This window comes from Onychomys torridus, unplaced genomic scaffold (assembly GCF_903995425.1).
Source record: "Onychomys torridus unplaced genomic scaffold, mOncTor1.1, whole genome shotgun sequence".
Lineage (NCBI taxonomy): Eukaryota > Metazoa > Chordata > Mammalia > Rodentia > Cricetidae > Onychomys > Onychomys torridus.
Genome location: NW_023414046.1, coordinates 2888782 through 2960870, shown reverse-complemented (window position 1 = coordinate 2960870; position 72089 = coordinate 2888782). Strand labels below are relative to the sequence as shown.

The following is a 72089-nucleotide window of genomic DNA, read 5'->3' as shown; positions in this document are numbered from 1 at the left end:
ATGCACTTTCAGGGGAGAGAAGTAAATCTCAAGCCTGCCCAGACAGGCCCCATTTCAACATTACAAAACATCAATAGAAGGAAATGGAGGACTGAAAAAACCCATCTATGCCCTCCCCCAGGTATGCCAATTTCAATGCAGAAACAAAAGACATGTGAGGATATCAATATGTCATGACTCAAAATGTCACAGTCCCGTACTTAGGTGAGTAAACTCAATGACATACTAAACAAAGAATTCAAAGAATGGTTATGAGAATGTGCCATAATATAAAAGAGGCACCAATCACTTCCTGGGGGAATTCAGTGAAATTCCAGACACTTGCATATCACAAGGAACACATTCGTGATGTGACAGAAATTCAATAAAGATAACTAAATCATGAAAGATGAAGTGGTGACACATACCTTTAATCCTGGCTTATTGGGTTTTTTGGTTTTGATTTTCATTTTGAGGTTTTGTAATTTTTTTTGTTTCTTGTTTTATTTTGTTTCTTTTTTTAATGAGAGAGGAAAACATAATGCTTAATGTGTAGGGAGTTGTGGGCTATTTGGAGTGTTTGGGAGGATATAAAATTTATCAAAATATGTTGTATGAAAAATATTTCAACAAAAGGTACTAAGAGAAAAATAAGTTCAAATCATTAAAGAAAGAAATTGATGATTTCAGAAGATGGAAACATGTTTCATGCTCACGGATTAGTTGGAATAATATAGGAAGCATGACCATCCTAATGAAAGCAAACAACAGATTTAAGTCCCCATTAAAACCCCAACGTAGTTCTTCATGGTTTTTTTGTTTTGTTTTGTTTTGTTTTGTTTTGTTTTGTTTTGTTTTGTTTTGTTTGCTTCTTGTGTTTCAAGACAGGGTTTCTCTTTATAGCCCTGCCTATCCTGGAACTCACTTTGTAGACCAGGCTAGCTTGAACTCATAGATCTACATGCCTCTACTTTAGAGTGCTGAGATTAAAGGCATGCACTACCACTGCCAAGCATCTTTACAGATCTTGAAGGGACAATTTTCAGCTTCATATGGAAGCACAAAAGCCAGGACAGCCCAAACAAACCTGAATAAACTACTACATTCACCCCTGAGTTTTCAACAGGAATTTTTGTGTTTTCCATAAAAGCACCTTCAGTGTCCTTCCTGGAAGACAAACTTGTTTCTGACTTAATACAACCAAAGCATCACCATCTGACAGCACAGGATGGATTCAAAACTAGGCTGTTAGCATTGGGCTGACTGACCACTGACTTTCTGAGACACCTATTTCCTTTCTAAACCCTGAGTCCCTGAAACGTCTTCCCCCAAGTCAACACTGCTAATAGTATAATTCCGGATATTTGAGTGGCAGTAGTGGAGGTCTGTGCGGGAAGGGTAAAGATGGCTTTTTAGTGTCACTTCATCTGCATAGTGATGGAAACCATTATTCAGCTTTCCAGTAAAGCTCTCCAGAGTGAGATACTGCCTCAAAAATTTAGATTATTTCAAGTAAGTGTAGAACAGAACATTCAGCTGGAACTTCACTTTTACCTTTAACTAGAGCTTCTTGCACTAGTGATTTTTTACTAGCTACTTGCACTAGTTAGTTATTTTGCACTAGTTTCTTGACCGAGGCATCTAGCTCCTCCACCTTGTCTTCAAGCCCGATGTTCTGTCTCCTACCTGATTGATCTCTTTGAGTTATGAGGCTTGTTGTATTTTTCATTTATTGTTTCATTTCAGTTTGGTTATTTTGTGTGTGTGTGTGTGTGTGTGTGTGTGTGTGTGTGTGTGTGTGTGTTTCTAACTACTTATTGAATTTGCTTTTCATATCCTACAATGTCTTCACATCCTTCAGGCATTTGCTAGAGTTTTCTTGCCCACGAATCATTTTGTTCCTATCTGAGTTGCTTCACATGATTTCTATATTTTGACCACCTTGAACATGACTCTGGTTTTTGAGTTCTGTATATTGGATATCATTTAACATTCCCTCCTTAGGGGATACAGATATGGTTTATGCTTTGAGCCAAGAACGTTTTTATCTTATTTTTTATTTGATTTGGGAATGGTACCTGAGCATCAGAATTTAGAGTGTTTGTTGTCTTTTGCTGCGTGTTATTAACCCAGGAGGCTGGTATCCCAAGATGAGAAGTTAGGAGGGATAACTTGTATCTGAAGGTTTCAGAACTCATTGTGGGGGTCAGATACGGGGGTGCAGCGTCCTCCTAGATGCAGTTCTGGTCCAGGCTGGCAGCAAGCATGTGGGGAGGCTGTGCAGAGCGGGTCCAGGGCAGCCTGACAGCTGGAGCTGTGTGGAAGGCAGCCTGAGACCCAGTGGGAGGGACAGGTCCCCATGGGGCAGAGACACCTGTTACACGGAGGAGTTTAGGAGGTCGGGGGGGGGGGGGGGAAGCCATCACAGGACTTGAGAAACTAAACAAGACAGAGTCCGTGGTAAGCGGGTTTAGAGGAACAGGTAACTGGAAGCGGAGGTGCATTGGGCAGGGCCAGGAGGAGCTGAAGGTTCAGGAAATTGCGCCCTTCTCTGTTGGACACCAAGAGTCCTGTGATGGGGAACTGGTCTTCAGGACCTGAAAACTCCGGAGCCTGTGTAGCCGCGCGGGGGGGGGGGTGGGGCGGGGAGACTGGGAAAGTCACCAGTATTCGGTGAGGCTGCTCAGAAGGACCCAGCTCTCAAAATTCTGTTGTGGATATCTTTCCTTTGCATGAGGTCCCATGAAGTGGGTCTTATCTTGATTTGTTCACTTATCTTACTGTTCCCAGATATTCTGTCTTAAAATAATTCATAAAATAATCTGGTAGAGCATTTGTATTATCTCTTGTTTGCAAACAGGGTTCTCTTTGTTATTGTGTCAATTACAAAGCTCCCGAAAATTAAATTCATCCATGCTTTCTAACCCCCCCCCCCCCCCCCCCCCCCCGTTTTACCACTTGCCTAATCAAGAAAGCAGCCTTTTCCCCTGGGAGTAGGCGTCCTCAGACAGCTTTGTAGATAGTAATCACATGAGGAACCCGTGCAGATATGATTGAATCAGAAAATATATTTTATGGAGTGCTACAGATATGGTTGTAAACTTTTTCCTCCGCATTAATTTTCATGTGGGATATATGCAGTCTGGGCTGTAAATACAGCTTTTAGAAATGTGTCTTCATATGCTGTGTTCCTATGTTACACCTTAGGTCCAGGCAAGCCCTTACCTGCCTCTCAGAATGCCCCTTGCCTCTGAATTTAGGCATCCTCAGAGAGCTTTGTAGATAGTAATCACATGAGAAACCAGTGAGAAATGATTAAATAGAAAATGTTTTATACAGTGCTAGAGATATGCTTCTAAGCATAGGCAAACCTTTTACTCCTCATTAATTTTCCATCTGAGACATATGCTTTCTAGAGGATGTAAATACAGCATTCAGTAATGTGTCTTCATATGCTGTGTTCTTATGTTACACCTTAAGCACAAGCAAATACAGTATGCATGCTGTGAGAGTATATCAGGCCAAATTATTTTATAGTTAGCAAATGCACTTTAAAGAAAATTATAAAGCAGTTTTTGAACATTTATGATCTCTAATCTGTATCAGAAAAAATGTCTCTTTCCTTGAAGAAAAGCATTCTGCCCCTTCACATGTGACCAAACTGTTACTTTTTTAAAAAATTTCATGGTTTATTAATATTCAGTGCTGTGACTGAGAACTTCTTGTAGGAGAAGTGGGAATGCCTGACCCTGATCACTGGGCTTTTGGCACAGATGTCATGTTGGAGAAGTGCAGCAGTCTGGATTCTCAGGGTGAGAATAGTTTTCTGGAGTCTCCTTTGCTTCTGCTTAGGGTTCCTGGAAAAACTACTCTGCATGGGTATGAGCTGTGTGTGAGTGAGTCTCACATCTCACAGGGTAAAATGAAATGCTTAGAGAAAGAGACATTTTTCCTGATATTTCCTCTTTCCTGTTTTTTTCCTCTTAGCAGATATTAGCACCTTTAGTTTTTGATCTTTGAAAAGTTCCAGGTGATTTCTGAAGAATCTCTTTCTCCTATGCAGTCTCACAAGGTCGGTCAGTCCTGCTCACCAGTGAATCAGAACAAAGAGCCCTGGATGCAGAAGAGAGAGGAGACAGTAGCAAAGGATCCAGGTGTGTTAGAGGGTCTGATGAGGGGGTGAAGACATGGGGAAGGGCTCCAGTGACAGTAGAAAGAGGACATGAAGTTGGTTTTGCCACATTCTGTTTCATTAGAAATGACGTTAGAGAAATCTACTGAGAATAATCTCAGGATTCTCCTATTGTAAGTGCTTGAAGACTCTGTATATAAGAATTAATACTCATAGACAAACTTAATTTTATTTGTTTTTGCATGTGAGTGATGTTGTCCCTCTTCCATTCACATTGCTGGTTGTGTTTTTATACCAATATTAAGTGGCTTCATTAATATAATTTGATACGGTGTTTAGTTAGAACCATTTAAGCGTCTTTGTTGGTCCTGAGCACAGAGTTTTTGAAGCATCTTGTCGTTCCTTAAGGTTCTGTGCCTTTTAGGGTTAATTTCTTTATTTTCTAAAATAATGCCAGCAGAATTTTTAAAAGATTTGCTTAATATCTCTGCCGAGTACTAAACTCCATTTACATTGCCCTCCCTTTGATATCTCATTGTCTGTCTTCAAAACTCCACCATTTGCATCACTAAAATTTTTATATATATTTTGAAATTACCATTGGGTTTGATCCTTCTCTCACTATTTTTGAAGTCTGTGTGGTTTCTCACAATTTTATATATCTTAGGAATTCCTGATTTCCTTCATTTATGAAAAAAAACTGCCTATAAGATATTGGTACAAAGTATTTAGAATCTTTACAGAACATAATCATCATTTTATATGTCTTTGCATGTTTTAATGAGAACATGCTATCAGAGAGTCAATGTTCACAGGTCTGTTTTGTATTCTTCTCTGTTCTATTTACTGTTGATGTCAGCCTTCTTGGTTCTTGGAGAAGACATTTTAAACATTGACCTTTACTAGGTTTGAACACTTGTTCTATTTTTAAGATAGGGCCACACTGGAGCATACTTATTGCAATTTGTGAAACTGTGTGTCTTCTGATGTTGAGTGGATCATTCTTTGTAGGGCTGTTAGGCATTATTGGTTTTCTGCACTGTTCATGGTCATTTTGCTTCCCTGTGGTGGACATGAAAGCTTCCCGGTATTATTATCTATTTGCTTCATACAATTCTGTCGTTGATTGCTTCATGTATTTGGAAACTTGTGAAATACATTCATGTTGATCACATATCTTTCTGGAAATGGACCATTTGATCATTTGTTAATATTCTTTTGTAGCTGGAAGTTTTTGTTTGTATATTTATAGATTCAGTTTTTCTTGTTACCTACCATAATGACCAATCTTCTTTACAGAAAATCTTTAAAAATATTTCTTCACACTTAGCACTTTGTATCTTTATATTTGAAGTAAATACTTGTATAGAAAGTATATATTTTGATTTTATTGGTAGTATATATTATTATAATATATATTAGAATTATATATTTGATTTTTTTCCTTATTTTTGTTGTTGTTGTGAGCTACCACGTGGTTGCTGGGAATTGAACTCAGGACCTTTGGAAGAGCAGTCAGCGCTCTTAACCACTCACTGAGCCATCTCTAGACCCTATATATTTGATTTTAGTATTATCCTATTTCATGTTTGGTTTGAGGCCTATTATACATATCATTTTGATAAATCACTGAAGGAAAATATAAACATATACTAATTTGTTATTTTCTGTATTGTTTCTTTTCCTCTTTCTGCATATCTATTTCACTGATACTTTGCAGTTTATTTCATTTCTTTATAAATTTGAGTAGTATCTTCTCTAGGTTTTCTCTTTTTCTTGTTTGGTTTTTCACAAAACTGCACACTGACTTTCCTGGTGGCTTCAGTGAGTTTGATTCACAATGACACTGTGTCTGTGTCTTCCTTTGCATTGTCTCTAGTGTTTGTTATTGTTAACACCTTGAGTGTGGATACTGACTGGGCAGAGATCTCAGTCTACACTAGAGGAACATTTTCTTCATCAGTAAATGTGTGGAGCATGTGCTGTTTACATTTAGGCTACGTTAAAGCTTTTGTGCATTGTTACCTCTTTTGTTTATTTCCTGATTATAATATGATTTGCTTTGCATTTTTAAAACTTCTTGGTAAAATTTGGGTATTTATGCATGTACTATGAAAGTGTAGGCAATTTATTCATACTTTCAGTTACTACCTTTTGTATGCATACAGTCAAATTTCATCAATTCATTGCTTTTCACTCTTTTTTATGTGGATATTTACCTTTCCCTTCAACACTGGTTGACGAGACTTTCTTTTGTGTAACATAATTGGATGGGTTCTGGATCTGCTGCTCTCTCTTTTTTTTCTTTCTTTCTTTTTTTTTTTTTTAAATTTATTATGTGTACAGTATGTATGACTGAAGGCCAGAAGAGGGCACCAGATCTCATTACGGATGGTTGAGAGCCACCATGTGGTTGCAGGGAATTGAACTCAGGACCTCTGGAAGAACAGTCAGTGCTCTTAACCTCTGAGCCATCTCTCCAGCCCCCTGCATCTGCTGCTCTTACTCTTTGGGTGTCTGCTCTTCTGCCGCCGCCATGGTGCTGCTGTTCCTGTGGTCAGCAATGCCATCTGAAATCGCAGCTGCCATGACTCAAGCTGTGCTCCGTGTGTCTGGGCTTGCTCTGCACACTAAGGGTCTTTGTAATTTGTAAATAATGTAAATTTGTAGGAGTCTCCTGACTGTACCTGTGAAGTAAATCATTGTTAGCTTGATTGACATGCATTTTGAGTTAATCATATGAATCTTTTAACACTGTCATTTTCACAACAATGACATGTGCGTGCCTGTTTTCCAACTTCCAGTGTCATCCTCCATTCCTTCAGTGAATTCAAGTTTCTATTTCACTTGTGTCTCTTGTGCTTGGTTAGCTTTTTTTAAAATCCTTTTTTCAAACTATTTTTTGATTGTTTATAGTTTAGTTTGAATTAATTAAATTGAAGCAAAACCAGATTGTATAAATCCTCTAATGGCTTGGTTATGTACATGAAGAAAAAAAAAAGTTCTACCTCCAAATAGACATTGTATTTCCTCATAAGTTCTATTTGTATAAATTTTGTTCAGTTTTTATTATTAATAAATGTTGATATTCAGTGATTGCACAGTTTCCCCCCTTGTCACCCTCTGTCCCACCCCTGGGTAGATTGTTGTCTTCCCAGTTGACCTCATATTTCATGTATGATTTTGGGCAGGTTTTGGCCAGGTAGCCAGGCTGTAATGTTTTGATAATTCTGATGATCATGTGGTATGGCAGGAGAGTTTTTCACATGTCACCTCCCTGTCCTCCAGCTCTTAAAATTTTTTTGCCTCCCCTTCTGTAATGTTCTCTGCAATTTAGATGCAGAAATATGGAATTCCCATCATAGCCTGTTCTGTAGGCATTTAATTGTTCTCAGTATTTGATGAGTTATTACTCTCTGAAATAACTGTTGTCCATTGAAAACAGAGTTTCTTAGACCCAGGCTGAAAGCAATACCAGGCTGTGGTGTGATCAGAGTCAGTAAAAGGCAGTTGGAGTATTTGTACATGTAGCAGAATATCAGGAGTGGATTGTCTTTAGGGCCTGTGATCTTCACCATCTTAGGCTTCTGGCCAGGTTGCCTGTGCCATGCATGTATTTCCTCTATGGAACCTTCTTCAGATCAAACCAGAAGGCCTTCTGTTACATAGAAAATAGTTTGCTACTATGACACCAGTGGACTTTCCTTGCCTGGCAGGTTGTGATTATAGCACACAGGAACAAAATCTGGGTATGGCCATTGATAACTCTGCCCCTTCTCCAGCTTGCATAGCAGTTTTGACACTATAAATGCTACCACCAGGGAGTCCAAGATATTTTTAGACACTGTGAGTGGTCTGCTGATTTCTCTGCATCCTCTTGTTGGTATGTAAAACAAAACAAAACAAAACAAAACCAAAAAAACCCACAGTGATGTTGTATGTGTATTAAGTAGCTGTTTAAGAGTCCTATTCGATCTTAGTTTTTCATGGGTATGTCTACCTTTAAGTTATAAAATCCTATTTTTATCTAAGATGTCCCCTTTATTTATTACTGTCCTATATTATAATCTTTAAAATTTTCTGTGTCTGAATTGTACCCACCAATGCAATGTGTTGATTGTGGAGGATATACCCTTCTCTGTGCTGATTAGAGCAAAATGATTCCAGCTGTTCTTTTTTATTGTCAGGTTTAGGATTGTGTCCCATTGTCTTTATTATGTGGAGGTATATTCCTTTTGTTCTCACATTCTTCAGAGCTTATAATGAGCAAATGTGATATTTAGGCCCAAGTCTTTTATGGATCTATTGACATCATCCTGTTGTTTCTCTTACTCACTCTACATATTTGGTGTCTTACATTGATTAATTCATAGATGTTGAAACAGTCTTGCATTCTTGGCATCAAATCGGCTTGCATTCTGTTTCCATGTATCCTAGAGACAATTTCCATGTCTATGTCCATCCTGACAACTTGTCTGTGATTTTCCTTTGCCTATATTGGTTTGGATTACCTGCTTCAGGTGTTGAGGGAAAGCTAGCCTTGTATGATGACTTTCTAGCATTCCAGTTCTTTGTGTTTTATGTATGCAATGTTCTTCTTGTTGCATTAGTATAAGGTTGTGGTGGTATTGAGTTCCCCACAATATTGTGCACCCTAATAAATTCATCTGGGGTCAGAGAACAGACAGCCACTAGAACAGAGCCAGAAATGGTAGCTAGAAAATGGGTCAGAGGAAGCCATAGCAGAAGTTGGGCAGTGGTGGTGCACACCTTTAATCCCAGCACTTGGGAGGCAGAGCTAGGCGGATCTCTGTGTGTTCAAGGATACAGCCAGCATGGAGACACACGCCTTTAATCCCAGGGAGTGATGGTAGAAAACAGAAAGATATATAAGGCATGAAGACCAGAAGCTAGAAGCATTTGGCTGGTTAAGCTTTTAGGTTTTGGAGCAGCAGTTCAGCTGACAGCGATTTGGATGAGGACTCAGAAGCTTGCAATCTGGGGAAACAAGACCAGCTGAGGAACTGGCGCAGTGAGGTAGCTATGGCTTGTTCTGTGTCTCTGATCGTCCAGCATTCACCCCAATAACTGGCCTCAGGTTTGATTTTATTAATAAGAACCTTTAAGATTCATACTACATAAGGATTTTCTAAAGAAAAAGAGAATTCTGTGCTGAATCTGTCCAGTCCTCAGACACTGTTAGAGGACACTCTGACTGCTTCAGTCTCAGCACTAATGAATGCCTTTTCTAGTTTTAGAAATTAGAAGGGTGAATTGTTCACTTGTTTCTAAGAGCTTGACCTTTTCTTCTTCAATTCTAATTTCTTTGCATGTGACCATCCACAGTACTCCATAAGGTAACTCTGATGTCATTGACATATGCCAAAATATCCTCTTTTCAACTCTAGGTCTGTTGCTTGGGGATTAATTCTTTTAGTTTGGATACAGAGAAAAATGCTTCATCCATGCTTTTTTCATTTCACAGAAACAAGCCTATTGCCTTGTTTCATTGTGTTGTCATCTAGTCTCTATTTCATTAATTTCTACACAACCTTTCTAGTATCTTTCTGTATACTGCTTCATATTGACTGTTCTTTAGCTTGTAAGCCCTCATAATTATGGGCAAATGTCTTTTTTAACCAGAGCCTATTGCTGACAAAACTTCTCAGTGTATCTTTATCTTCCCAGTTCTGTGTCACTGTTATTCATGAGCTGCCAATCACCCTGACATTCTAACAATGTAGCCTCAGTACTTCATGTTCATTGATTTCAGTGTCCACGTGTCCACAATAGCTAATTAAGGAAAAATAAACCGAGTCCTGCAGAGGTGGTTCATCAGTTAAGAGCACTTGTTGCTCTTGCAGTTTCCAGGTTCAGATCCCTCTATTTGCACTGTGACTTAACTCAGATCCAAAGGATCTAGTGCCCTCCTGTGGCCACTGCAGGCACTTCATGCATGCGGTGCACTGACCTACCTGAAGGAAAATACTCATACAATTAAAATTAAAATACATAAATTTGTTTTTACTTTCTTGTATTTATTCTACATATCTTTTACATCATGTATCTTGATCCCATTCATTTCCCAGTCTCTTTGCATGTCCCCTCTGCCCTTGCATCACCCAATAAAAGAAATTTTAAGAGAAAAAAGGAAAAATTTAAAATCTCATTATGGAAGCTGCAGTGTGACACAGTGAGTCACTCAGTAAAGGTCTTTGTCCATATATCTTTATTTGTAAGTGTTCATTGCAAAGAACTATTGGTCTGGTTCAAGGCCTCTAGTTTCTACTACAGTATCAATGCTGGACCCTCACTAGGACTCTTCTTGAGTATCCTGTTGTTGCCCTGTGTTGTGAAGATCCTGCAACTTTGGGTCTACAGGTGAGGTGGTGAGGTGGTGAGGTGGTGAGGTCCCTTCATATTCTCCAGAAGATCACCGATGGCATAGGTGTTATGTTGGGCCAAATCATAGTTCTGGTTCTAGGCCTGGCTATAGGGTTGAGCTATACATCTGTCTCCTGTCCTCACCACGAGGGTGAGCTCTCCAGAATCGCCCCAGTTGATCCACTTCTTGCAGCAATTAATGAGCTCAGGGCTGGTTCTCTTGCTTTCACGCCCTTAGGGTCAGCTCTCCCACCCCTACAACATTAGGGCCAGCTCTATTGGTTTCCCAGGTGAAGTTCAGGGGCCACTCTTCTGAGTCCTGCAGCTGGTGATTGGTAGGGAAAGCCTTCTTGCTCTTATGATCCCAGGGCTAGCTCTCATCAGGCAGTGATGACTGGGAGGTAAGGAGGAGGAGGGCATCTCTTCTCTGCCCATGCTACCACATGTCTGAACAGTAAGGGGGACAGTTCTCCTTTGCCCATAACATTGGGACTGAGTCTCCCTCACTCCGACCACTGGGCAGCTCTGCTGTGCTGCCTAGGCAAGGGGCAGGGCCCATTTCCCGTGTGCTGATGCTGGTAAGGAGGAGGGTCAGCTCTGGTCTGGTGCAGGTGGTAAGGGGAGAGGGTTAAGGGTGGCATCTCTCACCCACCCACACTGCCACATGCCAGATGAGAGTGGGAACAGCTCTTCCACATTTATAACTCCAGGACTGGCTCACCCACACCCCATCCAACAAGATTGGCTCCATTGTGTTGCCCAGGCAAGGTGTAGGGCCTGCTCTCCTGAGAGTTGTAGCTGATGGGGGTTAGTGAAAGCTCTCTCATTCCGATTACAGAGCCAGCTCTCCCATCTGCCTCAGGTATTGATAGACGGGGGTGGGAGAGGTAGAGGGCACCTCTTCCCTGCCCGTGCTGCTACAAGACAGATGGCTAATGGAGACAGTTCTCCCATTCTCACAACTGTGGGGCTGGCTCAGCCACACCTGAGCTAACAGAGTTGTCTTTATTGTGCTGCCTTGGTTCGGTGCAGGGCCTGCTTTCCCGAGTGTTGCAGCTGGTGTGGGTCAGGGAAGGCTCTCCCCCAGCTCTTTTGACCACAGGGCCAGCTCTCCCACCTGTGCCACCAGGGGAGGGCAACTCTCCCCCATCCATGCTGCCTCAAAACAGGTGAGTTATAGAGTCAGCCCTCTCTTGTTCATTACTTCAGGGCTGGCTCACCCACACCTCTGCCAACAGTGTTGGCTCTATTGTGCTGCCCTGGTGAGGTGCAGGGTCTGCTCTCTCGAGTGTTGTAGCTGATGGGGGTCAGGGACAGCTCTCTCACTCTTAGACCACAGGGCCAGCTCTCCCTCTATAGCAACTAAAGGAATAATAAACCAAGTGCTGCAGAGGTGGCTCAGCAGTTAAGAGCACTTATTCTGCCAGTTTCCACTTTTAGTTCCATGTAGACACATGGTAACTTAACTTAGTTCCCAACCTATCTGTTGCCCTCTAACGGCGCTGCAGGCACTGCATGCACAAGGTGCACAGACCTACCTGTGGGCAAACATCCACACACCTAAAATTAAAGTGCATAAATCTTAGGAAAGAAACAGTAAATGATCTAGAGGTATTACATAAGGATTCAAGATAACAGGAAAGAACATGGAGGTGTCACTGCTAATCTGTGAGTAAGTGTGAAGTGTGGATATGTACTTGAAGTGGCCAACTGAAGAAATTAATGTCAAGTCAGTGATTTGTATTTGTTTTTAGTGTTTTGGAAATTTCATTCATGTATATATCATGTTTGAGCACATTCACTCCCTGTGTTCTAATTGCCCACTCTCATACTGCTTTCTCACATCTGCATATTCATGTTTATTTTAAAATGTACTGAGTTCATGGTAGGTTAGCTGTATGTGCACGAGGCACATCTCTGAAGAAAACTGATTCTGCCTCTTGCAAGGCTGATTCAATAAAAAACTTATATGACTTATATCAAAAACCTCTCTGGGAATGCCTAGATGCCTCAGGGAAAAACCACTGTCTTGAACTGGCAAATGGTAAAACAGGGGAGTTAGAATAAATGAATGAATTTAAATTCCAATTGCCACAATTGCCTGTAATATCTCAGATAGTGGTGTGATGATCCCTTTCACCCCTGCTGGGCTTTGAGCTGGGTTAGTCTTGAGCAGGTTTTGTTTGTTCGGTTTTTTTGGTATGGAGCTTCAGCTCCATGGAATTAGTTCTGCAATGACATTCATGTGACAGATATGGGAACCAGATCAGATGTGCCTGTGCTGTAATTACATCACCACAGTGCCACGGTGACATGAACAAACAGTTCATATCACAGAAGCAGGGATCCATGGTGCCATCTGGGGAAGTCACCATTCAACTGGGCAGTGGCGGAAACCACAGCAGGCGTTCAGGCAACCTTGGACTTTCTCAGGTCAGAGGAGCTGAAGTGCTGGAAAACACAGTAACAGGATCAAGGGTGTGATCAGGTCTCTGCTGCTGCATGGAGTCTGATATCTGCTATGGATTTCTTAATCTTGTCAGTAAATTTTAGATCATATGAACTTACTCTGATGTTGTCAGTTAATCTTATAATTGCCAGGATATTTACAGAAGCATGATCTGGGAGAGAATTTGCATTATATATTGTCTGCAAACATGGTTCTTTTTGCAATTGTGGCAATTGGAATTTAAATTCATTCATTTATTCTAACTCCCCTGTTTTACCATTTGCCAGTTCAAGACAGTGGCTTTTCTAGGCATTCCCAGAGAGGTTTTTTATATAAGCCATATAAGGTGCCATTACAGTTTTTTATTGAATCAGGAAGGATATTTTAGCAAGCTTTATGGCTATAGTTGTAAACATTAAGCTAACTATTTTCTCCAGTTAATTTTCCATCTGAGAGTGCAAGCTAGGATGTAAATACAGCATTCTGAAATGTGTTTTTATATATGTATACCTATTTCATATATTTCATATATTATAGCCTAGCATCAGGAAAAGTGCAGTCTGTATGCATGCAGTCAGAGGATATCAGGACACACTGCTTTTACAGTTGTAAGATGCACTGTAGGTTAGGACAAAGTTAGAAAGCATCTCACAAATAATTCTTACCACTCGGCTATATGATTAAAAATTGACTCCATTTTATTTTGTGTACATGTTCCAAGAAAAACACTCTTCCCATATCACATGACCAAATTGGCCTGGTGCTTTTTGGTTTGGGCTTTATTTTGTTGAATGTGTATATCATTCTTTTGCCATTTCTGGCTCAGATCTCACCATGTACACCAATCTGGTCCCCCAAGGGATCTGCCTTCTGAGTGCTGGGATTAAAGCAGTGTAGGAACACAGATGGCTCAAACACTCACCTTTGTTTTTTAATTTCATGATGTGTGACTGTGGTCTGCTCTCAGGAGGAGAGCAAGGCTCGAACCCCTCAGCTGGCTTTGTATAGAGATTGGATATGCCAGATTTAAAGCAGTCTGATATTTGTGTGTGAGAATAGTTTTCTTCCAGTCTCCAGTGCTCTTCCTTAGGATTCCAGGGGAAAGTACTCTGCAGGTATGTGAGCTGTGTGTGAATAAGCCTCACATCTCACAGAGGGAAGTGAAATCCTCAGAGGAGAAAAGTATAAATATTATAGCTCTGAGTGAAAAGGCTTCCCTAGTGGAAGTGTTACAGCTCAGAGGGGGAAAATTTCCCCAATGCAAGTGTTACAGCTCTGAAAGGAAAGGTATCCTGATAGTTGGGAACCAAGGAATACCACAGTCACATAGCACAACAGACCTGACGTGATTTATTGTAAGGGAAAAACTCGAGAGTGTCTGCCTGTGCTTTGGTGAGAAGCCATAGAGAACTGAGGAAAAGACCGGAGTCATATAACATTTCTTGAGGGCATAGCATTCCAGAGTGGAGCTTTCCATGTTGGGGAATTGGTGGGTTTTTAAGTCCTGAGCTTCAGCTTTTTACTCTGTAGGGCAGAGCTTAGTGCCATTATCTAGAGGGGCTGTGTCTGGCATTTAGAGCAGTTAGAGTGCTCTCAAGGTGGAGCCTGGTGGTTGCAGCTCCTCAGGAGCGGGCCCTGGCCACCTGGGCATCAATGGACTTAAAAATGTGCTTTGCATATGTTCTTGGTGTTTGTTCTTTTGTCCTGACAGACAAGTTCCAAGGCCAATCCAGAGGGAGCTCTCCAGATATGCCAACCTCTGCACCAGCTTCGAGGACACCAACCAGGTGAGGACTGGCAGGTGGATTTCACTCACATGTCCACACATAAAAAACTGTTACCTCCCTAACTATGGTTGACACCTTTAAAGGATGGATAGAAGCTTTCCATCTCCAGAGTAACAGCAGATGTGGTGGCCCAAATACTCCTAGAACTCCCATTATTCCTAGATTTGGCCTGCCACAGATGATACAAATGGACAATGGGCCAGCCTTCTTCACTTCCAGGGTCAGAGCATCCAGTGTCAGGCACTTTCAACATCTCCTAGAAGCTCCACATTCCCTATCACCCACAATCCTCCGGAAAGGTTGAGAAGGCCAATGGATTCATCAAACAATAGCTCACCAAGCTCTCCATTGAACTCAGGTTATCTTGGCCCTCTCTTCTTCCCATTGCCTTTACCCATGCTTTCCTATAGGCTTGAGCCCTTTTAAGCTCCTTTATGAAAGGCCCTTTCTCCTCAATCACCACCCCCCCAGGCCAAACTTCCTCACTGGCAGGGTACCTCTGCTACCTCTCTTCTGAGGTCCCTTCAACATTCACAAGGTGACAGCCATCTTCCTGACCCAACATCAACAGACCCAACTGTCCCTGTGCCTATCTCACTCTCCCCAGAGGACAGAGTATTCCTCAAACAGCTAGCTTCTAAGTCTCTTGAGCCCTGATGAACAGGACCTTAGACTGTGATCCTTACCACCCCCTCAGCTGCTAAGCTCCTGGGACATCCATGCTGGTACCATCTCTCCAGGCTCAAGCAGGCACCTATTCAGGATACGTGGTCTGTCCAGCAGCTGGGACCCTCCACCCTCCAGTTTTCCAAAGTGTGTCAATGAAGGACCTATCTGCTCTTTTGCTCTGTGCATTTACCTTTGCAGTACAGCTAGGGCAGATGTTAATAATCTATTTTTTCCTAGAAACTTGCCTTCTCTCTCTCCTCAAGAAACAGAAACCTGAGGTCTCCAGGATGACAATTAACCAGAGGCTCCTCCACTCATACCTCTTGTTGAATATGACCCCACTAACCCCTGACTCCCTACTTCCCCACATTGTACCATTCCTGCAGGAAGTAGCCGGAATTGAACTGGCACCCTATACCCAAAGAGTCTGGAATGTATGGGTGGGAGCTCCACCTCAGCCCCTGGTGCCCTGGCATCCATATACCCAAAGAGTCTGGAATGTTCTGGTGGAAGATCCACCTCAACTCCCTTCCCCCTTCTCTTTCCCCAAACTCATCCCTTCAAAGCCCACCAAACACAGTTCCTCCCGCAAAGAGGACTAAGACCACTCCCACAGGGTATTTAAGCTGCATCCGAGAAAATAAACACGTAGTTTTTTGGTCTCTCATCTCTCATCTCCTCTCTGGGGGGCTGGAGAATCAACCAAGAAGGCTTTACCCATTAAACCAGGGCTTTTTCTGATTCAGTCTGATTTGGTCTGATTTTGATTGCTGCATTGGTGGAGATGTTTATTGGGGTGCAAAAAAAACTTATCAATGAAGACACTGTAGGCTCAGGGATATGAAAAGTGATTTCAATAAGTAGTTAGAAACACCAAAAACAAAACCTGAAAATGAAATGAAACAAGAAATGAAAATTCAATAAGCCTAATAATAACTCAGAGTTCAATCAGGTAGGAGACTTGAAGACAAGGTAGAGGAGCTGGATGGCTCAGTCAAAGAAAATAATAAATTGAAACAAAAATGCACCATGCAAGTTAAAAGTAAAAGTCATGTTCCATCTGTATGTTCTGTACTTCTTTGAAATATTATAATTTTCGAGACAGTAACTCACTCTGGAGAACTTTATTAGAAAGGTGGATAATCATTATCATCACTATGCAAATAAAACCACACTAAAAAGTCAACCTTACCCTTCCCTCACAGACCTCCACTATTGCCACTCAAATATTCAGAATTACACTCTTAGGAATGTTGACTTGGGGGAAGATATTTCAGGAACTCAGGATTAGAAAGGAAATAGGTGTGTGTCTAAGGAAGTCAGTGATCAGTCAGCCCATTGCTAACAGCCTAGTTCTGAATTCATCCTGTGCTGTCAGGTGTTGATGTTGTGCTTGTACTAAAGTTTGTCTTCTGGGAAGCATACTGAATGTGCTTTTACAGAAAACACAGAAACATTCCTTTTGAAAACTCCTTGGTGAATGTAGAAGCTTGTGTCTGTCTAAAACACAGAAAATAAGCAATGTAAATGGCCACCGCCCTAAACAAGTCAGTAACAACATGCCATCTATGGCTCAGGGAATATGGAGGAAGAGATGGTGGGAAGGAAATAAGAAGGAGAAGAGGAGGAAGGATCATGACATGCCACAGACTCATAATCAGTAACCCAGAACAACTGTACTCACCTGCATTGGCCTCACTCAAGATCAGTCTTAGCCACAATCATTCTAGGAAGGAGAGAGGCTAAAGGCCCCACCCTTTAGCTCTCAACTGTGGATATGGACAGATTTTAGGAGAAGGGGAATCACTGTCTTTAGTTCTGTGTCTTCTGGTGAGCCCAGTAGGCTCCGACACATAGCTCCAAACCTACTTGCTCAAAGATGGCCTTGACTAATCTTGGTAGGTCAAAACCAAAATGAATAGACATAAACATGAGAGAAGGGTAGGGAAATAGAGAGAAGGATGTGTATGGGCCAGGACTGTAGGGAGTAAGGGATAAGAATGTGCAATAAACCATGTCTATCATGTGAAATGGCAAAAAAAGATAATACAAGTAAAAAAAAATTCATTTTGCCACTTTCTCTTCCTCTTCTTTGATATCAGGTAATATTAACTTCATAAAGAATTGGAATCCTTGCCTTCATTTTACATCAAGGAATATTTTAAATAGTTTCACTATCAGTTATTCCCTGAAATTCTGACATAATTCTGAGAGGAATCAATCTGCATCTAGGGTCTTCTTTTTAATCAGGGAGCATTTATTTCTGCTTCAGTGTTGTTGATGCTTATAAACCTCTCAAAGTAGTTCATGTTGGTGTAATTTTGGTGGGTGGTATGAATCAGAATATTTGATCATTTCTTTTAGCTTTTCCTAGTTTAGTTCCATGAAGGCTTTAAAGTCAGCAGGCATCAGATATGCTTGTACATTCATGATTCCTGATTAGGCTGTGCAGCTAGCTTGGGTACTTCTCAAGTCATGTTGACAAAGAATCCTGAATACACAGATACCAGGGAGATGCAGACAAAATCTCCTTAAAGTTTCCATCTCACCCCAGTCATAATGGCCATCACCAAGATAAATAACAAATTCTGACATGAATGTGAGGAAAGGAACACTGTTACACACTCCTTGTTGGCATGTAAACTAGAGCACCCATTTTGGAAAGGATTCTCTATTATTCTCAAAACAGTAGAAATAGAACTATCCTACATACTATATTGTTTATCACTTTATCCATTGATTCTTTTATGATTGTTGCCTGCAGTTCTCTGTGTACACTCATGCCCATCTGCATAGGCTCAGGAAGAGACTCCAGAATTACACAAGACCCTTTAGAGTTTTAGCTAGGAAATACATTTATCATGATTATAATCAGGACCAGATTTCTCTGGTGTGTTCTGAGGTTTAAGCTGTGTTGTCATGATCATAGCAGGTAAACAAACAGGCATCCCAGCTCTGCAGGGAGGTGAGCACACAGAAATATAAATGCCTCTAGAGATAGGGGTCTGTCCTTAAAGCACAGGGTTCATTCTGAGCCCATGGACACCTTTCATACGACAGGACTGCTTATTTCACATTGTGGTAAGTTCTATTGTTTCTCTTCATATGGAAAAACAATATCACTATATAATAGATTCTGAGCCGGGCCGTAGTGGCGCACGCCTGTAATCCCAGCACTCGGGAGGCAGAGCCAGGCAGATCTCTGTGAGTTCGAGACCAGCCTGGTCTATCAAGTGTGCTACACCCACAGCTGTAACACCTGTGTAGCTGTAGCAAGTATGCCGCTGCGCTGGGGCCCAGCAGCTGAAGGGTTGAGGTTGGAGCTTCCTGGAGCATGGCCTCAAGCGGTTCCCCCACAATCAGCAATCGTCATGCAGCCTGAGGATCCCAGGAAGCCCTGGAGAACGAAATGGCCTTGATGACAGTCCTTGTTGGCACTAATCACGATCTTTCTCTGTATGTCTTATCTGTGTGTTCTCCAGTTAACAACACGACGAGTACAGGTTGGCACCAACATGACTGACCCAGGTCACCTGTACCCGGAGCACCTCCATTTATCAGACCAGTGTATAAGGAAGCTCAAAAGACTTCCTCAAATACATCTCTGGGGTCGTTCCTGTTTAGAGTAGAGCAGCGCGAGCTCTTGTCAGAAACAGCCAGAAAGCCCAAAAATGAAAGTAAAAATAAAAATGTTACGAGGGAATAAACATAGCATGCCAGACCCTTCTAGAGAGAAAGAGTTAGAGAAAATTCCCCAGCACACACTTCCCGGGGGGTATACACAGTACTTCTTAAGAGGGAGCTGGTGGGCAGCCCCTAGGTGGACCCCCGAAGGTGGAAGTTACCTAGAGCCGCTCCCATATACAGGAAGTTATGATAAAGTTGGGAACAGATGGGTAAATTATAAAGAACGGCTTGGAAAGCAAATGGGTATATGATAGTAAAATATACCCCAGGCTGGCAAGAGTTTGGCTCCCACAGATGTGGTCACTGGCGCGAGACAGATTTCACAAAATTCTGAGATCATGCCCTCAGACAATAGCCACAATGAACTCCCGCTGCGGAAGTGATACACAAAAATAGATATGAATGTCTCTTGTTATTGTTTCTTGCTGATTCTGAGTAATTGTAAAAAATAATGGTCTGATGTAACCCCCTGCCAAGTTCCTCGATTGTAAAAGTATATAAGCATTGCCTATACAGAAGTAAAATTGCAGCAGTACATCAACATATCATGTGTCTGTCTGTCATTCTCCTCGCCAATTCCTGACTTCTCCTTGAGCCTTCTCCCTGGTTCTCCCGCAGTGGTGGTCTCCCTCTGGGTGGTCTGCGGCACAAGTGAGTTCCAGGAAAGGCGTAAAGCTACACAGAGAAACCCTGTCTCGAAAAAAAAAATAGATTCTTGATATGTGCATGGATTAAACACATTAGTGACTAACTCCATGTCATAAATAATTAATCCTAGTGGAGTCAAGTAAAGAAATAAAAGCATTTTCCCTTGGAGTCACTGAACTAAGAATAAGTCCAGATTTGAATTCTAAACTTGAAGCTCCATGTCCCTTCCATCCTCTGGATGTCTCTTCCATGAGTCTGAATCTGTGCTTCCCTGAAGGCTGTCTTGTGAATCTATTCCTGTGTGTCTGGATGCTATCTGTGTGTGTGTCGGTCTATCTGTCTGTGCACTCTGTATGTGCCTGTCTGTCAATAACAAAGTATTTTTCTCTGTGTTTACTGAATGGCATAGAAAGCATCATGGGATAGGAATGAAAAATCCTCAACATACACTAAACCTCGTAGAACTGGAATTATGGATGGTTATGACCCACCACTTGGGTGCTATGAAATGAATCCTGGTCCTCTACAAGAGCATAAAGGACTCTTAAATCCCAAGCCATCTCTCCAGGCCCCAAGTAACATTCCCAAAGCCAGAGTTTTATAAGTTTACACAGTCTCAATATATGACATTCCCAGAAAAAAAGAAAAAAATGAAACTAATCTCAAATGTATTTAGTGGAGAAGCAGCCATTTCCCCTGTTGCTCTGCTCTGAGACTGTGTCTCAAACTATGACTAGACCTCTTGCCCTTTCAAATCAGGGTGTCAAAAATGCTCATGTAAATTACATTAATATTAGCAACAAATACTTGGGACAAAAAAAAAAAAAAGAGCGAGAACATATACACACAGTGTTAGTAGGAATCCAATTTATTGTACCCCCAATGCAAGTCAACATGGAGCTCCTTGAAAAGAAAACAAATGAAAAATGAGGCTGGGTAGGATGGTGCTCACCTTAATCCCAGCACTGGAGAGACAGAGCCAGGTGGAGTTCTATTAGTTGGAGGCCACCCTCGTATGCATGAAGAGTTGCAGATCAGCCAGGGATACACTGGGAAAGTGAAATTAAAGTAGATATTTTCCACAAACTATTCACTCCAAATCTAACACAAAACACTAGACTGAATGAATTTAAATAACAAAAAAATATGGCTTGCAAATATCTTGGGGGGAGGTACTTAGAAGAACATTATATTTAATAGTGAACTTTGCACACTTCAGCACTGGGACTGTCACTGAGTCAATGCACCAGGGATAGCTGCATGACCACACAGAGCCTCAGTGAGGAAGATGATGACTATCTTGACCATCAAAGAGATGACACACATTGTCTCAGACAGGGAAAAATCCAAGACAGAACAGGAGAAAGGCTGATCCTTGGGAGATGATTTCCTGGCCCAGCCAATAACCAAGCTGTCAAAGAACAAATCAATGCCAGCCCCTGATCCCTGATCCAACCACACCAACTGTGTCAGCTGAAATACTAATAAACTGACATGCTGGAGAAGGGAACCACTGCAGGGGGGGCTGTTTATGTGTGACCTCTGGTCAACAAAGGAGCCAGGAGGACAGGGGTCTGATAAGATGGCTGGTAAAGGAGAGAATCAAAAGTAGAGAAATAAGGACTACCTTGGTGGTCTGCATTATTTTAGTCTCAAAGATTTAGCTCTTCTCACTTCAGATTTTAAGAACACCAAGTGCTGAAAGAGAAGAAATCTTTTAAAAGATCAATCATGAATGTGGATAGTGATAAGGAAGATAAGAGGCCACAGTTTTAAAAGGGAACAGACAATCCAACACAAAACTCTTAAAACACAAAAAGAAGAATACTGACCAATGATAAAATGTACTGTTTGCTAGAAGGCTATTTGTCAGCATGGTTCATTTTACTCAACAATTTCCTAGAAATTGACACAATCACTAATAGAATAAGGGGGAGAAAGTAGACAGAAAAGCTGAGATATTTTAACATTCAATATTTAGTGACAAATAATGAGAAAGAAGACCATGAACAACACAGAAAATGAATAATGCCCAGAGGCCCTACAGAGAATCGTCCACACAACAGACGATGCCGAGTCTTCCCTAACTCCAAGGAGCATTCTCCAGTGTGGAAAAGACTTTGAAAGAGAACTCAGGTTTTCGAGCCTAGCAAAGATCAATGCTTGAAATTTTTATTTTTGTACCTGACTGGAATGCAAACATCAACAACAGAAAGAAAATAAAATATATAAATGACAAGTGAAAACTGGTGCATTACTAGCATGTTTATATTTAAAAATAAGATAATATAAAAGGTGAGTACACCATTACCCTCAGGCAAAGGAAGACATAAAAACAGAACTAGAAAATTGAGCTGTTTAAATGTTAGAAACAGATCTGAGTGTCTCAAAAATGGCAAGGTAAAATTTTTTTCTTGTCTGGAAGCAAGCATAGCTGTGAGAAATCAACCATGCAAACACATTCAGCAAGGGTCCCTTTAGGACTTCATTCCTAAAAGAAAAGGGGCTACACTTTCAGTGGTCAGAGCTCACCTCACATACTTATGGATGGCTAAGTTTAAACAATACAGTTGACAACACAAACAAAATTTTGAGCATTAAATGAAATCCTTCTTGAATATTTTGTGTTCAGAAATGTTGTTGACCCTGAGGAATTTGAAATTTTCCCAATCAGCTCAATTTTTTTTAAATGGATTGTGTATTATTTCACTTTTTGGCATAAAAGACAGTTACCTTCTGTTTACATTTCCCACGCATATTTGTATATTTCCAACTGTCTGGTGAATTCCAGGAGTGGTGGTGCACGCCTTTAAATCCAGCACTCTGAAGGCAGAAGCAGGTGGATCTCTCTCAGTCCAGATCAGCCTGTATACAGTATTCCAAGGCAGACAGGGATACTCAGTGAGGCCCTCCTCAGAAAACATAAACGTCTGAGGGTTGGAGAGGCAGCTCAGTGGTTAAAGTACTGGCTGTTCTTCCAGAGGACCCCGGTTCTATTCCTAGCACCCACAGGGCAAGTCACAGTCATTTCTTAATCAAGTCCTGGGGATCTGTTGCACTTTTCTGATGTCTGTAAGCACTGCATTCAAATGGTCCAAAGATGTTCCTTGCAAAAACCCCAGAAACACCCAAATGCATAAAATAAAAATAAATAAATCACTGTATAAACAACCTAGTGGAACCATCTCTGGTGATGTTATCACTTCCTTTATCATATCTGTAAAAAGAAAAAGAAGTATATTTTATTTATTTGGATTTAACAGATGAACCTGAGCTCAATGCAGCCTTGGTTTTACAGTGACTAACTAGTCTAACACACTGCGGCCGGATACCTCAATTTTTTAATTAAGAAATTTTTCATGCATTTTACATACAAATCACAGATCTCCCTTTCTTCCCTCCTCCCACACTCCTCAGTTTTCTCCCCCAAACCCACCCTCCATTCCCTCCTCCTAAAAGGCAAGGCATCCCACGGGGAGTCAACAGAGCCTGGTATATTCTTTTGAGGCAGGTCCAAGTCCTTCCTCCTGCATCAAGGCTTTGCAAGGTGTCCCACCATAGGTAATGGGCTCCAAAAAGCCAGCTCATGCACCAGGGATGGATCCTGATCCTGCTGCCAGGGGGCTCCTTAAGCAGCTCAAGCTACACAACTGTCTGGATTATGTAGAGGGCCTTGTCCAGTCCCATGGAGGATCCACAGCTGTTGATCTAAAGTTCTTGAGTTCCCACAAGCTTGGTTTGGTTGTCTATGTAAGTTTCCCCATCATAATCTTGATGCCCCTTGCTCATACAATCCCTCTTTACTCTCTTCGACTGGACTCCTGGAGCTCTGCCTGTTGCATGGCTGTGGATCTCTGCATCTGCTTCCATCAGTTACTGGGTCTATGATGACAGTCAGGGCATTCACCAATCTGATGACCAGGGTAAGCCAGCTGAGGCACCTTCTCCACTATTGCTAGTAGTCTAAGCTGGGGTCATCCTTGTGGTTTCCTGGGAACTTCCCTAACACCAGGTTTCTCCCTATCCCCATGATGTCTCCCTCTGTCAAGGTATCTCTTCCATTGCTCTCCCACTCCATCCCAGTTCCAGCTCAACCATCCTGTTCCCTTATGTTCTGATACCCCAACCCCAACCCTCCTTTCTCCCTCATGCCCAGTTTACTCATGGAGATCTCATCTATTTCCCCATCCCAGGGCATTCCATTCATCTGCCTTTTGGTCTTCCTTGTTAGCTAGCTTCTCTGGAGCTGTGGGTTGTAACCTGGATATCCTTTGCTTTATATCTAGTGTCCATTTATGAGTGAGTACATACCATATTTGTCTTCCTGAGTCTGGGTTAACTCACTCAAGATGATATTTTCTGGTCCAATCCATTTGCTTGCAAATTTTATGATGTCATTCTTTTTAATGCTGAGTAGTACTTCATTGTATATATCTTCCACATCTTCTTTATCCATTCTTTGGTTGAGGGGCATCTATGTTGTTTCCAGGTTCTGGTTATTATGAATAATGCTGATATGAACATAGTTGAGCAAGTGTCCTTGTGGTATGATTGCGCATCCCTTGGGTATATGCCCAAGAGTGGTATCCCTGGATTTTGAGGCTACCTCAGTTTTCAATGTTACTAATTGTTCTGTAGTATGGAGGGGAGGGGTCAACCCCAGGGACCCACACATACTAGGCCAGTGCTTTACAAACCATGTACCTCATTATTCTTGCTAGCAATAGTTGAAGTTTTTGCTCACAAACCTTCTGTCTGCCTCCTGTATCTATCTACAGTGGAAGCACCAGCCTATGTGTCCTTGTAGTCAGGAGAAAGTAGAGCACACGCAGAGAAGGCAGACAACCTTCCCTGTATAATCCCCATATAATGAGGCTACAGAGTGGAAATGGGGAAAGCTCTGAGGAGAATGGAAATGACATTTAAACAGAAAAAATTCCTGTTCTTCTCGTAGGGAACGGGGCCAGGCTGAAGAGATTGCTCAGTGCTTAAGAGTACTTGTGGCTCTTAACCAAGGACTTAGGTTCAATTCACAGCACCTACATGGTGGCTCACAGCTGCTCATGATTTCAGATCTAGAGATCCAATGCCTTCTTTTGCCCTCCAGATGTACCAGGCATACATGTGACACATAAACATACATACAGACAAAAAATACACCTTAAAAGTTTTTAAATGAAGGGAAAGGGAGTAATTATTGGAGAAAGTGAAAAAAGAGGAGAAACAAGTTGTTCTGGAAAGGAAAACCTATTTATTCCCACCTCTCTATCATTCCAGGCTTGCCTCTTACTCCTTCCACAAATCAGAAGGTCCAGCCTGGGGAGAAAGTACCATGCTAAAGGAGTTATGTAGATCTGGAATAAAGAACCGGGAATGCATGTTAGCATGGCAGGCTGCTTGTAATTAAGTATGGGAATCCAGAAAAAGTTCCTTTGTAATGTTGGAGGATATATCTTCAGCCTACAGGCCTAGAGTCTCTGGCATAATTTTCAATGAAGCAGGAAATTTGAAGGACTGTTCTGCAAAATGGCAAAGTTTGTCAGTTTCTTATGTCCTACAAAATGTATGGCAGTTTCTTCTGCAAAGCAGGAACATGAAGGACCATCCCACCTTGTTTTGGCAAAGTTCAGTGGTCACTATCCTATGGGTCTTGTATGTCCAGTTTATACAACATACTGTAAGGTAGTCCATCCAAGAGCAGTTTCTTACCCAAGTGACTAATCTTTTCCACATTGTAAGGAAGCTCCATAAACAAGGTTCTTTGATGGCCATCATCCTCTTGCTGCCAGGAGCAGACGTGTCTCATTGTCCAGAAAAGTCTAAGTTCTCAAAACACTTTAAATGCCAAATTTTGTATGTCTTTGAAGTATTTGAAGATTACCTACCTACTTGAAATATATCTTTGTATACCTAGAAAACTTCAGTAATATGACTGGAAGTTTGATTATCATAGATAACTATTAATCTGCATTATATGATACATTACAATTTTAACTGAGTTGCATAAGCATAACATAAACAAGAGTAGAAATATACATATAAAAAATTGACCTTAAATATGTATTAATAATACAAAATCCACATCAATGTAAAGTATTCTGAGGTTAACAGTTGCTTGTTTTAGAGTAAAGTGAATGTGCTGGAGACCTCAGAATTCCATAAGAAACATCATGTCAATAGTAAGGGTATAACAAAGGATTTTTTCCATAATCTGGCAATAAGCCAAGGAAATTATAAGGAAATGTACTACTTGTTCCTTCTACAATCAGACTCCATTACCAGCAGGATGTAACCCAAAGGGTTCTCAAAGCAATGAAATCTGGCAGATGGATGTGTTTCACTTTGCAGAATTTAGAAAACTGAAATATGTACACCACACCATTGTTACCTATTCAGGATTTCAATGGGCAACTGCTCTGAGTTCAGAAAAGGCTGATTCTGAAAACCACACATTTGCTAGAAGTTATGGCCATCATGGGTATACCTGCACAAATTAAAATTAACAATGCTCTTGCATATGTCTCTGGTAAAGTGAAACAGTTTTTTGTTTATTACAACATAAAGCATATTATAGGTATACCACATAAATCCTACAGGCCAAGCATTTATAGAATGATCAAATAGAACTCTAATGGACACGCAAAATAAAACAAAAACCCCCAGAAATAGGTTATATACTGCTCTATCAACTTGAATTTTCTCAGTGCTAATGAGCAAGGAACAACAGCTGCAGGGAGACAATGGATAATAGGGAAAAAAAACCTACAGAATTAAATCAGCCAATATACTTTAAAGATGTGCTCACCTCAGAATGGAAACCAGGATATGTACTACGTTGGGGACAAGGTTTTGCTTTTGTTTCTTCAGGAGAAGGAAATCTATGGATACCATCAAAACTGATAAAGTTTCAATTTGAACAAGAGAGACCTCTTAATTGGAAGAGGTGATAGTTCATCAACCAGCATGACCATCCAATTAAAATTAAATTATACCACTAATTAATGCTTTTCATATAATCAGATATAACTTGCTAAAAGGGAACCTCCCCAAAGCTAGGCTTGGGGAAGGGTTTTTGGTTTTGTTTTTCAGGAGAATGAAGGCTAAAGAATCTGAAGAACACTGGACAAATGAGGCATCTGAAGAAAAAGTACATATGATCCAGAAAAAATGTCCAAGGAGAAAGAGTAAATTGGCCTATTGGCATATCACATAAAATTTCATTAGTCTTCCTAAATGTTTGTTTCTGCTGTTCTCTACAGACATTTAACACAAATGGTCTTTATGTAGTCCCAGTTCAATTAAAAATTAAAGCTGGCTTTGGAATTGGAGAATGGCTCTCTCCTTCTCTAAACCTAAGCATGCTTGATAAAAGAAAATACAATTCTCTGTATTATGTTGGAAGAGCCATCTGATGTGGGACAGAAGAAAACCAAAATTAAGGGACTATTCTATTGCACTAACCTCATAATTATTTGATTCTATTTTGATTCTTTCAAACTTTTCTGAAGGTATGAATTTTATATCAAAATTTATAAGATATATATATATATTAACTTTTCATGATATTAATGGGCATATAAACTACTAATTAATTCTTGAAAAAAGGCTTCATCTAGCTGCCTGTACATGTTTTTGTGTTTCAGTCTCTATTAGTTTTCTGTAGGGAATCATGACCACACCTAACAGCAAATCTGAAGCCTCCAAAAAGATGATAGGACCCCATAACAACGATTCCATTAGGATGATGGTAATACCACTGAGCGGACAAACACCACCCAAAGATTGGACTACAAGCTATGCAGGACAGTTTCGAGATGGCTAGCTGAAAGGATCCAGCCTCACAGATTACTGGAGCAAGGCCGTGAGATAAGCCCTGCACTTCTGCATTATGCTGAGACTGGACAACAAATGATACAGCTACCTTTCCCAGGACTTGATAATTAACCCAATTTTTTTCTTTTCAGGATCCCCTAAGGATGCCTCCACCCCAAAACAGCAGGAAGTAATTTTAAAAACACAGCGCCCACATTCCCAAGAGGTAGGGGTGGGTGGCTTTTGGTCTTTCAGTGGGTTTTGGATAATTGTCATTGTTTAGGATGGTTGGTTACAAGTTGTTATTATTAATGGTGAGGAAAAAGACTAAACAAAGGAGATTAAAGGTTCTTGTTTGAAAAGAAAAAAGAGCATATAGATAAGAGCTCGATTATTGAATCTACTCTGAAAAAAAGATATAGAAATGAAAGAATAAAGGTAGATTATTGTATCTACTCTGAAAAGAAAAAACAGAGGATACAGATATGATACAGATAAAAAAGTAGATTATTGAATCAACTTTTTGAAGGCAACTACTAGTTTTAAATATTTTACATTGGATTGGATTCTTGTATATCGCGTACAAATTATGTATATTGATACCAATTTGAGATTGATTTTGTTAGAAAATACTGCATGTATATTTCTAATCTTATTCAAAATATTGTATCTATACAGTTCATTTAACAATGTAATGTAATTTGCCAATCCTTGAAAGTTATTATTACCAACTATTTCAGATATAAAGAAACGTAGGGGAGTTGGGGATTTAGCTCAGTGGTAGAGCGCTTGCCTATCAAGCGCAAGGCCCTGGGTTCAATCCTCAGCTCCAAAAAAAAAAAAAAGAAAGAAAGAAAGAAAGAAAGAAAAAATGTAAGGTAGTATTTGTCATTAAAATCGAACTTGTAGTCATATTAGGTATGTTTTCAAGGCTAAGCAGAATATATTTTAGATAGGTCATCTTCAAACACTTCAGAGATCTGCATTTAAGATGTTTTAATAACATAGACTTCTTTCTTTGTTTTATGACTATGATACATGTCTGCTCCTAGCAGCACCAATCTACTTCAGAGGAAATGATGGGCATTCAAGAAACTCCATATGGAGTTTACTTTCATTGCAGCAAAAGTTACCACTGGGCAAGAAAGTGCCCTCACATTGACTGCCAACAGTATGCTATCCAAAATGGACAAGCAGGACACAAAACAAAGGACTGCCGATCCTTGCCAAGACAAGGTAGAAAGGCTCTTTAGAAAACTATACTTCACAAATGAGTCTGTCAGATGTGCTAAGCCTGTAGGCCGAAGATGATGCCCCAATGTTGCAGAGAAACCTTGGGTGACTGTCCAGGTAGTTGGCTGGTTCTGTCAACTCACATTTTTTGGAAGTCACTTGTCAGCACTTCCTGTTTTACTAGGTAATACTATTTCCTTTCTTGGGTCTCGGAGGGAGTTGAACATAAGATAGTTATAGTTACAGTTTTCTGTGTTAACAATTCAGAAAAGAAACTCACTAAGCAGTGTAAAATGTATAAACTTTAAAGGCATTACAAGATTGTTTTCTGTTGGTAATACAAAATAGGATAGAAAGTGAATTAGGTACATTTTGGACTGAGAAAAATAGGATGGATAATGTAATATTTTCACTGAATTTGTCAAATGCAAATGGACTACATATTGTTGATGTATTTATTGTTTATATATTGTGTACAGTTATTGTACTTATTATAATTTTTCTTATATTAGTTATAACTTTTTAAATTTAGACAAAAAAGGGGGGAAATGTGGTGATATTTTATCTGTGTCCCCCAATAAATTTTATCTGAGAATCAGAGAAAAAAGCCAGCCATTATAGTAAACATAGAGGTCAGAAAGTAGTAGCACATGCCTTTAGTCCTATCACTCAGGAGGCACCAATTCATGTGGATCTCTGTGAGTTCAAGGTCACACTGGGAACAGGGCCAGGTGTGGCGGCACATGCCATTAATTCCAACACTAGTTAAAGGTCTGGAGGTCTGTACAGACAGACAGGAAGTGACAGAGCTGGGTAGGAAGCAGAGGTGATGTAGCTGAGCAGAGAGAAAATGAGATGGCAGAACAGAGAGGCATGGGTGTACAGGAAGTAGGTCTCTTTGGTGGAGGATCTCCAAGCAGGTAAGAACGTGGCTGGCTTCTTCCTGCTTTTCTGATTTCTGATTTCTCAGCTTTTCACCCCAATACCTGGCTCCAGGTTTTTTATTAATAAGATGTTGTAGGATTTGTTCCATTTTTTTTGTTTATTTGTTTGTTTTTTGTTTTTTTTGAGACAGGGCTTCTCTGTGTAGCTTTGCGCCTTTCCTGGAACTCACTTGATAGCCCAGGCTGGCCTCGAACTCACAAGCTCCGCCTGCCTCTGCCTCCCAAGTGCTGGGATTAAAGGTGTGCGCCAACTGCCCAGCTAGGATTTGTTACATTTTAAAACTATTTTTAAAGGATTTTCTTTATCCTTTTGCTTTTTCTCTCAAGCCTACATATATATTAAATCATCTTGTAACCCGTTTTGTTCCATCTGAATCTTTATTGTGTATCTGTAATCTGTAATCTTTTTCTGAGCAGGTGAGTTTTTGGTTTTTTTTAAAGATTTATTTATTCATTATGTATACAGTGTTCTGCATGCACACATCCCTGCAGGCCAGAAGAGGGCGCCAGATCTCATTACAGATGGTAGGGAGCCACCATGTGGCTGCTGGGAATTGAACTCAGGACCTCTGGAAGAGCAGCCAGTGCTCTTAACCTCTGAGACATCTCTCCAGCCCCCACAGGTGAGTTTTTAAATTGCTAAGCTGCATCGCTGGGAAGAAAGTGTGGCTTTTGGCACTTCTCTGCTTGGCTTTTCAACACCACATACATACTAATAAGTTGTACTTACCACCCTAATTCTGGGATGCAGTATTAAGTAGCATGTAGCTGTGTTTTTAAGCATACAGGTGTGTTCTCTATCTTATACTCAGCAGCTGTGTGAAGCCACTTATTACCACGGCCCATGGGAAAGACTGCAGAAATCCAACATGCTGCATAACTCATGGTGGCTAGCAGCCAGCTCCATTTCGCAGACAGCTGTCCAGAGACGTATCTCTGCACTGCTACTAGCATGAGACTCTGAGATGAGGAAGACCAGTGTGGCTCCATTACTGTGCATTCAGAATGTTTTTAAGCTTTCTCAGTTCTATGTGGATCAATTCATGACAGTGGGCACCAAATGAAGTCAGAAGAATTTCTATGTTCCACAGTCGCTTGGTCCCATAAATACACAGAATCTTATATTACAAACTATTTGGTCTGTGGTTCAGGCTTATTGCTTACTAGCTGTTTTATCTTAAATTAATCAAATTCTACTATATGTATTGCCTTAGGTCTCGTGGCTTACCTGTTTCATTACATTTTGCTCAATGTCTCTCCTGACTACCTTCCTTCTCTCTGTATCATTTGGATTTCCCACCTGGCTACAACCTGTCTTGCCATAGGCCAGAGCAGCTTTTTTTATTAAATAATAGTAGCTACACATATTCACAGCATAGAGAAAGACCATCCCACTGCAAGTTATGAAGGTATACTTAGGTTAACAAAAATTAACTTAGAGATGTATGTCTAAATTGTAAAATCTGAATCTTTTTGTACTACTAATTTGTTGAAAGCAGTTAAAGACAATTAAGGCATAAAAATTAGTGGTCAAGGAGTTGGGGATTTAGCTCAGTGCTAGAGCGCTTGCCTAGCAAGTGCAAGGCCCTGGGTTTGGTCCTCAGCTCTGGAAAAAAAAAAAAAAATTAGTGGTCAATCACCTTTTTTTTGTTTGTTTGGTTTTTTGTTTTTTTGAGACAGGGTTTCTCTTTAGCTTTGGAGCCAGTCCTAGACTAGCTCTGTAGACCAGGCTGGCCTTGAACTCACAGAGATCCACCTGCTTCTGCCTCCCGAGTGCTGGGATTACAGGTGTGAAGAGAAACATATTAATTTTTTTTTCTGGAGCTGAGGACCAAACCCAGGGCCTTGTGCTTGCTAGGCAAGCACTCTACCACTGAGCTAAATCCCCAACAGTCAATCACCTTATAAATAAAAATTTTAATGTGTTCAAAACTAAGATTGTTGTCATAATAAATAAAAATATGACTTATTTGAAAAATCTTTGACCATCTAGTATGTTATCAAGGTTGAGCCTAAAACACATAACTAAAAACAAAGTTTTCTTAAACTAAGATTCATTTAATAGGTGGTTCCATTGTTAAATAACACATCCATTCACTAATATACTAACAACATTAGGAAAGTAAGAATATTTTGTCTTTTATTACTAAAACTTGACTTTTAAATTTATATTTTTGTACAACATAAAATAAATTAAAAAATAACAATGTACACAGGCCTACAATAAATTCAAAAAGAAAAAAGAATAAATTAAAATCAGAAGATCTTTGAAATCTTTCTTCTGGGTAATATGATTGCCAAAAAATACAAATACAATGATATGTTTCTCAAATTTCTGTGAAAGCCAAAGGGAGTTAAACAAAAATTACAGTAAATAAAATTATTTTTTAAAAAATTCCCTAAAATTTTTGTACAGCCTACAAATCTGTTATGTAACACTGCCTACAAAATGTACTAAAAACTAAAGCCTTCAAACAAGTTCTTTCTCCATGGAACTATGACAATTTAAAAAAAAAATTGTTTTGTTTTGTTTTTTGTTTTTTTTTGGGTTTGTCGAGACAGGGTTTCTCTGTAGCTTTGGAGCCTGTCCTGGACTAGCTCTATAGCTCAGGCTGGCCTCGAACTCACAGAGATCCACCTGCCTCTTCCTCCTGAGTGCTGGGATTACAGGCGTGTGCCACCACCGCCCAGCGACAATTAATTATTACTCAGACATTTTAATTTTCATTTAAAATATCAATTGGACTTGAAATTTCATGGTTACATGTAAAAACTCAATTGTTTTATCCTTCAGGATTCTCTGTGATTATTGCTCAGGCACTTCTAAATATCCTGTTACCTAATAAAAATCTTAAATTAAAATTGTTCTAAATTTTAAAGATTTCAAATCTTATAGCCTTAATTTTAAATCTTTTAAAAAATAATGTCCATTGTTAATTAAATAGACTTTGTCTTTTAATTTTATACTTATCCTTAGTCTGACAAATGATCAGACACTGACAACATAAGTAATTTAAAAACAAAAACAAAGTACCAGATGGCTCCTGCTATAAACCATCCAACTAGGACATATAAAGTCACAGGACAAATGAAACATCTAAAGGCAAATGACAAATCCATCAACAGGAGAGGCCCCAAGAAAAAGAGTAATTGATGACTTGGAAAAGATCAAATACCTAATTCATCAAGCTGAGACTGGGCAAATAAGGGCACAATATGGTGACCTAAAAATCATGCTGTTATATTTACTGACTATATTGCATATTAATTCTTGGCTTGTCAATGCAGAACCCATATACCTATGGTTGGGTGGGGGTAAAAGCCACAAATGTGATAGGAGACAGCATATTGTTTTGTTACACCAAGGATTATTTTCGTCCTGTAGGACCAATTGTCTGGATAAAAGATGGTGTAAAAATATTTAATCTTATGAATGGGGGATATTTTGGTTGAATAAACTAACAGATCAATCCAAACACAAAAATACAGATTTCAACATAATCAAATATTCTTTAGAAAACTTTGACAATGGGAACTATAGTTGTAGAAAGACAAAAAAAGGAATGCCTGATGTACTGCTTATCAAAGTTGATATAATTGTACCTAAAATAATGTTATCTATTGCCAATGGTCTAGAAAATAACCTATGGCTTCATCCGGCACATGGAAGTCAACAAGAACAATCTTTTTTGTATCAAGGGAGAACAATATATTCCTGAGATTTGAAAAGAAACATGTATGGCACAGGAGTCGCTCAGAAACATTATTCACAACTAACAGGGAATAATATTGAATCCACTGGCATCCAAATTCACAAGGCTGCCCCTGATAATATTATCAATGGTGTTTTTCTATCAAACTGTTTATGCTTTGAATGTACAAATATCCATTCTTACTGTACCTCTGGTAAACAACTGCCTGTAGGATGGACCATTTTTTGAGAAAATACTACTTCTCCTGCCTTCCTGTGAGACATAAAGGCTTATAAGGAATAGGACATATTACACCCATTTTAATCAGTAAATCCCTACAACCCATCAATAGAACTGGGAGAACAATCTTTAAAAATAGTGATTATTCTTTACATTCATTAGATCCTGTAATTATTGAAGCCACTTCAGCTCTTTTATTGCCTATTCCAGAATCAATTATTGGAACACAAAGAGAATATCTAAATTGGCCTGTATGATTACTAAAACTACTAAGATAACTGCAAAAATATTAGTAAAAAAATCAACCAAGAGATGGGTGAACCAAGGACCACAGTATTATAATATAGAGCTATAGATTATTTGCTCCTCAAGCATAATCTTGGTTGTCAACAATTATCTGGCATATGCTGGTTTAATGTATCAGGTTTTTCTTGTACTATTGATGGTCAAATTAACTTTGTACAAGGAAGGAGATAAAAATCGCTCAAGTAACCTTTATGAGCCCCTCGTGGCCAAGAAACTTTTCTCCTTTCTTTGGTCCTCTGTTAACTATTCTTATAATTCTCTCATGTTTGCCTGTATTGATTACATTAGCCATAGTCAATACATTCAACCAGGGCCTCTTTTATGGCTTCTATTATTTCTTTAGAAACTTAGAAATGGGGAGATGTAGAGAGCATAGAGCCTACTGTACACAGAAAAGCACTGGAGAACCCATGAAAATTCAACATGCAGCTTACCTCTTCAATGGAATGAGGTACAAAGCTGCTCTTCCTGGAACACTAGGAATGATGTTGTTTTAAAACCTGGTTACCCTTTGGCATCTTATGAGACAAACTCTGCTTTATCTCCCTGAATTTGTTTGTACTTAATCTGTAGTAGCACAAGCCCATAGGGTCAAGGAAATTGGCTCAATCCAGTTGCCAAGGCACACACATAACATACTTTCTTGTGAGCCAACCTGGAGTATGCCTGAGGGCCTAGCAAAAGGTACCATCAGAGTTTCTGGTCACTGCCAGAGTTCCTAATTATGCCCAGACAATGAGGGATGACCATGCAATGTGACCAGATTGGGACACTGCTTGGGTGCTGTGGGGAGAGAATATAAGTAAGGCCTTCCCCATTATTGAATAAACAAGCCTGCTATTTGCCTTCAACTGAGTCCCAGTGTCTATGTTGCCTTCTCATTCCCTCCCGCAAGGGAGCAGTTAGGCTCAAGCAATAGCTGGCACCCTATATGGGGTTTCTGTTACTTTCTCTTTCCCAGTGCAGATTCTGGTCATCTCCCTCCCTTAAATCATAGTGCTTGACAGAGCCCCCAAGATGGTGTTTTGGTGAGAAGGCCCCTCAGTGTTCTTTTGGTCCCTTCAGTTGGTAAGTGCTGGGACTCATATTTCTTTCCTTTTGTGTTGTCTGTCATGTTTGTCTACACTTGGTTCCCCGTGCACCTCCACATAAGGAATGACACCCCAGGAGGTGGAACCAAGGCTCGGCAACCAAATATCATTCCTCATCAAGAGACACCTTGTGGTTGTGGCCTAAAAAAACACAAAAGTTACACACTAAGCACAAGACATAAGGGTCCAATACAAATTTTCAGAACTGTTGATGGTCATCTTGTCTCTGATTGCTGTTCACTTGCTGTTTCCCTCTAAAAGATGGGTAATCTTTACATCACTCCTACCACTTCCATGTCAGATATCTCTATAATATCTGATGAGGAGGAGACAGTCAGTTTGGGCCCCTCGAAGTCTGTCAAGGGGAACACAGCTGTCATTAAGTCATGTGGTACTGCCCCCTCAACTCTACCACCACCATGGGCAGCTATGCCTCCAACAAGGTATTCTTGGGGCTCTGTACCAGTACCCACCTGCTTCAGGAGGTAACTATTCTCCCATGTCACCAGGCATCTTACAACCCTCACAGCCTGTGCCACTGTCAGTCCACAGGCCCGTAGAAGCTTCCCACTGTGGACAGCTAACACACAAAATTTTCCAATTAAATCAGATAAGTACAGAGGTTATGGCCTTTGACTATTTTTTGAAAATGTTTGGCATGATATAAAAAGGCTGTTTGATCCCCCCTGGATTTTCACTTATATTTTGAATGGCTGGGTGGTACTTTTAATTTTTCTTTTTTAAGTGTCTCCTACAGCATATCTGGCAACAACAGGTGGCCACAAAGGTGACTCTACAGGTGTTACTATCTCTTAGACATCCAACTCATAGCTCTCCACAGGATTTTATGCATTCCTGGCTTTCTGAAATTCATAAGGCTACTGACTGACCAACCCCACCAGGGATGATCTTCAAGGGCTTATAGTCAAGGATGGATAAGAGCTTGTTTGGCAAGCCAACCTAAGATAGGCACAGTCCAGTTGGTGAGCCCCTTTAGGCAGGGTCAACAAGGCTGGAGCATAAAACTTCAACTCCCACTGAGCACCCACATAATAAAATGAAAGGGTGGATATGAATTAGGACAGGCCTATAGGGTCGAGGAAAATCACTCAAACCAGTTCCCAAGGCATGCACATAACATACTTCCTTATGAGCCAACCTGGAATTTGCCTGAGGGCCTAGCAACAGGCTCTGTCAGAATTCTTGGTTGCTGACAGAGTTCCTGATCACGCCCAGCCAATGACAGATGACCATGCCATGCCACCAGATTGGGATATGCTTGGCTACCAGGAAAAGGGTATATAAGCCCTCCCCCATTATTGAATGAGTCTGCTGTGTGCCTTCAATTGAGTCCTGCTATGTGTGTTGTTGATGCCATGCCTTCTCACCCCCTCCCCCCTAATGAGGGAAACATTAGGATCAAGAAACAATTATCCAAGACCATTTTTTTGTAATCTTGAGCATTGTTATTAGGCCCTAAAAGCCTAAGTGACTTCTATGTTATCTTAGGGCCAGGCCAATCCTACCACCTATAGGCATTATGTTTACCTCAAGGAAATTCCCTAGACCCTAAATCTTGGGCACTATCTCTGGGTCAACAGTATCCATGCTTGTGAAACTGCCATATATACTTTGTAAGAAATTGCAATGCAAACATGTCTTAAATTATTGTGCACTTGGGACTGAGTTCATTTCTTTCAAAAATTGTGCTGTGCTTAAATATGACTAAAGGAAAATGATCTGGGTCAGACTCTGGAAGTCCTGGTCCAGCATTAGTTACAATAAAATGGGGCTGAGCCGAGTTTCATTCTTGTCTTTTCATTGACCATTTTTTTCCTGCCTGCTGTAAAGCCTGCGAGAATCAATACAAACTGAGAGGGAAAATTACTGGTAGTATTCTACACAGTAAATTTTAATGATTATAGCTGTATCTGTGGAGCTTGAAAAACTACATTTAGTGACAGATCACATCTTCAGTTGACCTTTAGGTGATCAATAACCAAGAAGCTTTTTAGGATTAGTACTCACAGAATCTAAATGCTACTCTCTAGAAAAAGTTAGTAGTAAAACATGGAAGTTGGAAAGGAAGAAGTAACTGACATCAAAAAAATTTTTTGTGTCCAAAAAAGGAGAAAGAATACTTTTGAAACATGAATACATATATATAATGTTGCTATGTTATGTTTAAGGGAATATTCTGGCAACCAGAAAATGAATGAAAAAAAAAAATCAGGAAAAGGGCCAGTTCCTAAGATCAGAACCTTAGCAATAATGGTGACATATCCACAGCACCACTGTGAGTGGAGCAGCAGGGCTGCAGGTAAAGTACTCCAGGCAAGATGCTACACCACCACCACCACCCTCTGGACTCAGTAATATACAAGACCTATTACACTGCCCAAACCTAGGGAATCTTTCATCCACCCCTGGCCAACCACGCCCCACAAAATCAGCAGCCCCTAAAGGCACAAGCATCACCTTCACCAAAAGAAGAGGTGAGTGACGACTGGTCTCCCAGCCAAACTGCCCCAATCCCTAGACCCTAAGCCCTAGAACACCTGACCTTTCCATCTCAGCCCCAGCAGTCAGAAGGCAAGGTCCTGTGGGCAAATTGCTACACTACCACCACCATCCATTGGACCCCCTAACCTACAAGAACCAGTCTGTTGCCAAGATGAACAGAACCCATCATCCCACTGGCCATCCATACCCCACAAAATCAGTAGCCCCTGGAGGCACAAGCATCACCAGCACCAATGGGAAGGAAAGTCCCTATAGGAACAAGCACCACCTCCACCATTTGGAAGAAGAGTCCCTACAGACACAAGTACCACCTGTACCAACTGGAAGAGCAGCCAGCCGTGGTGATATATTGTGTACCCTAACGAACTTGCCTGGGGATTAGAGGACAGAGCCAGCCACTAGGTTAGACATAGAGGCCAGACAGTGGTGGCACACACCCTTAATCGTATCACTCAGGAAACAGAGATCCATCTGGAGCTCTGTGAGTTCAAGGCCACACTGGAAAAAGAGCCAGGCAGTGGTGGCACATACCTTTAATCCTAGTACTGGGAAGCACACATGCCTTTAATCCCAGGAAGTGATGTCTGGTCAGAGAAAGGTATGTAAGAAGTGAGAAAACAGGAACTTAGTTGAAGAAATAATAGGATAAATGGGTAGATCATTGAATCTATACTAAAAAGAAAAAGGGAAAGATATAAAAATGACAAATTGGAACTTTTATGAAAAGGAAAAAGAATATGAATGTGATAAGAAAAAAAGATCAATTTTTTAAATCTACTTTTAAAAAGGAACTACTTGTTTTAAATAGGATAAGTAATGAAAAATTTTTTTTGTCTGAATTTGTCAAATGTTACTGGACTGGGCATTATTATAGATAATAGGAGTTTTTCACCTGAATCTGTCAAATGTTAATGGACTAGACATCATTAATGTAATCTTGACTGTGTATATTGTATATACTTATTGGATATGATTTTTCTTGTATTAGTTATAACCTTTTTTAAATTTTAGACAAAAAAGGGGAAATGTGGTATTATGTTCCCCCAAAATATTGTGTGTTCCCCAAAATAAACTTATCTGGGGTCAGAGAACAGGACGGCCACAATATTAAACATGAGGATAGGCAGTGGTAGCACACGCCTTTAATCCTAGCATTTCAGAGACAGAAATACCTCTGGATCTCTGAGTTCAAGGCCACATTAGAAACAACCAGGCATGGTGACACACGTCTTTAATCACAGAAATCCTGCCTTTAATCCCAGGGAGTGATGGTAGAAAGTAGAAAGATTATATAAGGCGTGAAGACCAGAAACTAGCAGCATTTGGCTGGTTTAGCATTTGGCTGGTTAAGCATTCAGCACAGTTAAGGGAGCAGCACAGTTCAGCTGAGAGCCATTTTGAATGAGGATTCAGAAGCTGGCAATCTGAGGAAACAAGACCAGCTGAGGAACTAGCAAGGTGAGGTAGCTGTGGCTTGTTCTGCTTCTCTGATCTTCCAGCATTCACCCCAATAACTGGCCTCAGGTTTGATTTTATTAATAAGACTTTTAAGATTCATGCTATACTCAACCTCTTTAGACTAAGGATTTCATAGAGGGTAAGAACATGGCTGGCTTGTTCTGTTTCTCTGATCTTCCAGCTTTCACCCCAATATCTGCCTCTGGGTTTTTTATTAATAAGAGCGTTTAGGAATTCGTGTTACAGCCTACCCTTAAACAGCCCTCTCAAACACCATTAGCTGATCTATAGGCACAAGCAACACCTGCACCAGTCGGAAGGTCAGGGATAGCCAAAAGCTATTCCAGTTGGAAGAAAAGACCCCCTAAACTACAAGAACCAGTCTGCTGCCCAGATGAACAGAACCCATTCTATAGGCACAGGCACAACACAAACAGTTGGAAGAACAGATACCACTGGCACAGTAAAGCCTAAAATAGCCAGAAGAACTGGATGATACACTGTATCAAGGAACCCAATCCCCCAAAAACCATAGGTGAGATAACTCTACATGACCTGACAATCACCAGAACCCTTGGCCATGCAGGGCAAAAGACAATAAATATAAATATTTAAAAAAACAAAAGACCCATCCAACAAATTATAAGAATCAACACCTGTTCCTACAATTATCCCAAACTCAGATGGGTAAATAGCAGTGTAAGAATACATTCAACAACATAAAAGAGCAACATGGCACCACCAGAGTCTAGTGATTCTGCAACAGCAAGACCTGAATATCACACCACAGATGAAGTAGAAGAAAAAGACCTTCTAAATAACTTCATAAAGATAGAGGCCCTTAAATAGAAAATGAAAAATTTCCTTAAAGAGGAAAAGACAAACAAAAAATTGGAAGAAATCAATAAATTCCTTAAATAGAGCCAAGAAAAGATCAAACTCGTGAAAGAGACAGTTCAAGACTTGAAAATTGAAAGAGAGGCAATAAGGAAAACACAAATCAAGGGAATTCTGGATATGGAACATGAGGGGAAAAGAACAGGAACTACAGAGGTAAGAATAACCAACAGAATACAAGAGATGGAGAAGAGACCCTCAGGTGTTGAAGACACAACAGAGGAAATGGATTCATCATTTAAAGAAAGCACTTTCTTTGTGATTAGTATTGCCAATACTCCTGAATGAAGTATAAAACCATAAAACAGAATATCTTCAATGATATGATGAAGAGGTTGTCTGAGCCAGATGTGTTGGCAAGTATTTAATCCTAGCAATAAGGAGTCTGAGGCACGTAAATCCCATGTAAGGCTAGGCTTTGATCTACATTGTGAGAATCAGACAGTCGGGGCAATAGACTGAAATATTTACTCAACAAAACAAAGCCTAAACCAAACAACACCAAGACAATTTAGCCATTCATCCATGGAAAGAGCACTCTTGTTGGACCAAAGAGAGAACAGAAAATTAGTCAAATTTCATTATATAGTTGAGTGAACAGAATTATTTTAAAAATGATTTCCAATTCTGTCCTAATCTATAGTATGTGTGTTAACTGTAAATATAGTTTGCCTTGCTTTTGCACATTCTAAGATGTCATTAAGAATTTAGAAAATGAAGACACATTTCGGAATGCAGCATTTATATTCTAGATCATATATGGTCCAGACAGAAAATTAATATGGAGTCAATATTTGCTCAATAAATAGTAATATTTTCATTATTATGGGACTTAGCAAATTACACTGTCAGATCCAACTAGTCTGCACTGGTTCCTCATGGTACTAATCTCTACTAAACTCACAGTGGATGCCTAATCCCCAGGGACAAAGGCCACTTGTTCAAATAGGCTAGTGATACAACAGGGGAGGTAGAAAGCATTCAGTTTAATTCCAGTTTTGTAATTGCTATAATACCATGAGAACCATGTTTGCAAATAAGACATAATGGAAATCCTTTTACAGATTTTCCTTCTGTAAATATTCTGATAACCATAATATAAATAAAATAATCCCAGTAAGTCCCAGGTCATATGATCTACAGTTTACTGGCATGTCTGGGTACCCACAACAGAATGTTGAGAGGGAGTGTCCTCCTCCTCAACAACAGGGGCAGACTGCACTCCTGTTTCAGTTCAACCTGCACATTTCTCAGCCCTGCAGCTCAACTGAGCCTCTGTTCCCCCCAAGGCACAGTTGACTTAGGACTTCTCCAGGTTGTCCCACAGGATGTCCTGCAGCTGAAGAGAGGTTTCCTATTTCTGCAAGATCCTGTCTGAGTCCTGTCTGGTTCTTAAAAATGTAGCCCACAGCAGTCCCTCTGGGAATTGCATTCAGGCTCCTGTAATCTGGTTTTGTCTAGGGGCTTCCAGAAATGAGTCTGAATTTTCCCATCCAATAGAGCCGGTTTCAATTGCCATCACTCCTCTGATAATGTAACTGACCTTGTCCCACTAACATTCATCTATCCCATGCTGTCCATGCTCTTTTCCACACAGACCAAGCATTCAGGGTACTCTGGACTTAACGTATTACCTATTTGTCTGTCACACGCTTCCTGACACAACATATAAGAACTGAGTGCATAAACTGTCAAAAAGGAAGAAAATATTGTGATGGGTAAAAGGTGACCTGTATTTTCACTGCACATAACCTTACAAATTTGCCACACCACCATAAAATCTATGCTAAATTACAGTAATGATCTCAAGGTCATGAAGCCGAGCAGCCTCGATCCACTGACCACCTGAACTGAAATCCCCAAAGTCTATCCACCTGATTGCACTGTTCATATTGTTAAGGGCCAGTACAGAAGTCGAACTTTCCACTGTCTCCTTTCTCAGGTTCAACACCCCTTTTGCAGCAGCTTTGATATAAATTGTCTATGACCATTTGAAACCAACAGCCCAGGTTTAACCAAGATTGTACTAACCATGAGCTCATGTATCCACAAACTCCAATACTGAACAGCAAATGTTTCCAAACAATACTTTCTCATGAGTTGAATGAAACTTGCTTCTTGTATTAAAATCTGTGAAAAAATTAGGTAATGGTATGGTTTTGTGTACTGTAAAATCCATCTTGTCTAAGGTCTACAATCTCTGAGCCTTCCTCTTTTTAGTATGAATACAATGCTTTGGAGGAGTAAATATTTTTCAACACTTCTCAGCATTTTTCCATCATTTTTCAGCATATTTTCTTGGGAATATGTAAGGTAACACAAGCATGGATATTGTGTCTAGTTCATAGGTTTTTCTCTTAAAAGCTTCATGGTTCCATGATTTATACAAATTGACTGATCCCTGACATTAAGCTGAAAAAATGAGTCCTTTGTAACGCTTTCTTTCTTTTTTTTTTTCTTTTTGTCGGAGCTGAGGATTGAACCCAGGGCCTTGTGCTTGCTAGGCAAGCGCTCTACCACTGAGCTAAATCCCCAAGCCCTGTAACGCTTTCTTAATGACTTGTGTTTCATGATGAATTTTCAGGGATTATATATAATATTAGCAGTGATTAAATGATTTAACAAAAAGAACTGAAATTCAATTTATTCCTTGGGGCATGTAGAATGGAATTTTAAGGTACAGCAGGACAGGAGAACATCACAATGTAGTATAGTATTAGGCCACTGGTAGCCTGATTTTGAGGGTGATTGGAGTTTGGTTGAATCATGTTGGAAGTTCAGAGTCATATAAGGAAAGAGCTCAGTTTGGATGATTTTTATTTATCCAGTTTGCAGCTGTATTTTATTTGTTCTTTTACAGTCCTATATCTCAGTCCTCCTTGAATTCAAGGAAGACAACAGCCTTTTCTCTTAGGTTCTCCATGTAGCTGTGAAACTAATTAGTCTTAATAATAGATATTAGGACGAAAGCTGAAAAATCAGAGAATCAAAGCATCCACAGTCACTTCTTACCTCTCCCAATCTTCTGACTTAAAGGGGGAGGAGGGATCCTGTTTCCACTTACATTATATTCCTGTCTCTACCTCCCTAGAGCTGAGATTAAAGTAATGATCTTCCCAACTGCTAGGATTAAAGGAATGAGCCTCCATTGCCAGGCTCTTATGGGTAACTAGTGGCTAGCTCCACCATTTGATCTCCAGGTAAGCTTTATTTGTCAAAACATAAAAATATGTCATACAACACACCAAGACTTTACATTCTATCTGTATGGAGCACTTTTAACTTATGGTACTGAATCTGGAGCAGTGAGCAAATACAATCTAACCTACTTTAGTGACTCAAATGCTTTCTGATATCTATTTTCTGTTGTACAGCAAGTTTGGGGAAACAATTGCTTAAGCACATGTTTAGTGAGACACTTTTACTGGGGAGATGCAATATACATGGACAACTACTCACCCAACAGAGAACTGAAAAGAGAACCAAGTCAACCCTGTTGAATCAATGAGCTTTATTAGGGTTAATACAACGAATATCAGGTAGTAGTTGCTTACTAGAGCACAGGGACAAAAAACAGTTATCATGAAGTTCTAAACCAGCATGGGATACAGCATATACATACAGAATAACAGAAGCACACTGCACATCTGTAAGCATATGTACTACTTAAAGAGCATCCTATCTTGGTGGATCATTTTGACAAATCCTATTCAAGGACTAGGATCTGAGTTTCTTCATTTGATTTAAGCACACTGAATCCTGTCAGTTTCAGGGATTTCTTGAAGATTTTTTGAGGTGTACATTTTGACTTAGTTCCTGTAAAAGACACATGCCTTCAGTCTCAAAGAAACTGCTACCTAACAGCACATTCTCCAGGTTTCTGTGTTTTATCTTAATTATGAAGCAGGTAAGGTTGCATTAAGTATAAAAAGTTGTAATGAAATTTTTCCTACATTCAAACAAAACATTTTCAAAATTTCCCTCAGTATAAATTCTGGATGTAGTCTAAAATTTGAACATTACTGAAAAGCTTTCATAACTTTCTTATATTGATAATTAGACTTGAGAGACAGTAAAGGCTTTTCTTCATATAGTACATAGTAAGCTTTCTCTCTTGCATAAAAGATGAGTTCTCAGGGTGGTTATGTGGCAAAGATTCTTGCATATAATATATTGTAAGGTTTCTCTTGTTTATGAACACTCTAATTTCTTCTAAGAGATGAGAGCACATGTAAAAGATTTTTTAACATCCAATACATATGTAGGCTTTCTCTCTTTTATGGATTCTCTGATGTTTTCTATGGTCTGAGCAACTGATAAAGGGTCTGTCACATTCACTACATTGGAAAGGTTTCTCTCTTGTATAGATTCTCTACTGAGGTCTAAGATGGCCTTTCTTGGTAAAGGATTTGTAACATTCATTAGATTTATAAGGGTTCTTTCCTGTATGAATTCTCTAATGAATTCTAAGATGACCCTTTTGCATAAGGATTTGTGACATTCACTGCATTTGTAAGGTTTCTCTCCTATATGCATTCTTTGATGAGTACTATGAATGTCTCTATGAGTAAAAGATTTCAGATTCACTGGATTTGTAAGGTTTCTCTCCTGTATGCATTCGCTGATGAGTACACAGACTGCCTCTTTGGGTAAAGGATTTATCACATTCAATACATTTGTAAGGTTTCTCTCCTGTATGCAGTCTTTGATGAGTGCTAAGACTGACTCTATGGGTAAAGGATTTACCACATTCAATACATTTGTAAGGTTTCTCTCCTGTATGCAGTCTCTGGTGATTACTAAGACTGCCTCTTTGGGTAAAGGATTTCTCACATTCACTACATTTGTAAGGTTTCTCTCCTGTATGAATCCTCTGATGAGTTCTAAGAGATGAGGCAGTAGTAAAGGATTTGTCACATTTAATACATTTGTAAGGTTTCTCTCCTGTATGTAGTCTCTGATGAGTACACAGACTGCCTCTATGGTTAAAGGATTTATCACATTCAATACATTTGTAAGGTTTCTCTCCTGTATGCATTCTCTGATGATTACTAAGACTGCCTCTTTGGGTAAAGGATTTATCACATTTACTGCATTTGTAAGGTTTCTCTCCTGTATGGATCCTCTGATGAGTTCTAAGAGACGAGGCAGTGGTAAAAAATTTGTTACATTCAATACATTTGTAAAGTTTCTCTCTTGTATGCAATCTCTGATGCGTACACAGACTGCCTCTATGGGTGAAGGATTTATCACATTCAATACATTTGTAAGGTTTCTCTCCTGTATGCATTCTCTGATGAGTATTAAGACTGCCTCTTTGGGTAAAGGACTTATCACATTCACTGCATTTGTAAGGTTTCTCTCCTGTATGAATCCTCTGATGAGTTCTAAGATGTGAGGCAGCGGTAAAAAATTTGTCACATTCAATACATTTGTAAAGTTTCTCTCTTGTATGCAGTCTCTGATGAGTACTAAAATTGCCTCTTTGGGTAAAGGATTTCTCACACTCAGTGCATTTGTAAGGTGTTTCTCCTGTATGCACTCTCTGATGGGTTCTAAGATTGTCTTTCCGAGTAAAGGATTTCTCACATTCACTACATTTGTAAGGGTTGTCTCCTCTATGAATTCTCTGATGAATTCTAAGACTGAATATCCTGATAAAAGATTTGTCACATACATTGCATTTATAAAGCTTCTGTCCGGTATGATTTCTCTGATGAGTTCTAAGATTCATTTTCTGGGTAAAGGATTTATCATATTCACCAGATCCATAAGGTTTCTTTCCAATACAAATTTTCTGATGCAAATGTCTTTTAAATTCTGATTTCTGGTAAAAGCACTTAGGACAGTCTGTACATTTGTAGGATTTCTCACCACAATGGAATTTGCAATGTACTTCAAGTTGTGATAAACGTGTAAAGGATTTACTACATTTTGTACATTTATAGGGTTTCTGTCTAGCATGAGCTCTCTGATGTCTACTAAGACTTGAGTCTGTCTTGAAGCAGTTTCCACATTTCCGGCTTTGGTGTGGTTTCTTTCCACTATTGGTTTGTTTCAGTGTGAGTTTATGTTGAGACTCAAAAGATTTACCAAGCTCTGTGTTTTTGTGTTCTTTCTTTCCTGTGTGGACTCTTTGATTTTGACCTGGAAAATTGCCACAATGAGGAAAAACAGGAATTAAAGCATGATTAAGAGATTTAATGACTGATTTGCCTTAAGTTTTCTATCACATATAAACTTCCAATTCTCAGGGATAGATCTCTCATCAGAGGTCTATTCCATCTCACACCATTAAAATGCATGTTCAGAACACCTGTCTGACCTAGGTCAAACCAAAAGGACCGACTGTGGCTGTCTCCTTCTTATCTAAACTGTGATCAAGCAATAATTAGAGAATTCTGAAGGATCATATGAGTAATGTTTATCTATTTTCCTGTATGGATAGCTTTGGTTGGCTAGGAACACATTATGTAATCTGGGTAGGGATAGAGTACAACATATCTTTTTGCCTCTGAATCCATACAGCTAGGATTCAAATCATGCTTTCTCAGGGCTAAACACATCTCAAAAACTGAATAAACGAAACAAACAAAAACCCATGGTAACTATAATTTTTACTTAAAAGTAAAATTTTACTTAAAAGCTCCTGACCTATAAATATCAGAAATTGGTGAATAGTTAAATCTAATAGTGCAATCACAATATTCCAATTATTGTGTGTACTGTAATATATTTCCATGTTCTGAATATTCAATTGTCTTTGAACTTTGAAGTTTTCTTTAAAAACTAGGCAGGAGGAATGAAGAGAGCCCACAGAATATAGCATTGTTTATGCATCTATAGAACAGAGAAAAATGTAAAGGAGGCACCATGAAAAAGCTATGTTGGTAACCAGAGGTTTCCTTATTTCTGGGAGTGTATAGACAAGTCAGAGAGATTACATATAAACAAAGTCTATAAATAAAAATTGAATCAGGAATTCTAGAGAAGAGCATTCTTACCTACAAAGACTAGATTGTTGTAATTCTCCAACATCACATCCATGTACAATGCCCTCTGAGCACAATCTAGACGTTCCCATTCCTCTTTCGAGAGATCCACAGCCACATCCCTGAATGTTAACAGACTCTGCAAGAGAAAAATACCTATATACCAGTGCTGCTATACAAAATACATTCCTAGGTAAAAGAGCTTAAAGAACTGGAGACACTTCTGTGACATACATGAAGCATAGAAGTTGTTCAAAGACAAAGTTTTCTAGCAGGGTTGCAGGAATGTGTTAGAGGTTATTCACTGCTTCTCTTCCATAGACAATGTAATGAAAGACTTATGACACAGTTTCCATTCTTTTTGGTTTTTCGAGACAGGGTTTCTCTGTGTAGCATTGGCGCCTGTCCTAGAACTCACTCTGTAGCTCAGGCTGGCCTCAAACTCACAGAGATCCGCCTGCTTCTGCCTCCCAAGTGCTGGGATTAAAGGTGTGCGCCACCACCAACCCGGCATGGTTTCCATTCTTTAGGTCTCAATCCTTCATGAATTTGCTGATTATTTCCTAAGACCTAAGCAGCAGATAAAGGATGTGCCAATCACTATATTGAAAATAGTCTCTGCTGTTCAGATTCTGTAATGACTTTTTGTCCTTTAAAATGTAGTTTGGTTCCTATCACCCTGGTGGCACTACACAACAGATTTTAACCACAATTCCATGGGATGCCATATTCACTTCTGAACTATACATACATACATACACTCATATGTTCAGACAATCATACCCACATACATAAAATAAAACTGAAGTTTAATTATAGTATAAGAGTAAGATGGTCATAGTCAATACTGTATTTTCTATCTCTGTGAAAAGAAGATGACATTAACAGTGTCACAATCAGCAAAATTTTAGGGGATATAACATACATGTGAGGTCTATATGCAGGAATTTACCTTAATGAAGTATGCATTAAGATCAAATAGGATTCCCAGGGTAATCTCAGATGGTTAACTTATGATGAGCAAAACTGAGCTGTGCTTCCAAATTCTACAACTACAGATACTGTATTGACCCTATCTGTAGCTGGGCTAAATCATACTATATCCTAACATAGTCAATTGAGATCGTGAGGCATAGGTACAATGCTTTACCCTTTCTAAAACCAAGACATAAAAGGTAGAAACTAGGATACTACACTTTGCATCTGGTCACAGACACGTCAATGTTATGGAAGAAGCAAGCCACTTATTCCTTCCATCATCCATACTCTCTAGGTTGCTGATATATTTACCACTGGGATTCAAGGCAGTGAATCCCTTTGAATTCTACTTTTCCATAAATTGCTCAGTGATGTCATCAAAAAGTCCATGTATTTGCATGTCCACATTGATACAAAAGGACACAGTCTATCCTATGTAGATACTCGCCATCAACATATTCTTTGAGTATCATTTGCAATATATTCTCTTTCATAAGGGCAGGTCTTCAGTCTATGAAAATTTATATCCTCAAAGTAAAACATGGAGTGAAAATATAAGGAGAAAGGGCTGTGTTATATATGTGAAAGATCTACAGACTTACTCTTGATTACCAGAGGAAAAAAAGAAGATAAATCATAGAAAACAAATACTTTAAATAACATTACCAGAGGTAGACAATTAAAGACTTAAATGGTTTCAATAATTAAAAAAAAAAAAAAAATTCAAAAGATGTAAAAGAAACACTGACCTCGGGAGCATTTCCCAGAGAAGCATTCATTCTTCTTGTTGCTCTTCTCTGAGTTTCTATCTTTGGACCAAAATCTGGAATTCTTCCTGAAATTTCACATCAAGGTATCAAAAATACAAAGCTAAAATTAATACAACTGTTTTATGAACAATGCAAAACCACATAAAAAGACCCAAAAATCAAAATGATACCAGAAATCTTTTCAACATTTCTGTTCCCAGAAAAGCACAGAGGGATATAATTAGGAGTGGAGAAAGAAAATGGCTATGAACCTTAGCATTGCACCCAAAACCATCAGCTCTTAAAATTAATGGAGAAGCAAGGGCACATGAAGGAAATTTATGAAATAACAAAGGTCATGCACCTAAGCAGCACTGCAGATCACAATTAAAGGCAATGTATACATAGAAAAATCAAGAGTGAAATGATGATGCAGCAGTTAAGGCATTTTACATAAGAAATCAACATACAGAGAGCTGTGAAGAACTAGACTATACCCAACACACAAAACCAGTAAACTAGAATCTCTACCTAGAAGGAGATAAATTAATACTAGCCATTTTACCACCAAGAATACTAGGAAGGAAGGGAGGGAGGGAGGGAAGGAGGGAGGGAGGAAGAAAAAAGGAATTAATGAATTTACACAACACCAAATCCCTCTGATAAGAAAATTGCAGTAGAAATTAAAATGTCATTAGACAAACTTCCAACAGATTTTATGATAAATTTCTAAAGGAAACAGGAAGAAAAGGAACACAGCTCAATGCAGTAATGGGTAGGTGTGTCACAACAAGATAAAGAGTAAATAGGAAAGAAGAACAGTATTTGCAGGAAAACTATAAGGAGAGGAAGATGCAGACTCCCCAGTGTAGCAGAATGGTTAGAAGTTCTTATTAATAAAATCAAACCTAAGGCCAGTTATTGGGGTGAATGCTGGAAGGTCAGAGACACAGAACAAGCCACAGTTTCCTCACCTCGCCAGTTCCTCAGCTGGTCTTGTTTCCTCAGACTGCAAGCTTCTGTGTCCTCATCCCAATGGCTCTCACCTGAACTGCTGCTCCAAAGCCTAAAAGCCTAACCAGCCAAATGCCTAACTTAGTTCCTGGTCCTCACGCCTTATATACCTTCCTGCTTTCTGCTATCACTCCCTGGGATTAAAGGCTGGATTTCTGGGATTAAAGGCACGTGTCACCATGCCTAGCTGTTTCTAAAGTGGCCTTGAACTCAGAGATCCGCCTAGCTCTGCCTCTCAAGTGCTGGGATTAACGCCCAACTTCTGCTATGGCTTGCTCTAACCCATTTTCTAGCCACCATTTCTGGCTCTGTTCTAGTGGCTGTCTGTTCTCTGACCCCAGATAAATTTATTAGGGTGCACAATATTGTGGGAAACACAATACCACCACATCCCAGTCTTACTGATTCAAGTACCACGAGAGTGAGCTAGAGAAATGTGAGTAACAACAACAAACATCATTACATTATAAAAATGTAAGGCACTCTTTAAAAACCGATTTAGATTGTAATTTAGTAAACAAAAAAAAGCAATTAAAATATGAAACCTGGGGCTGGAGAGACAGCTCACAGTTAAGCTCTTGTTAGCTAGGCATGGTGGCACACATCCTTAATCTCTGTACTTGGGAGAAGTAGGCAGATCTCTGAGAGTTCCAAGTAGCCTGGTCTACACAGATAGTTCCAGGATAGCCAGGGCTACATCAAGAGACCCTGTCTGGAAAAAACCAAACAACAGCACTTATTATTGTTCTTCCATTGGACTTCAGTTGGATCCCCAGCACCCACATGAGAGCTCACAACTACTATCTGTAGCTCTAGTTCCTGGGGACCTGTCACCCTCTTCTGGCACCTGGTGCACAGACTTATGTGCACACAAAACACTCATGCAAATAAATATTTTTTAAATGAAAAAATAAAAAACAAAAACAAATTAAGGAGAAATGGGTAGGAAAGAAAGGCACCAAGGTCCTTTATAATGAAGATGTGATCATACGCACTTCTCCCTACACTGTGTATTTCTGGTAAGTAAAATAAGCTCTCGTAGTCCAGTGTTTGTTACACATAATGGTAAGAAACTTAGAAGCCTGTTCTCTATAATTAGTTTACTGACAGGGCAATTTGGCCAGGCCAGGAGTCTCTGTGGATAGATCACAAACAGGATTTTCACAGCTAAACTCGAAGATGAAATTACAAAGTGTCTGGCTTTGTTAAATGAAGGTCCGTCAGATACTGAATTGCCCTGTGCTTCCAACAATGGCAGCTGATAAGGAGACTCAAAGTGTTCATCTGCTCTGACCCCTTAGCAATTAACACTTTGTATGATACAAGATATCAGGCTCAGTTAACCAACCGTCTATGTTTAAGTCCTGAAATTTACATGATTAACCGGAAAAAGCTGTTAAACGACTAACCATGTCAGAGAAAAACATCTTTATGCCTGGTTACAGTGAGAAAGGATACATAGATGGCCAGAATTGCAGGGAGATGGCCGGGCTTCACAGCACAGAACAAAAAAGATACAAGGTTCCCTCCCTGCTCTGGCTGCAGGACAGAAAATGTATTTTTATATTTGACACTTTTTTTTCTGCTAGCCAGCCTCTGATGAAAGCCCTGATGTGAATCAAAGCTGCTCGCTTCCCCATCTGATTTACACAGGTCGCCAGGTCACCCACAGACACCACTCTGTCCATTGGTTACTTGCATATGGCTCCCAGCTGTTCTCTCCTGCTGGAAGCTGTGAAGAGAAACTGACAGTTTTGCCACATAATGTTAGCCTATAGTGTTAAATACACTTAAGAAATATAGAGTAGTACACAATTTCTTTACTTTTTTTTTTACATCTCTCAATAGTTTAGCCTTCTCCCCTTGTAATTCCTTCGGCTTATCTCCTTAGGAAGACAGTGTAGAGGCAGAAACCACCCCCTTTATACCCACAGTTGCAGCCACCCACTATCAACAGCAGGCAAGCTTATGCTGCCTGTGTCTCTTATCACTTATACAAGGAATGCTTTGAGACCCTGACAAGAGTTTTCAGGAACCGTTTTACTGACTAAACTTTCTGCATATAAACTATGAAGAAAAAGCTGAAGAATAAAAGAGCATGACCCAAACAGTTTATTGCTGTGGAATGTCTTCTATATGCTGTTAATATGTGTTGCTCTGATTGGTTGATAAATAAAATTTCATTGCCCTATGGCAAGGCAGCTTAGAAGCAGGCGGAAATCCAAGGGATAGACAGGAAGAGAGACAGGAAGAAGGCAGAGAGAGATGCCAGCAGACCAGTAAAGCCACAGAACATGTGGCAAAACATAGAATAGAAATGGATTAATTTAAGATATAAGAGCTAGATAGCAAGAAGCCTGCTATGACCATAGTTGGAAAACAATATAAGCCTCTGTGTGTTAACTTGGGTCTGAGAGGCTGCAGCCCGGGTGGGACCAGAGAAACCATCTGGCTACCGTTTGTGTGTGAATTTATTCTATTTTTACCCCTCAGATAAAAAAAAGTCCCAAATTAGTTTTAAATACACTATGGTTTATTCTACAAACCCTGTGTATAGTCTTGGAGCTGGACTCCATGGCATACTTTATACCCAAACTTATAGGACACAATGAAAGTGGTGCTAAGAAGGAAGTTCATAGCACTAGGTGCCTACATAAGGAAATAGGAGAGACCACATACTAGCAACTTGACAGCACACCTGAAAGCTCTAGAACAAAAGAAAGCAAGTTCACACAAAAAGAGGAGACAGCAGAAAACAAACTGAATACTGAAATCAATAAAATAAAAACAAGGAAAACATTACAAAGAATCAATGAAACAAAGAGTTGGCTGTTACGATACGCTGCAGGAGAGGTCTTCGCAGGTTGGGCCAGGGTACCCCAGGAATGAGGGAAACAGGCCATGCAGGTGGCCACATGGTGTCATGCTACTCACACCATGCACACATGGCATCCATGTGGAGAGTTTTATCATTAGAGGAGGAGGGGAAAGGGAATCGAGAGACGGAGTGAGAGAGAAAGAAAAGGAAAATGGAAAGCAGAAGTGTGCACTACATCATGGCGAGAAAGGGAGGAGGAAGAGAGGGGGTTTTTCTTATAAGACCCCTCCCCTTTTTTTTGGTTTTTCGAGACAGGGTTTCTCTGTAGCTTTTGGAGCCTGTCCTGGACTAGCTCTGTAGACCAGGCTAGCCTCGAACTCACAGAGATCCACCTGCCTCTGCCTCCTGAGTGCTGGGATTACAGGCGTGCGCCACCACCACCCTGATTCATAGGAGCCTTTTATGTAAAATGACATCAGGACACTGGGCAGCCCCAAGGGGATGTTCAGAATGCTAACATTGGTTCTTCAGGAAAATCAAAAAGATAGACAAAACCCCTAAGCACACTAACTAAAAGATGTAGAAATTATGTCCAGGTCTAGAGAGATGGCTCAGAGGTAAAGAGCACTGGCTGTTCTTCCAGAGGTCCTGAGTTCAATTCCCAGCAACCACAAGGTGGCTCACAACCATCTGTAACGAGATCTGGTGCCCTCTTCTGGCCTGCCAGCATACATGCAGACAGAACACTGTATACATAATAAATAAATAAATCTTTAAAAAAAAAAAATTATGTCCAAATTAACAAAATCAGAAACGAGAAGGGGATGTATCAACAAGATGAAGAAAATCCAAAGAGTCATTGAGTCATTGTTTAAAAACCTGTAATCCAATAATCAGAAACTAAAAGAAATGGGCTCTTTCTGCACTCTCTCCTTCTGTATTCTCTCCCCTCCATGCGGTCTTTCTCTCCCCCAACCCCCAATAAAGCTCTAGAAGGGAAAAAAAAAGAGAAAGAAAGAAAGAAAGAAAGAAAGAAAGAAAGAAAGAAAGAAAGAAAGAAAAAAGAAATAGGTGGTTTTCTCAATAGATACCACTCACCAAAGTTAAATCTGGACCTACAATTTAAATAAAGTTATAATCCCAAAGAAAATAGAAGCAATCATTAAAAATCTCCCAACGAAAAAGCCCACGGCCATATGGTTTTAGCACTGAATTCTCCCAGACACTCAAAGAAGTGCTAATACAAATATTCCTCCAATTACTACACAAAATAGAAACAGAAAGAACAGTGCCAAATTCATTTTATGAGACCACAGTTGCCATCAAACTGAAACCACACAAAGAGACAACAATGAAAGAGAATTACAAACCAATTTTCCACAGGAACATAAATGCAAAAATGCTCAATAACATACTTGCAAACCAAATCAAAAAGATCATCCACCAAGATCAAGTCGGCTCCAATGCAGAGATGCAGGGATAGTTCAACATATGAAACTGTCAATGTAATCAACCCACCAGATAAACTAACTGAAGGGGGGAAAAAACCACATGACAATATCATTAGATACTTAAAAATCATTTGACAAAATCCAATGCCCCTTCATGACAAAAATATTGGAGAATTAGACATACAAGAGACCTACTTAAACATAAAGGCAATTTACAGCAAGCCTATCTATACCTAACATGAAATTAGATGGAAAGAAACTCAAAGCAATTACACTAAAATCAGGAACAAGATAAAGCTGTCCATTCCCTCCATATCAGTTCAAAGTAGGACTTGATATTCTAGGTGTAGCAAAATAGATCATGGAGAAACAACTTGAAAAGAAAGAAGTCAAGGTATCATTATTTCATATGTTATGATAGTATGGCATAAACTGCATGTAATCACTGCTGCTTGACAAAGTTCTTCCATTTAAACAATGTGACCCGATTCTCCAGCACTTTTTCACTTTCATTTTTGATGATCCTCAACGTGTTTTGGGAGTTTCCTTATGCCTCTTCCTTTATGAAAATTGGTGTGGGCTTTGGAGAAGGACAAAAAAATGTATGCTATGGTAGTCTCTATAAACAGAATAATTCTTGGAAAATTATCCACCTCCATGAAACCAGATAGCATGATGATTCTGCCTGCATAAAGGAATTTACCAACTGGGCACACCTGACTCCAAGGATGAAAAGCATACAATACAGGTCCAGAGCCTGAGGCCATTAAGGGCAAGAGTTCAGTTATTAAGTATAGAGTGTTCAGTTGGAACCTTCAGCTTACCCCTGCATGATCAAGAAAGCCCCATTCCTGTCTCTTTCTCTCCAAACCACGCCCACTCAGAGTCTCTGAACAAAGGAAAGGTGCCAAAAAGCCCTGTTCTGAATTCTTGGCTGCTACTACTGCTTACTCCCGAGGCTGAGAGCTAACAAAGTCCCTGCTTAATGTGCTCACCTCTCGAGCATACTTGAGTGAAATTCAGCTTGTGGTGGACACATCATCATCCCTTGTCTATAACCTAAAGTTTCCCTGCTTTTGTTTGTGGGCAAGGCTTCTCTGACCTCCATCTCTGGGACTAGAGAACCTGCCTAGGAGTCACTTTGCTCAAATAAACCTGTTAACTTTTTTTTTTTTTTCAAATCAGCTTGATCTGGCTTACTGCATCAGGTGCAGCAAACCATCAAAGATCTGCCTGCCTCTGCCTCCCGAGTGCTAGGATTAAAGGTGTGCAACACAACTGGAGATTGCTCACTTCTTAAAAACAATAACATCATGAAATTTGCAGGTAAATAGTTGGAACTAAAAAAAAAAAAAAATCATCCTGAGTGAGGTAACCCAGACCCAGAAAGACAAACATAGTCTGTATTAGTTACTTATTAGTAGACACTGGCTGTTAAGTAAAGGATAATCATTCTTCCATCCACAGACCCAGAGAGGCCTCAAAGGGGGATCAAAGGGGGAACACATGGACCTCCCAGGGAAGGGAAAATAGAATTTTCAGGTGAACTAGGGACAGGTGGGGAGGCGAACAAGAAGGATCAGGTGGGGGTGGGGAAAAATAAGTACTGTGAGAAATGACTGGAATAAGGGGATTTGTGGGCAATGTGAAAACCTAGTACAGTGGAAACTCACTACAAGAGTGATCCTATCGAAGACTCCTAATAATTGAGAAACCACCAACCTACAATCTATCCTACCTGCAAGATGTGCTGGGGCAATGGTGGTGCAAAACTTGTGGGAGGCCAACCAATGACTGGTCCAACTGAAGGCCAATGTTATGAGAGGGAGCCCATATCTGACACTGCCTGAATGGCTGGGAACCAGAGGCTGGATAGCTCAGAGACCTCAAATTCAACCAAATACAAATGGCATAAATAAATGAATGAACAAACAAACAAACTAATAAGTTAGTTCATGGCATGGTTCCCAATGACATTCAATTTTACTCATTGATCATATTCTGCTTTACTCATTGATTGGTGCCTAGCCTGTCATCAGACAGATGGCATACAGCAACTGCCGGAAACTGACAAACCCACAGCCAAACATTAGGTGGAGGCAGGGAACTTCTGCAAAAGAGGAAGGAAAGATTTTAGGAGCCCGGGGATGGGGGGGATGGAGGGGATGTCAAGGATACAGTAGAACAAAGCCCACAGAATCCACTAAGCACAGTTCATAGGGAACCACAAAGACTGGAGCAAAAGTCACTGACCATTTTATGGGTCTGAGCTAGGTCCTATGCATATGTTATGGTTGTAAAGTTTGGAGTTCTTGTGGAATATCTCTATCTTGAGCTGAATTTTTCTAGTTCCAACTATTTACCTGCAAATTTCATGATATCATTGTTTTTAAGAACTGAGCTAGGTCTTACGCATGTTACGTATAGTTGTGCAGTTTGGTTGTTCTTATGGATATAACTTGAGGGGGTATCTCTAACTCTTTTGCCTTCTCTTGGGACACATTTCCTCCTACTGGTTTGCATTCTGCAGCTTTGATAGGGGAGTTTGTGCCTAGTCTCATTTTAACTTGATAAGCTGTATTTGGTTGATAATCCTTTGGAGGCCTGTGATTTTTTTTTTTTTTTTTTAAGGAAATGAAAAAGTAAATCTGAGGGAAAGGGCAGGTGGTGTAGGACTGGGAAAATTGGGGAAGGGAGAACTATGGCCAGGTTGTAATGTATGAGAAAAAATTAAAAAATAAATGAAATAAAAGAAAATCAATCTTTTAAAAATATGTACACCTAATATGCACTACACCCCTTCTCTGCCAAGTCAAGGTTCAAATTCAAATTACTCTATAATGACAAATTCTGCAGAAAATGCACAAAAAAGAACTCAGAGGCACTGTGTCTGTAGGAATCCAAATTTCTGCAGCCACCATGCAGGTCAGCATACAGCTTCTTCAACAATCACATAAGCAAAAATTCTCATAAGATTTAACTATACTAAACATGTGGTTCTATAAGAAATAACTACAGTACATTCTTGCAAAATTGAACTACTCACTGACAAACATGCATGTGAATAAGAAAAGCAGAATACACATATTACATGTGAACAATAACACACATCTTTCATGGTCTCACTAAAATATGGAAAATAAATTGAAAAGGGACTTTATGTTAGGTAAGAATTTTATGCAAAATTCATTTAAACAGGAATGAGGAATTTTTGCAAAATAGGAAAAATAATGCTAAGTTAATATGAAAATTTGAGACAGCACAGAGTTAAAAAACTTTCAAAAGAACAAAAGACGTTTCAAAAGCTATTAAAATAAATGCAATAAAAACAACAGCATTGCTTAAAGAATGACAACAGGTGACATCAATAGCATGACAAGTAAGACAAATTTAAAACTGTGGAAAACACTACACAATTTAAAACTCTCAGCAATTCTTATCACAGTCCCGAAGGCATCATTTTAGGAAATGGGAAAAGTGACCATTATAGGAAGAGAATCTTAAGAATCTACCAAAAATACCAAAGGTAGAAGATCTGGATATAAACCTAGTGGTACCTATTTTCCTACTTTTATAACGTGCTAAAACTTAAGTGAAGAAAACCATTTATATTTATATGAAGACACAAATGAGATATGCACTGGATTTGGATTTCACTATAGACATGCACAGTCTAATAAATTATATTTTTTCATAGTTTACATTTTAGATAGATACATGATCTTCAAACACTTTGATGACCTACAGAATATGGCATTTTAAATGTATTGTTAACCTAAGGCTTTACATGACAATAAGACACACGTGCTCCTGGCAGCACCAATTTACTTCAGAGATGACAGGCATCTAGGAAACTCCTTATTGAGTTTGCTTTCATGGTTGCAAGGTTAGCCACTGGACAAATTAATTGTTCTTGCCTTTGACTGCTAGCAATGTGCTGTGCAGACCAGACATGCAAAACACACAGGAAAAATACTGTTGAACTTCGTTAAAACAAGGCAGGATCATCCTTCAAAATTCCTGCTTCACAGAAGAGTCTGTTCCATATTCTGAAGGACACAGAGGAGAAAGCAACCGATGAACTTTGCCAATACAAGGTAGTACAGTCCTTTAAATTTCCTGCTTCACTGAAACATGGTTCTTCCTTTACATGTTCTGTGTTCTCTGGAAGAATAACCAATGCTGTATACTGCCTGATCTCTCCAGCCCTCTTATCTAGATTTTAATGAGAATTTCAAAGAAAATTGAATATTCTGAGCAAGAAAGTGCATTGCAGTATACATAGTAATTGGAATGTTCTTTTTTACTATTGGATTATTCTATTTCTAATTTTATAAATGGAGAGCTTTTAGATTAGTGAAGAACTTTTGTTTGTGAGTATATTATTGTTTTGTTTAGTTATTTAGTCCTGGCATAGCATGGTTTTAATCATAGCACTAGGGAGGCTAAAGCAAGAGGATTAGTTGAGTTCCATGACAACCTAGGCTAGTTACACAGTTCTTTGCCGACCAATGCTTTATATAATGGCTGTTTCTCAAAAGCATACGCAACAAGAAAACAGAGAAATTTCTTTCAAATGATCCTTCAGAGAGCTCCTTTCTCAGAATTCATTATTACTCAGCTACTTAACTGATTTTCCGCAAGATGTGCAGTTTAGCTAAGAATCAGAAATTTATTATTCTTCCTTTAGTGTTGAGTGGAGGTTCTCCTGAGCTTACATTTAAGGATAGTGAAACACAAAGGTCCTCTGATGAGAACTCTATTCCTAAGAAGGGCTAGCTTACTTTTCTTAAGGAAACAGCAGTTATTGCATCTGTTACTTATGCACCAATCCCTATTATCCTTAATTGCGCTAATTTTCCAGACAACAATCACATGTGTGTTAAATAGAAGAAGGTCCTGAATCACAGTGCAAAGCATATTGTGCATCAGCATGTGAATATCCGAGAGAAATCTTACAACTGCAATGAACTTGGCAAAATGATTCAGGAATCCTCCCAGTGTACATTTTACAACACAAGTGATATTGCAGAAAACTCCAACAAGTACAGATTTGGAAACCACAGAGATGCTTTTATCTCTGAAAATCAAACCTAAACAGCCATGAAAATGGGAACATTAGAGAAGAACTTTTCAAATATAAAGACTGTGTAAAATGTTTAAATGTGGTTGGGGCTTAAGCTCAGTGGTAGAGCGCTTGCCTAGCAAGCACAAGGCCCTGGGTTCGATACTCAGCTTAAAAAAAAAATGTTTAAATTTGTGTTCTAGCCTTGGTCAAATCCTACAAATCTACACAAGAAAGCAACAACACAAAAGTACAGAGAATGATCAATATTTTGACTCTAAAAAGAAACACACACTGAAACGAAACCACAGCAATGCCAGAAATGTAGAAATGTTTCAAGATATATTCAAACCTCAGTAGACAGAAAGGAACTCATACAGTAGAGAAACCTTATAAATGTACAGAATGTAGTGAGCCTTTCTCACATTTGTCACAATGTCATAACAAGATGCATTATGGAAAAATCCTGACAAATGTACAGAATGTGGAAAGTACTGTTATCATTCATCAGACTTGAAAAGACATTACAGAATCCAAGCGGGAGAAAAACTTACAAATTTACAAGTCCTTCATTTGCTGCTCAGGTATTAGGAAGCATCAGAATATTCATACAGGAGAGAACACTTACAAATGCAGTAAAAGTTGCAAAGAATTTATGCAGAAAGAACATCTTAGGATACATCACACAACACATAAATGAGAGAAGCTTTACACATGCAATGAATGTGAGAAATCCTTGACCAGTAGTTCACCAATGCAATACCAGTGCTCCCTGAGGAATGCAGTTTGAATGAAATTCAAGATATAGAACTCAAAATACAATTCAAAGTCATTTCCACAAAGCCAAGAGGCATAAAGAGGAAACAGGAACCTGAACTCAAAGAGGACAGGAACAAGCAGACCAAAGAGCAAAGAACTGCAGCAAATGGCACAGGAAACAATGAGGATGAGGCAGGATGGGAACACTGCAATCTAGAGATAGAACTCTAAGGAACCCCTAAACCAGAAATGAACAACTCTGTAAGCCTAATAAAACTCAATGGAGAGCCTGTCCACCAGGATACAGCAAGCATTAGAGTTTCTTTCAGTACAAGGCTAAGGAGCTGGCTCACTCAATCAAAAAAACAAAACAAAACAAAACAAACAAACAAACAACCATACGTCAAACAAATAAACTAAATTTCTATTGCTTTGGAAAGCATTGAGAAACAACAGGAAAAATCAATTAGAAGACAATACAGACAGTGTAATACTCTGCAGAGTGCTGTGGATATTGCTCTGTATAAATAAAATGCTGTTTGGCCAGTGGCCAGGCAGGAAGTATAGGCAGGACAAGAAAGAGAGAAGAGAATTCTGGGAAGTGGAAGGCTGGGGGAGGGGAGAGAAGGGGAAACGCTGCCAGCCGCTGCAATGACAAGAAAGAGATAAAGTAATGGTAAGCCACTAGCCACATGGCAACTTATAGACTAACAGAAATGGGTTAATTTAAAATAGAAGAAGTAGATAACAAGAAGCCTGCCACGGCCATACAGTTTGTAAGCAATGTAAGTTTCTGTGTGTTTACTTGGTTGGGTCTGAGTGACTGTGGGACTGGCGGGTGAGAGAGATTTGTCCTGACTGTGGGCCAGGCAGGAAAACTCTTAACTACAGCAGAGATACTAAGAAATTCTTTTTTTTTTTTTTTTTTTTTTGGAGCTGAGGATTGAACCCTGGGCCTTGCACTTCCTAGGCCAGCGCTCTACCACTGAGCTAAATCCCCAACGCCAATACTAAGAAATTCTTATTAGAGTCCTGCTAGCATTCTATCAGGAAATGAGCAGACAGACCACAAAGTGAACAGAATATGAAGGACCTACTCAAACCATCAGTTAGGAAATCAGGAAACAAACTTTGAGGATCATTTTCCTAATTTCACAGTATGCTTAAATGAAAGCAATGACGTTTCTATAATATTGATATGAACACAAAAACGTGACACAAACGAAATAAGGACATCATCATACATCTGCAGTCAAATGCATTGTATTTTTTCCTACTGTTATAACATAGAAAGTCAGTAATGTGTACAATAGGGTAATCATGAGATGATTTATAGCAGAATGTTCCAGAACCATTTCTATTGAAACAGAATACGGCAAAACACAGTTTGGTTCCTTGCACCCTCATGAAACTACACAACAGATTTTAACTCCAGTACCATGGAATCCAATGCTCAATTCTAAATTCTATAGGCAGGAAGCATACATATCACATATGCAAATATATTCACATAAAATAAATGTGAAATATAATTTTAATAAAAGATACTCTCTGCTGGATGGTGGTGGCACATGCTTTTATTCCCAGCACTCGAGAGGCAGAGGCAGGCAGATCTCTGTGAGTACAAGGCCAGCCTGACCTACAGAAAGAGCTCTAGGACAGCCAAGGCTATACAGAGAAACTCTGTGTCTCAAAACAAAACAAAACAATAAAAGATACTTTCTAAAATAGTCACAGTCTGTATTGAATTTTCTATTTCTATAAATTGAAATGACAATAGTCTCAGAGTCAACAAACGTTTAGGGAATATTCAGATGTATATTTGAGGTCTAGATGTAGTTTAAGAACTCTGTGTTATCAAATAGCATGCCAGTATCATATCTCAGATGGTGAAGTTATGATGAGCAAAACTTTGCTTCCAAATTCTACAACTGTCAGACTTGCTGCAATACTGACACTGGATCAATCCTGTCTGCAGCCACATCTCACTTGACTCTATTCTAACATTCTCAAAAAATAGATGTTGCAGTGTTATATACTGGCTCCATCATGAAAGTGCACCAGAAATGTAAACCTAGCGGTAACTTATGATTTTGCCTAACTCCTGTGCCATGGGTTTGGTGACTACCTCGGGGCTCCATAGGCAACATGCACAAGTACAAACAAAAATCAACAGAATTTTCAAAAACAAAGATAAATAAAAAGAACTAAAAGAATCTCCAGAAATCAAATATAGGTATTTATAAATTCCTTGAGGAATTTAGAAGATATTCAATGAGCTAAGGAAGAACAATAACAAGTAAATGAGGTGAGGAAATTCACAGTATAAAAGGAGCATTAAAGCAATACAAAGACAGTCTTGCTCTAGTGGTGCACACCCTTAATCCCAGCACTCGGGAGGCAGAGGCAGGCAGATCCCTATGAGTTCAAAGCCAGCCCAGTCTACAGTGTGAGTCCCAGGACAGCCAAGACTACACAAAAAAAACCTTATCTCGAAAAACCAAAATAAAACAGCCTTTTAAAAAAAGCAATACAAAGACAACAAAATAGAGCTCGGAAAGCCACAATACAAGGAAACAGGAGAGAAATTCTCAGCTTTGAGGACGGAAAGGGACATCACTCAACATCTCCACTACTCCTACCCAGCAGAAACCAGAGGACACATGGAGAAATCATTACCTTGAAATAACAAATGGGGGAGGACCTGATAAGCAGCAACAGAAAGGGGATATGTCCACTCTGAAGGTGGTTCCAAGAGAAGGTCCAAGAAATTCACAGCAGCAACACAGAATTTGATAGCTGTGTGGAGATGAAAGTGAAATGCAGCAACATGAAAAGCTCCAATGCAGAGCACCATGTGCAGCCAACTTTTCTCAGAGAGCAACATGCATGACCTTCAGGACCTCAGAAGACCAAATACAAACCACAGCACTGGAGTATGGCAGTGAGAATGTCAGTCAATGTGTTTGGTTTCAGTGCACTTCACATAGGAACATGGAAGAATCTGCTTCGTGTGACAATACACAATCCTTAATCCAACTAATGCAAATGCAGAGACTTTGTGATCATGAACTATTTGGAATGGGAATATGACTTTTCTATATCACAACAAACTGATCAGTTAGAACAGAGATCTGGTGCCTGTGCTGACATCTTAGAATAAGAAAACTGTGTTTGATACAATTCACTTTCCTTCCATTGCAGAGTTCTCTGTTGATGGAATGCTGGGTGACAGCATTTTCTGATGTTATAAATTCTTCCGCAATAATAGCAGACCCTTTCCAAAGTTACTGCTGTATTCCTAACTACATAACCAATATGATAAAATCTGTCCATAAACACAAAAAACTTTATTTATTTATCCTACACAGGGATCATTCCTGACTTGTTTATGTGAGCTGTCAACAATCTGGCACATATCCAGGCTCCACATTTACTCTCACAGATAGTGACACCTTCAAGTTCTTCCCTAGACTGTTATTTTAAGTCCTTTTGTAATACCTCCTGATGAATTTACTTTCTTTTTTAAAGGTTTATTTATGTTATTTGGATGGGTGTCTTTGCCTGCATGTAGGTCTGTGCACCTCATGTTGCAGAACCTGTAGTAGCCAGAAGAGGGCCAAAGGGCCCCTTCTGAGTTCCAGAAGGGAAGAAATTGCAGGGAAGATACATGGAATGGAACCTGGAGTGAGACAGAATTCATGGAACATAGAGGATACTTTTTCAGTTTTGGGGTACATGCCAGCTCATAAGAGACACAATCACACAGAAGTGGGGTGATGAAGACACATTGAGAAATTTTTGGCAACAAGAGGCATTGGTTATAAAAGACATTGTCCATAATTATGTGCCTGAAGGCTTACTAGCAGAACAAGTCAATCTGAAATATCATGTAGAAAGATGGTAGTAAGGTTATGTAGAAATTAATGAAATAGAGACTCAAAAGATAATACAGTGACTCAACATGGCAGATTTGTTTCTGTGAAGAGACTAAACAACTGGCAAAGCATTGTTCACCTAATCAAAACTAAAAAAAGGGAATCCATTTGTATTAGAACCCGAGCTGGAAAGGGGACACTGAAATGTATGACAATGTCAGTGTTACCTTATGCAGTGTTGTGGAAAGTCAATCCCAAATCAATCAGAACTGAAGAAGTGATGAATTCCAAAGAAACAAGTGAATAATCGACCATCTTTATTACAAAAGTAAAACACATATTAAGCAGAGCTGAGACGGAAGCAGCATGAGTTTCCTCCAACAGTGTCTGAGGACTGGCAGCACAGAATATTCCTTTCCTCTAGACAAACCTAATGCTAATACCAAAGGGAGACCAGTAAATAAAACAGAAAGAAAATGAACACTAGAAAGTCATCATAAAGAGCTGGCTCTACCTTGACACCCAAAGTAGATGAGCCCAAAAAAAACAAACAAAAGCATAGAACAGTTGATGGGATTGACACAGACACAGATATTCTCTTTATATTACAAGGAAATGGAAGAAAAACTGAGTTCACAACAAGAATTCACGACCTACAAATCAATGAATGTAAAACAGCAAATATGTGGACTCAGTGAGAAGAAAAAACACTATGTCAACAGATACATAAAAGCCCAGTGGTAAAATATGACATTTGCTCAGTATAAAGCTCTCCAGAATGTGAGAACAGGAGAAACATACCTCAGCATAATAAACATGGAGACACAAAGCTAAACCAAACAGTACAAAAGAAGGACAACTTGAATTATTCCACTTGAATCAGGACTAACTCAACCCAGGGCATCAGTCAAGAAAGACAGAGAAAAGTTTAAAGAGGACAACATAGGAGAGTCAGAAAAGGCTCAGATCAGACCACTCACACTGTCTACAGATACCTTGAACTCCCTTGTCATAGCATTCATATTATCAAAAATTACCATCCTGGATGGGGCAGGGGGCACAGTTATCAATGGCCATAACCAGATTTGGATCCTGTGTGCAATAATCCGAATCTGTCAGGCAAGGCATGCCCACAGGTGTCATAGGGGCAAGATTATTTTATGCATACCAGAAGGTCTTCTGGTTCAATATAAGGCAAGCTCCACAGACAGAAATATATGTATGAATTGACTGAGAACCTGGCCAAGAACCAACAATAAGGAAGGTCACAAGGGCTCAGCAGGCATCCATTATTAATATTGGCTACATGTACAAATAACTCAACCTGCCTTTAAATGGCTCAGTTCACACTCACATCCAGGGTGCTGCTTTCAGCCTGGTCAAATAAACATTGTTTTCAATGGGCAACAGTCATGTCAGAGACTCATAATTTTACAGATACTGAGAACAATTGACTGCTTACTACGTAGTCAACAATGGGAAATCCACATTACAACATCTAGTATTTCTTTTTTCAGTGAAATTTTCCAAAATCATTAACAAGTAGAATCTGCCAAAACCCAATTTCACGTCCTGTTCCCACTGTCATTTGACACCTACCCCAGCCCTTCCTCACTCCTTCTGGCATACCTGGATCCTTTGCTACTGTCTCCTCTCTCTTCACCATCCAGGGCTCTTTGTTCTGATTCACAGCTGAGCAGGACTCACTGAGCAATGTGACACTTGTATATGAGAAATGGATTCTTCAAAAAAACACTTGGAACTTTTCATAGAACAAAAACAAAAGAGTGTAACACCTGCCAAAGGATAAACAGAAAGGAGAGAGAAAATATGAAAATTGTCTCTTTTTCTCTGAGGATCACACTTATGGGATGTGATGCTTCATTCACACACAGGTCACACACATGCAGAGTGTTCGGTCCAAGAACCCTGAAGGAGAGAAAGGGAGACTGCAAGAAAATTATTCTGACCCTCAGAAACAGACTGCTGCACCCCTTCTGAACAGAGGAGAAACTGCTCGCACCCCGGTCCTTCCCTCCCGCGTCCCAGCCCCGCAGCTCCTCTGACCTGGGAGGTTCCAGGGCCGCCGGGCTGCGGTTCCCGCCACTGCGCTGTGACTGTGACTTTCCTGCGGCTCCGGGAGATTTCGTGTCCCCGCAACACCCCGCCAGGACTTCTTATATAGTTCCGGAACACTCTTCTCCTGGAGTCGAACAGGGAATAGCGGAATTTCCTGTCCCTAGCCCCGCCCAATACACACCACTTCCGCTTAAGTACTTCCTACGACATTCCATCCTCGGGCTCTTTTTCTTACTTTTTCTATAAGTCCACCCGCTGTTTCTTTCTGCTAAAGGCCACTGATCAGGCAGGTGTCCCCGCCCCATCGGGGACCGTCCCTCCCACTGGGTCTCAGGCTGCCCTGGACCCGCTCTGCACAGCCTCCCCACATGCTTGCTGCCAGCCTGGACCAGAACTGGATCTGGGAGGACGCTGCACCCCGGTATCTGACCCTGTGCTCTGACCCCATCAGATACAAGCTAATGCCTAAGTTCTCATCTTGGAATACAAGCCGCCTGGGTAAAACACACAGCAAAAAGAAAACAAACACCCTGAATTCTGATGCTAAAGCCCCATTCCCAAAACACATTAAAACTAAGATAAAACACCCTTGGCTCAAAACACAAACCATGTCTGTATCCCCTAAGGAAAGAAAGTGAAATGATATCCAATATACAGAACTCAAAAACCAGAGTCATGTCCAAAATGCTCAAAACATGTAAAGCATGTGAATCAACTCAAAGAAGACTGGAACAAAATGATCCGTGGAAAGAAAACACTAGCAAAAGCCTGAAGGATGTGAAGACATTGTAGGATATGAAAATTAAATTCAGTAAGTACTTAGAAATACCGAAAAAAAAAAAATCCAAACTGAAATGAAACAGGAAATGAAAAATGCAATAACTCTGATATAAATCAAAGAGATCAATCAGGGTAGGAACAGAATATCAGGCTTGAAGAAAAGGTAGAGGAGCAGGATGGCTCAAAGAAAATAATGAATGAAAATAAAAATGTTCTTTGCAAGTAGCACTAGTTAAAGGTAAAAGTGAAGTTGCATCTGTATATTCTACATTTATTTGAAATATTCTAAATTTTTGAAACAGAATCTCACTCTGGAGAGCTTTCCTGGGAATCTGGATAATCATTTCCATCACTATGCAAATGAAGTGACACTAAAAAGCCATCTTTATCCTTCCCTCACAGAACTCCACTACTGCCACTCAAATGTCCGGAATTATACTATTAGCAGTGTTGACTTGGCAGAGCACAATTCAGTAACTCAGGGTTTAGAAAGGAAATAGGGGGGTTGGGGATTTAGCTCAGTGGTAGAGCGCTTGGCTAGCAAGCACAAGGCCCTGGGTTCGATCCTCAGCTCAAAAGACAGAAAGGAAAGAAGGAAATAGGCAGCTCAGGAAGTCAGTGGTCAGTCAGACCATTAACAGCCCAGTGCTGAAGTCATGCTGTGCTGTGAGATGGGGATGTTGTGCTTGTGCTAACACAGAAACAAGTTGGTCTTCTGGGAAGGATACTGAAGATATCCTTTTATAGAAAACAGAAAATTCCTTTTGAAAACTCAGTGGTGAATGTACAAGCTTGTGGCTGTTCAAGATGCATAAAATAAGCCATTGAAATGGGCACAGCCTTAAACAGCTCAGTTATACTATCCCATCTAAGGATCTGGGAATATTGAGGAAGGGGCAGTGGGAAGGAAATAAGACAATAAACATGGGGACCGGCCAGGACACAGCATGCTCGAGACTCCACACAGCTGTTGTAATCAGTAACCCAGAGCAACTGTACTCACCTGCACTGGGCTCAGTCAAGGCCAGCCCAGGACACAATCAGTCTAGGAAGGGGAGAGGCTCACAGGACCCCACCCTTTACCTCTCAACTGTGGCCATGGAGAGATTTTAGGAAAAGGGGAATCACTGTCTTTACTTGTGTCTCTTCTGCTGAGTCCAACAGGCTCCAAAACAGCTGCAAACCCACATCCTCACAGATGGCCCTGGTTAATCTTGGTGGGTCAAAAGCAAAATGAGTAGAAATGAACATGAGAGAGAGTTATGGAATGAGGGAGAGAGAGAGAGATGGGGATAGAGAGGGAGGGAGACAGAGAGAAGGATGTGTATGGGCCAAGACTGTAGGGAGTAAGGGATCAGAGTGTGCCCTATGCTGTGGATATCGCTCTGTGTAAATAAAATGCTGATTGGCCAGTAGCCAGGCAGGAAGTATAGGCAGGAGAAGCAGAGAAGAGAATTCTGGGAACAGGAAGGCAGAGGGAGAGACACTGCCAGCCGCTGCCATGAGAAGCAACATGTAAAGACACCGGTAAGCCACAGGCCATGTGGCAAAGTATAGACTAACAGAAATGGGTTAATTTAAGATAGAAGAAGTAGATGACAAGAAGCCTGCCATGGCCATACAGTTTGTAAGCAATATAAGTTTCTGTGTGTTTACTTGGTTGGGTCTGAGCGACTGTGGGACTGGCTGGTAAGAGAGATTTGTCCTGACTGTGGGCCAGGCAGGAAAACTCTAACTACAAATGGCACCCAACGTGTTGGCAAGAGTTTCCACCTAAAACCTGAGAAAAAAGATTCTAAAACGGAGCTTAAAACAGCTTCCTAACTGTCTCTCTCAAGTTAGCAGCAGCCTGCCAGTTTGAGCTACTATGGTGGGTTCCTGGCGTGTGCATCTGACCTGCAGTGTGGCGGAAATGAGGAGTCTACAAGCAACACTTTACTCTGCTGCATGGTAGATTTAGCCTTTGCTAGTTTAAAAAAAAAAAAAAGTTTCTGGGCTATGCACTGCTTTGATAGAACTGCTTCTGAGAGTTGATGGTACACATGGCTCCAGACCCAGAGCCAGAGCTGGCGGTAAACTGTACCACCGCCATGTTGGAAAGCTGAGGTGGGCAGAACCAGCAGCCACAGCGGCGCTTCAGTCTTACACAGATGGATATTACACAGAGAATCTGGTTTGTCTTGTCTTTGGGATTTTTAACTACAGAAAAAGATTTGATCATAAAAGCTGTTGAGTTAAACAAATATGTAAATTTTAAAGGTACCTTGACTTCAAAATTTGGATATAAGGATATGTTGCTTTGGAAAAGAGTCTCTACTTTTGTTTCCACAGAAAGCCAGAGGCTGTGGATTTGTTCCAGATTAAGATACATCAGGTTTGATCAGCCGAGACCACCTGAAAGGTCTCCAATGACACCATGGTCCAGATGATCCGACATCCAGAATGGTTTCAAGGCAACTGGCTCAGAGGTTTACCCTCATGGAGTACTCCATAATCCTAAAATTTTCTTTGTGTCCCCATAAGATACAGCACCCCCCCCCCAGCAGGAAGTAGTAAAAAAAACTACGCCCAAATTCCCAGCTGGCTTTGGAGATGGAATTGGCTCACTCCTTCTCTAAACCCAGGCATAGTGTTAAAATAAAAGGTTAAGATATTCTTGTGTCCAAAATCAGAAGAACCCTCTGGTATAGGACAGAGAAAAAACAATATTTTTATTTAAAACAGGTTGATTATAAATGTGATCTCTTTCTAAAGAAGAAAAGGGCATATGATATAGATATAATAGGATGAAAAGGTAGATTAATGAACTTACTTCTAAAGAGCAACAACTTGTTTAAAATGTCTTACATTGGTATAGATTTTAGTCTATTGTTACAAACTTAAAGTTAATTTTGTTATACTGTGTGTATATTTCTACTCTTGTTTAAGGTATTATGTTTGTGCAGCTCATTTAAAATTATAATGGATAATTAAAAATAGATTATTAGTCATCTATGATAATCATACTCATAGCCATGTTAGTTAAGTCTTCTAGGTATACACAGAGATATTTCAGATAGATGGGTAATCTTCAAATACTTCAAAGACCTACAGAATATGGCATTTAAAATATTTTTAAAATTTAGACTTTCTGGACAGTGAGACATGTCTGCTCCTGGCAGCACCGATTTACTTCAGAGAAGAGGATGGGCATTGAAGACACTTCATATGGAGTTTATCTTCACCTTGGCAAAAATAGCCATTTGGGCAAGAAACTATTCTTGCCTGGACTGCTTGATCAACTGTACGTGCAGGACTCATAGAAAGGTGACCACTAAACTTTGCTTGACAAAATGGTCCTTCAGGTTCCTGCTTTGCAGAGGAAACTGCCAGACATTCTACAGGACACTGAGAGAAGTGACAGAGAGACTCTAGGCCTGTGGGCTGAAGACAGATGCCTCAACTTTACAAAGAAACATTAGGTGACTGTCCAGGCTGCCAGATGTCTCTGTCTACCCTGCAAGACTCCCGAAAGTTGCTTGCATCCTTCTCCCACTTCTCAGGTAATATTATATCCTTCTGAGGTCTTTGATGTGGTTAAAGACTAGATAGTTATTTCCTCAGTTATAATAAAAATAAGTTAGATATAAAACCTTAGACTCACAAATATAAAATAGATATGTTCTTTAATATTGTAACTGTAATTCTTGCTTGATAATTGTTTTGTTATATGTAATTTTACTATGTAAAAGTTAAAACCTTCCTTTAAAAAAAAAAAAAAAAAAAAAAAAAAAAAAAAAAAAAGGGGAAGTGCTGTGGATATCGCTCTGTGTAAATAAAATGCTGATTGGCCAGTAGCCAGGCAGGAAGTATAGGCAGGAGAAGCAGAGAAGAGAATTCTGGGAACAGGAAGGCAGAGGGAGAGACACTGCCAGCCGCTGCCATGAGAAGCAACATGTAAAGACACCGGTAAGCCACAGGCCATGTGGCAAAGTATAGACTAACAGAAATGGGTTAATTTAAGATAGAAGAAGTAGATGACAAGAAGCCTGCCATGGCCATACAGTTTGTAAGCAATATAAGTTTCTGTGTGTTTACTTGGTTGGGTCTGAGCGACTGTGGGACTGGCTGGTAAGAGAGATTTGTCCTGACTGTGGGCCAGGCAGGAAAACTCTAACTACAGCCCTAAGCAAGGTATATCACGTGAAATGGCAAAAAGTTAACAATAAAAGCTAAAATTTTTCATTTTTCCACTTTATCTGGTTTGATATCAGGTAATTTTAACTTCATAAAGAATCTGGAATCGTTGCCTTCATTTTACATCACGGAGTACTTCAAGTAGCTTCAGTTCCAGTTATCCGCTGATATTCTGACATAATTCTGTGAGGATCCAATCTGCTTCTTGGGTTTTCTTTTTCATCAGGGTGCATTTATTTCTGCTTCATTGTTGTTGCCACTTATTAGTTCATGTTGGTGTAATTTTGGTGGGTGGTATGAATCAGGAGAAGTGATCATTTCTTTTAGATTTCCTGAATCCATGCCTGAAACTGCTCAGGTGACCAAGAACCAGAGACTAGATAGCCAGAGACTATGGTAAAACCAAAATACTACTGGTCTAAAACAACCACAACAGAAGGACTCCTTTTGCTACACTCATAAACCTGTGCCTGATTCAGTCACCATCAGAGACGCTTCCTCCTGCAGCATATGGGAACAAATACAGAGACTCATAGCCAGACAGTAAGCAGAGACAGACCTTGGAACACACAGCTCTAAATGGGTTGTCTCCAGCAAATCCCACTCCTCAGAGCCCAGGTAACCCACAGAAGAGGAGGCAGGAGGAGTGTAAGAGACAGAGGGGATGGAAGACACCAGGAAAAACAAGATCTCCAAATAAACTGAGCAAAGGTCATAAGAACTCACAGAGAATGAAGGCGCAAGCACAGGGCCAAGGGGGATGTTCACCAGGTCAGCTGCTGTATTATATCTTTCACCTCAGTGTTTTTATGGGAATTCTAAGAGTGTGAACCAGTGGTTCTCAAATCCCTGCATCTTCTATTGGGGTTCTATTGTTGTGGTTTACTTTCAGTGTCCAATTTTGAAGTGGTGGTTTTATTTTAGTTTATTATAATTTGTTTCATTATGTTGTGCTGTTGCCTTTTAGAAGCCTGTTATTTTGTAATGAGATACAGAAAAGGAGTTAATCTGGATGGAAGGCAAGGTGGAAAGGAACTGGAAGGAGTAGAGGGAGAAACTTTTATCAGGATTTATTTAATGAGAAAAGTATCTATTTTTAATAAAAGGGGAAAATAGAAAATGCTATATTTTTTAAATTAATGAAGTTCATGATGGCCCATTTACATGAAAATACAAAGGGGAGTTTTTTCAGCTTATTTGGAAATAAACTTTTTTATGTTCTAAACAGTGTTTACATGAATAAGTTCTCTATAGACTGATTTGTTTGTCCAAAACTATTCCTAAGCAAGGCTCAATTGCACGAGACCATTCCTGAACATCTGTGAGCTGATTGTGGCCACCCTATTTCAGACCTGAAATTTCAGTCATACTGGTTTTCTTGTGTGAAAAATGGGGGCCAAACCCACACAATGTGTGAAA

The 72089-nt window shown here is 39.8% G+C and overlaps 1 protein-coding gene across 3 annotated transcripts; it reads right to left on the bottom strand.

The window, feature by feature from the left end:
* Window positions 1-20587: 20587 nt before the first annotated feature.
* On the bottom strand, window positions 20588-65844 carry LOC118576636 (zinc finger protein 160-like). Of its 3 annotated transcripts, XR_004943962.1 has the most exons (6): window positions 65703-65844; window positions 65265-65431; window positions 48651-48736; window positions 46936-47062; window positions 22469-22952; window positions 20588-20784 (listed from the first exon to the last, which is right to left on the bottom strand). XR_004943962.1 is itself a non-coding variant. In XM_036176829.1 (5 exons), the coding sequence occupies exons 2-5, from the start codon at window positions 65299-65301 to the stop codon at window positions 22771-22773; spliced, it is 432 nt and encodes a 143-aa protein (XP_036032722.1). In that variant the 5' UTR covers window positions 65302-65431; window positions 65703-65844; the 3' UTR covers window positions 20588-22770. The 3 variants fall into 3 exon arrangements, 2 of the variants coding, with proteins under 2 accessions (XP_036032722.1, XP_036032721.1); XM_036176829.1 differs by having other exon boundaries at window positions 20588-22952; XM_036176828.1 differs by lacking the exons at window positions 20588-20784; window positions 22469-22952 and adding an exon at window positions 44421-46078.
* Between the last annotated feature and the right edge of the window lie 6245 nt (window positions 65845-72089).

Coding starts and splice junctions, on each gene's coding strand:
- LOC118576636 (XM_036176828.1), bottom strand. CDS start 65,301: ATGGTGAAGAGAGAGGAGACAGTAGCAAAGGATCCAG. Junction 48,737..65,264: donor GACAGTAGCAAAGGATCCAG/GTATGCCAGAAG, acceptor GTGAAATTTCAG/GAAGAATTCCAGATTTTGGT. Junction 47,063..48,650: donor CTCTGGGAAATGCTCCCGAG/GTCAGTGTTTCT, acceptor TTTCTCTTGCAG/AGTCTGTTAACATTCAGGGA.